Raw genomic sequence first — 72,089 nt, forward strand, 5'->3', positions numbered from 1 at the left:
ACAAGCAATCCCTTCTCCTGAAAAGACGTACAAAGTAGTTGCACATGCCTTCAGGTCGCGAAGGGAGAGTCCCATTTTCTCGAGGGTCGCCTTATAAAGAATGTTGACCGAGCTCCCATTATCTATGAGGACTCGGCGGACTCTCTTGTTGGCAAGCTGAAAAGTAATAACCAATGGGTCATTATGAGGGAACTGAACATGAGATGCGTCCTCCTCAGTGAAGGTTATCGGTTGCGTTTCAACCCTTTGGCTTTTTGGTGCCCTAGGTTCGGGTTCATAAGGAGACCCGTCCCCTGTCTTCAACTCGTTAACGTATCGCTTTTGAGCATTTCTGCCCCCTCTTGCGAGATGAGGCCCTCCCGAGATGGTTATTACATCCTCTCCATCAATCAGCGGGGGCCTGTCTTCTTCCCGAGATCGGGAGTTATTATTTTGTGCCGTCGAAGGCGCAGCTACTCTCTGACTCGCAGTAGTCTGTCCAGTACTCTGGTTTTTGACGTACTGCCGGAAATAACCTCTCGAGATCAACCCCTCGATCTCGTCCTTCAGCTGTCGACATTCATCAGTGGTGTGTTCGGTGTCTCTATGGAACCGGCAATACTTACTGGAATCCCTTTTGGACTTTTGATTTCTCATTGGGTCCGGGCGCCTGAAGGGGACCTGGTTTTCATTAGCCAGGTATATGTTTTCCCGAGACTCGTTGAGTTCGGTGTGTACTTTATATACGGAGAAATACCTTTCTCCTTTCTTTTTCTTTCCTCCTTCAGCCTCGGGGTTATTTCCCTCGCTCTTTTTCCTCTTGGAGGGATTCTCCGAGGCAGACTGTGGAGCTGCTTGGTCAGCCGAGGTTGAGGCGGAGTTAATGTTTATCGTTGTAGTTTTGGTCTGCGAGGTCGCCTTCAGCGTTAACCTCGCCTCCTCTACATTGACAAATCTCTGCGCCCGTCTGTTAAATTCGGTTATTGACCTCACCGGTTTCCCTTGCATGTCATCCCAAAGGGCACTTCCGGGTAAAACACCAGCTCGGATAGCCATCAGGTGCCCACTGTCATCCACATCTCGAGCTCAGGCGACCTCTAGATTAAATCTTGTCAGATAGCTTTTCAGTGTTTCTCCCGGCTGTTGTCGGACGTTAGTCAAAGTGGATGCCTCTGGTCTGACTCCCATCATAGCTCGGAACTGCTTCTTGGAGTCTCTAGACAACTGATCCCATGAAGTTATCGAGTGCCTCTTGTACTTTTCGAACCAACTCTTAGCAGGTCCGGCCAATGATGTTGGAAACAACATACACCTGAGCTCATAACCCACGTTACTAGCTCTCATAATAGTGTTGAATGTACTCAGGTGACTGCATGGGTCGGTTTTTCCTTCAAACGCTGGGACGTGAGGGATTCGGAACCCTTGAGGAAACTGAGTGTTAGAAATATTGGGAGCAAACGTCTTGAGCTCCTCATCAGAGTCCTCGTATCGACCATTCCCTCGTTCATTCTTTAAAAGCCTAAAGGCTTTTTCGAGCTGATCAATCCTTTCTTGGACTGGGTCCTTAGGCGGTGTCTGGAATTGACAGTCATCGATCATGATCCCAGGCTCGCGTCTCCGTGAGGGATCTCTACGCCCATTTAGGTGATTCCTTAGGTCCGGATTTGTCTGATCTCCCTTCCCCCTGCTCTGATTTAGATGATTTCGCAGGTCAGGACGATTCTTGCAACTTCCAGTATTTTTACGACCTCAGTCGCGTTTACTGACGGACCTGGTCTCTCCGGACTCGTCACTGGTGAAACTCATTGATCGGTCATTTCGCGTTGGGTTCTTCCCATGTCGCCTCGTTTCCGCAGTGCGAGACCGGGACGTCTGACTTTTCTCAGATTGTGCGCCTCTTCGCTCCTGGAAAGTCTCCCTGTGTCCTTGTCTATCCCCCGTACGCCCTTGATCCTGATCTCGAACAGGTTGAGCGTTTCTGCGGGGAGGTGAAGGATATCTTATGGGAGACGGAGGGAACCGTATAGGCGACAGTGGCTGCCTCCCTTGCCTCGGCCTAGAGGGTCCAGAATTTTCCTGAGATGGGTCAGTTGCGTTCGGTGCGCTACCAGGAACCTGAGTCCGAGCCTCGGTAGGAGCTCGGTTATTCTCAGTTCCTGTAGGCACTTCCACAGGTGGATTAGGCGGGACCCGAGCTCGGGTACTCCTCTAGGGCCTAGGAGGAGCAGATGGCTCTGCTGGTGCCGGAGGTTGAGTCGGCCTCCTCGTGGCAGCATTTTTTCGTGGTCGTCCACGGGGCCTCCGGGGAGGAACATGCACGTCCCTTGGAGGAGGGACTTGGTTTTCGCGTAGAGGCGGGGGCTGAGCCACCTGCGCCTCTGCGGCCATCCTAGTCAACTCCTCATTCCGTTTGTTGGCTTCTGCCAACAGCTGTTTCAACTACCGGTTTTCCAGTTCTACAATAGGAACGTAATGCTCAGGATTGTAGTACATATCCTCATCCCTCGGTGGAGGCGGTGGTCGGAGTACCCACTTCTCTCCTCAGACTCCGGGTTCTCCATTGGTTGTTTCCCAAGACGCCTTGGGTAGCTTTCATCAGGGGTGTTCTGATTGTTTGTAGCCATGAATCTCTCAGGGATGAATGCTTAAGGCTCTCAATGAAAGCACCAAAATGTTGACGCCGTTTTTCGTCAACAGATAAAAGAAGAGCACAAAAACAATGAATGACAATGGCCAAACGAAACAAACAAATCAAACACACGGTTTTTTACGTGGTTCAGCAGTTAAATCTGCCTAGTCCACGAGTCTCTGTTATTAATCTTAAGATTATCTCTGTAAAACTCTTTAGGTTGAATTCTCCAGAGTTTTCTCTCAAGGATCGGAATTTCGGTCCTTTACAATGGTGCATGGCTTCTCTATTTATAGAGAAGGCTGCAGAATACTATCCCACATATTTTGGGTAGTTACTCTTTTGTGAATAAAATAAATGGCTTTAAATGCCTATAATCAAATATAAAAGGAAACGTCCCTGAAGACCAGGAAACGCATAACTGACCAAATAATATCCCACGATTCTTGGGGATTTACATTAATAAATGAGGATTACATCTCATATTTATAACACTTGTAAATATTCAAGGTGATTATCGCGTATCTCTAAGGCTTTAGCATCTCAGGTCTCACGTCATTGTTCGAGCTAATGGCATCTCCCGAGATCATGTGTCTTTCGAGATCGTACGTACATCTAGCTCGAGACCCCCGATCCGAAGTCGTCCCCGAAGATGAGTGTGTTCTCGGAGCTACCTTTCGAGATCGAGATCGTTTCGAGCTCATATATTCGAGGTCATATATCGTACTTTGCAGGCTCGATATACAATCCTGGAACATACTTCAATCCTTACGAGACCATTTGTTGCGAATCCAACTTTCGAGGTCATATTTACCATGGCTCGAAATCTGGGTATAACATAAATTAAAACCATTAAATCTAATCTATTTCCCACATATTTTTGGCTATTCTTCTTTCTCATCTCCTTCTTCCTTCAACCCCTAAGACTCCAATCCAGCCACTACACAATCCTGACGAACTGCTCCAACCCACCCAACCCTGTTGCGCAGTCTAAAACTCCAACCCACACAGCCCCGTCGCGCAGTCTTCCTCCACCCAGATCTGTCGGGGTTGAGCCTTCCTCCTCCGATGTCAACTTGATCTATGATTTTGATTCAAGACAAGTGGCTTAGCAAGAACGAAGGGATGAGGTCGATGGATGGCAACTCTCGACAAGGCACACGACAACATGGGTTTGGATACAGGCTTATGAATGAGGGGATTTCTGTTTTTTTTTTTATCAATTAGTGTTGTTGGAGTAGAGATGTTTGGAATTTGTTCGTTAATTGGACAATGAGTTTCATTTCAAAATCAATCTAATTTTGTAAATTGTTTGTGAATTGATTTTGTGAATCAATCAGTGATTTGTATATATGTTATGAACATATGAACACAACATTAAAATTCCAGATTAATTTTTTCATCGTTAATAAAAATGCACTTTTGTTTTAATTAAATAATTATAATTATTTTTGACAAAAAATAATTAAATAATTTTTATTTTTATTTAACTTTTATTTAGTTTAGTTTAAAAAAATGTAATTTTTATTATATTTTAAATCATGGTTATTTAATTTTTAATCTTTGTTTTATATAATAATTTTTTCATTTTAATTCTATTTTATTAATTCAAAAATTATATATAAATCAATTAAGAATAGCAAAAAAAAAACATATGAAATCAGATAAATTATTAAAATTAGGGATAATATCAAAATATTAGAAATTTGGATACATATAAGGTACCAAAGTATGTAGAATTTGCAAATAGATGATATCGATTGATAATTATCAGTAACACAAGGTACTAAGTTTGTATTTTGATGAAACACAAAATACAAAATGTACATTTACCATTTTTACTAATCAAAATAACTAGTTATTTAACATATACAAGAGATAATTACCGACCCTTTTTCTCTACAGACATAGGAGTCTTATGATAAAAACAGCTAAGATATAAGAAAAGATAATAAAAAATTGCCCAAGTAAGGTTAATTAATCAACCCCATTTATTAAAGGGAATTTTTTAAAAATATGACTTTTATACTATTAATGTGCAAAAATATGAGAATTATATTTTTCTTAATTTGTATGAAAAAAATTTATTAAAGAAAAATTAAAATATGAGAAACACAATTAGTAGCTAAATATGAGAAACACTATTAATGTGCCACATTTTTTATCATAGTTATATTTTCTTTGATTTTGAAGGTAGTTTTATTTTTTTTTTCAATTATTTATTTTTTCCTTCATTTTCAATTATTTTTTCTTTCTTTCTTTTTCTTACTTATTTTTCTTCCATTTTCTCCATTTTCTTTATTTTTTCTACCAATTTTTTCATTTTTTCTTTCCATTTTTCTATTCTTCTTCTTCTTTTCATTTTTTTTATTTATCTACTTTTTTCTTTAATTTTTATTGTTTTTATTGTTTTTTTTGTTCATATTTTTTGAGGTTTCTTTCTTTTCTTTTTTCCTTCTATTTTTCTTCATTTTATATTTATTATTTTCTCCTTCTATTTTTTTTTTCATTTTTCACACATATGAGCTTTTTTCTTTCTTTTTCTTCTTCTTCTTCCATTTTTCATTTTTCCATTTTTTTCTCATTTTTTCGACCCATTTTTTCATTCATATTTTTTTTCTTTCCATTATTTTTTTTTTCATTTTTATTCATTCATCTATTTTTTTTTCCTTCAACATTTCTTTTGTTTTGTTTTTTTCCATATATTTTTTAGTTTTTTTCCTTCATTTTTCTTTATTTTTTGTACTTATTCTTTTCTCATTCCATTTTTTTTTGCTTTTTTTCACACATATTTTAACATTACATAATTATTTTACTATTTATTTATTTATTATCTTTTATTATTGTAATTTTTTTTATAGTTTTTTCCACTATATATAAAAAAATTCAAATCAATTTTTTTAACATTTTCTTTTTACTGTAACCCTTATAGGAACACCAAAATTTGGAAAGAAAACTAATAAAATATGAAAACATGAATGAGTAACCAGTTTCCCTGATGGGAACATTCAAATCTAGAAAAATAAATTATATGAAGAATATGGGAGAGAAGGGAAAGGGGGTGGAAATGATTTTTTATTTTTTTATCTTCAAATCTGTGGTAACTAGTTACCTTCCTGTTCTTTGTGTGTATATTTCTTGGGGTAACTAGTCACCTTCACGCTCTTTGTATGTATATTTCTAAGGATAACTGGTTACCTTCACGTTCTGATGTGTGTTTGTATTTATGAATTCTTTATGATAACTGGTTACTTATATTACTGAAATCATAGTTACTTCTTCTTCCTTTTTTTATGAAGTGTTCTTCCACTTTTTCATTCAAATTTGATCTTTCTTTTCATATTTAATATGAGTAACCCGTCACCCCTCTTATGGTAACTGGTTACCCCTCTTATGGCAGAAAGTTACTCCTCCCATGATAAGTGATTACCCCTCCTGGTATATGTTATTTAACCTAGCTCTATCATTTTTTTTTTACATAATTATCAAAGATCAATCAAGTAACTGGTTACCTTACCCAATATTTGCAAAAAGAAACGTAAAATCTAAAAAAAAAAAAAAAAATGTTTATGATAAATAAAAATAATTTTAAGCACAATTCATATTAAAAAAAATTGCAAAACAACCAAAGAAAAATTTAATATAAAATTAGTAATATAAAAAAACAAATAAGCTAAAAAAATAATAATCAAATTACAAACGTACCCTTCCAATATAATAAAACTTGATTAAAAGTATAACTATGACATAAACCAATTTATATAAAAAAATATATGGGAAAATAAACATATAAAAGTGAAAATTCTTTAAAAAAGTCATAGATTAATTTTGTTTTTGAAAAAAAAAAACCATATTTTTACACCATCTATTAAAAATCTCATATAAAAAAGGGTAACTACACTAATTGACCCTAATCAGCCCTATATTTACAACTCTAACCCTTAGTTAAAGTTTTTCACATTTTGTACTCTTTAAGACAAAATTACCCTTTTGTTAAACAAATATGTAGAAACAACTCTATTTCTTACTCTTCTCATCCCCTTCCCGTTGAAAACCCTCCCTCCCAAACCCAACTATCTTCCCGTCGAAGCTGGGGTGGTGTTGTCGTCTCCGGCCAGCACCCACCTCGTCCCACACCGATGCATGTCCTCCCAGTTGCGTCGTCATCTCCACAGCCACCTTTTTTTCTTACCCATTTCGTTTTCAGCCCCTTTTACACTCTTCCTTCTCTCTCTCTCTCTCTCAAATCTACCACAGCCCCCATCCCCTCCGCTTGCTCCCGACCCCACGAACCCACATTGCTGCCTCGCCGTGACTCGCAGCCATATCGTCGAGCCCACGTTGCCGAAGCCCAAGGTTTACAACACCTAAGACCCCACACTCCCATTGCAAGCCCGATACCCTAGCCGAAGGTATTGTTGTTGGGATCCCTTGTTGTTATATTATTTATGACTCCTTTGTTTATTTTGAATTTGTCATATTGATGCTTTGAGATTTGATGGTTGTGGTTGGAAACATGTTAGAAGAATGTAAGGTTTGGACTTTGGTTAAATTTCTAACTACTTGAAGCATGTTTTAATTGGGAAATAAGGAGTGAATTTAGTGTGAATCATGTGTGAAGTGAAGTTGTTGTGAACCATGTGTAATTTCAGTGTGAACAATGTGTGAAATTGGTGTGAACCATGTGTGATTGTGGTGTGAATTTAGTGTGAACCATGTATGAAGTGAAGTTGGTGTGAACCATGTTTGATTTCACTGTGAATAGTGTGTGAATTTGGTGTGAATAGTGTGTGAATGATGTTCCGAATTTATGGTGAATGATGTATGAACGATGTGTGATTTTAGTGTGAATAATGTGTGAATTTGGTGTGAATAGTGTGTGAACGATGTGCGAACCATGTTTCGAAATTATGGTGAACAATGTGAGAATGATGTGTGAACCATGTGTGAATTTGGTGTGAATGGTGTGTGAACCATGTTCTGAACTTATGGTGAATAATGTGTGAATTATAAAAGGAAACTACACTAACTAACCCTATTATAAAACTGCACGGCCTCAATTTCTAGTGTGTATATATCTCTTTTTGTTTATTGGAATAAATTTATTAGCATATTATATATGATATATAATTGAAAATCAATTGTGGAAGGAACTTGTAACTCAAATGCACTAGTTTGTTATCAAATATATGAATGGGTATTATCAAATGCCAAACATGCTCAAAGTAGCTAAAGAATAGGTACCATATTTATCTCCATTGTTTTTAATTGAATCCTTATGGAGTGTGTACTTCACAACAATTTATGATCTTTTAATGTTTATATGTGAATTTAATTGAAAAACTAGTATCTTTTAATGATATAGAAAAACTCATTTGAAATATCATTTCATTTATGCAGAATGTAAGTAATATTTTTTTAGGTTTTGGGTTTTTGATTAAGAAATATCTTAGCTCAAGCAAGACCAACAGTGGGATGGTTTATGGATTATTATGTGTATATATTTGTTAAATACTAACTTTGTTAGAATTTTGTGTGAACAGAGGTGAATTTAGTGTGAACTATGTCTGAATTTGGTGTGAATTATGTGTGAGGTTGGTGTGAATTTGGGTGAGCTATGTGTGAACCATGTGTGAATAATGTGTGAACCATACAAAGTGTGAATAATGTGTGAACCATACGTGAATCATGTGTGAATAAGTGAACAATATGTGTGAATTTGGGGTGAACTATGTCTGAACAAGGTGTAGATATGGTGTGAACCATGTGTGATTTTAGTGTGAACCGTATGTGAAGAAAGTGTGAATATATCTGAGTTATGTATTAAGTGCTTATTTAATTTACCTTTTCAGATGTCACGCCTCATGCTTCCTACTGAAAGGCATTATCCAGCAAAGGCTGCGTATAGGGGAGGGAGCATTATGAGTACAATAATAACGAAGTTCACGACATTTGACTTGTTGGAACGAGCGAAACAGTCACCATTCAAGTAATTCTTCTTTGCTCCGCCTCTACAATATTCTGGAGCTATTATTCACTAGTTACTGCTTAGGAGAGTTGTTGGTAGAGGAAAGAACGAATATTGCTTGGATTTTAATATTTGTGGTCAGAATACAAGGTTTGGAATTAGTGAATTTGGTTTGATCACTGGATTGAATTGTGGAATTTCTCCGGATCAGGAAAAGTATAAAGAAATGACCAAGAGTAAAAGACTTCTCCAGATATACTTGAACAATAAAGAATGTTTGTCTTCTGAAGAGTTGGAAGATGGATTCAAAAGGTGCGATGTGAAAGAAGACGTATGGAAATTAGGTCTATGTTTTTTGGTAGACTCTCTTTTATTACCTAGTGAACCAAAGAAGAAATGCTTTATTGATGTCCTTTCCATGGTGGAAAATGAAGATGACTTCTTCAACTATCCTTGGGGGAGATTATCGTACGAGAAGACATTATTCGGCTTGACAAAAGATATGGAAAGGCTAAGGAATAAATACTTGAAGAATGTTGAGCAAAAGAGAAAAAGACCAACACCTCAGTACACAATTTATGGTTATGCCATTGCTCTGCAATATTGGGCCTATGAAATTTTCACAAAGTTCGCTGCATTTGCTGATCAACAACCCCTTGCCTTTCCAAGAATGCTTAGCTGGTCAACGCATAAAATGCTGAAAGAGAAAGATATTGAAGGTGTATTTAAGAAAAAAAGTGTAAGTCGTTAAGATTTTATTTGAGTTTGTGATTTATAAGTAATGTTTATACCTTATTAATTTATTATTTTGTTACAGAATCTTGTGAAGGCCACGCTCAATCCAAGACCCGAAGAGAAAGAATTTCATTACTCTATTATTCAAGGACCAGATGAACTACTCATGGGTCGTGTTATTAGCTTTGTAGACAATGATGTGGAATTGGAGTTTGAAAGGGAAGAACGTGAGGAACCTCCCACAAAGCCCGATGTAGCAGATGGGCATCGTCACGAGCAAGACCAGAAAGAGATACCAACTCCAATTAACACCCACCATGAAAAGTTGTTAGCTGATATTGACATTTTGAAAAGTAACCAACAAAGAATGGAGGAGAAGTTGGATTATCTAATTGAATTGGTTCTCTCACAACGTAAAGGTAGTGATTCTGAGGATTCAGTATCAGATGAGCATCTTGTTTCACCACACCCTACATTTATTATGGAGCACGTTATTGGAGAAGATAGCCCTAACTATAAGGTGGTATCTCCTGAAGATATGGCTGGGGTGGAATTCAAGAGAAAGAGGGTTCCAACGAAAAGAATTTTTGGTGCCGAGTTTACTGATCCAACTAGGAAGAAAAAGAAAGCAAAGACAGTAACTGATCCTTGTGAAATTAATCCCTTACAGCCATATGACGAAAATCAAATGAGATGTTTTAAGAAATGGGTAATTGGTTTAAAAAAGAATGATAAGCCTATTTCTCTCTTGGCTGGTTCGTGCACAGCGAAATGGTTTATTCAGCTACTTACACCACGTACATGGCTGGACGGACTGGTAAGACTACTGAAATAATTTTTTTTTAAATATATATAATTTGAATGTGATTTATATAATATTTGGCATGCAGCACATTGATGCAGCTTTAGGGTTGATGAAAGAACGAGTGTACACTTACAAGAAGACTTACTCCGAAAGATTCACCATCGTGGATTCTATGTTCCAACAGTTCTTCGAACCACATTAGGAACAATTCAACAAGAGGAAAATCAAATCAAGCTACATTTGGCCAAAAGAAGTGCTTGATTACTTGGTAGGTGATGATAACAATTTCAAAAGGAGTTGGAAAGACATTGACGATGTGTTTACCCCGATTAATTTTTTTGGGACACATTGGGTGTTGTTAGAGATATCATTGACAAGCTATCTTATAAAAGCTCATGACTCTGATATCACTGTGGTCTCCAACAAGAAGTTTGAGAATAAAATGAGCAGATGGGGAAAAATGCTACCATTTCTAATTCAATCCAGTGGGCTGTTAAGCCATAGGAAATATGTCTAACTACAAGCAGAGAAAGTGCGTTTTGAGTTCACAAGACTTGGCACAGAAAAAGTGCTACAGACCATAACTAGGTATAACTCTGTTAACCATATTTATATTGTAAATAATCACTATGGTCTTCCAATAATTAAAAAACGGTATTTCCTTTGCAGTGGCGATTATGGGGTATATGTCATCAAACATCTAGAGTACTTGCTAGCCAAAAAACCGCTATCCGAAGTAAATGACAACAACATGGATTTTTTTAGAAAAAAGACTTGTTTAGATTTGTTTTACCATAACTTACAACCATAGTTGTCTTTTATTTAAATATATGTATCTTACTTTTGAATGTATGAAGAAACTATGTCAACTTCATCTCATTAAATGGTATTGAATGACTTCGTTTATTTCATCTTAATAGTGGAAGGGATAAATCTTTGTCACTTTTATCTTATTAAGTTATGTGTGAATTGGGTGTGAATTAAGTGTGAACCCGATGTCAATTATGTGTGAACCGCGTGTGAAATATGTGTGAATCAGGTGTGAATCAAGTGTGAACCAGGTGTCAATTATGTGTAAACCGCGTGTGAAATATGTGTGAATCAGGTGTGAACTATGTGTGAATCAGGTGTGAATCAAGTGTGAACCAGGTGTCAATTATGTGTGAACCGCGTGTGAAATATGTGTGAATCAGGTGTGAACTATGTGTGATTTACGTGTCTGAAACAACAAACTTTAACACAAAATGTCGTATTACTGAACCAATCTAAAAATTCAAATTCCGCAATTGAAGAGTACAAAGTAAAACAATCAAAGTACAAACTAAGCATGTCTAGACGGAGGGGGGACAAACAGTGGTGCACGTCACTCGATTGTGGCCCAGGACACCACATCTACTACATCTACGTTGTTTGTTATTCTTCTCACCCTTTGATAAACGTCGTTTCTTCTTTGGACGGCCAGCCTTCTACTTCACTAAAGGAGGAGCTATCATCATACTTCCTATGTCATTTGGTATCACCCAAGATTCTTCATTACCTAGCGTATATACAGATCCACCATAGGATGACAACCACGCTTCAACTGTGTAGAATCTGGAGCATAAACTATATGGACTAATGCCACAATCTCGAGCACCAGCTAGAGCGTGTTCACAAGGAAGACCTGTCAAATCAAATCTTCTACAACTACATTTTTTCCTCCTCAGGTCGACATCTCCATCAAGATCACCGTCCAATACTGTTATTTCATACTGACTAGACGGAAAAGGGAATGAGGTAGTGGATTTGTCTGCTAACTTTCGCAAATCAGCTTATACTTTTGTGGCAAGAGGACCTGTAGCCGCTGATGCTGCAGTTTGACGCTTGAAAAACCATTTTTGTAAAGTGTGCCTCATAAATTCCATGAGACAAGTAATTGGCCACCCACGTGCCTCAGCAATGGCATTGTTCCAGCTTTCGGCAATACCTGTAGTCATTAAATTATATCGATGACTAGGAAAGAAAGAACGAGCCCACTTTTCAAAACCCACTTGATTCTCTAAGTATTGAGCAATTGCAAGATCTTTGAATTTAATCTTCTCAAAATGGCGTAAAAACTCTCGCTTTTTATAAGCTTTCACTGCAAGGAAGAATTCTTCATGGCAATGGTCAGTTTTGAACTTCGCACGGATATTCATGCTAACATGATGTATACAAGCACCGTGGTGTGCCTCAGGAAATTTTTTAGTCAAGGAACTTGCTATACTAGTATGTCTATCAGACACGAATACTAGATTCTCAACTTCACCAATCACTTCCTTCAACCTTAGTAGAAAATACAACCATGAGTCATTATTCTCTGAGTCAATTATTGAAAATGCAATTGGATATATTTGCTTGTTAGCATCTTGTCCCATGGCACATAACAAATTACCTCCACACCGAGTAGTCAAGAAGGTTCCATCTACACATATAACTGGGCGAATATATGTTTTAAACCCCATTATAGAAACACCTAAGGCCATGAAGCAATGTTTGAACCCACCTTCATTGTCCATCTGCAAATGAGTAACAATTCCAGGATTTTTTTGCTCCATCATGTATAGAAATGAGGGAAGTTTCTGAAATGATGATTCTGGTGTACCTCTTATGTAAGCCAATGCATGCTCTCGACACCTCCAAGCTTTAGCATAGCTCATATGAACTCCATATGATAAACTCATATCTTTTACAATTGACATTGGCTTGTAATTAACATTATCACCCTCAAATTTTCTCCTTATGAGATGTCCAATAAGCCATGGGGATGCCTGACGGTGATCTTTATGTCGAACATCCAATGAATATGTGTGTTCACTGAAAAATTTACGAACCTCGAACATATTGGAATTAACCAATTTTGTAGCCCTCAACCTCCATTTGCATTTATCATCAACACATACTGTACACCATATATTTTTCGCAGACTTCTTTACTTTAAACTCAAAGTTTTTCTTTAAAGCATAAAGATGGAGTTTCATCTTCAACTCTTGCTTGTTCTCAAATATTTGACCCTCTTTTATTTCCCACGAATTGATACTCGAAGAAGATGTCAGTAATTGAGTTGTTAAGGCTGAAGTAGAGCCTTTTTCCCCTTGATTCAACAAAAGTGGAGTAGTCCATAGATTATCTTCACCAACCTGTCTTACTTTACGACCTCTATTATTTGAGGAATCATGGCTCTTCAATACTTCATTGGAGGTTGACTGTTGTAAATTATGCTTCACAAGTACATCATTGCAGGTAGGCCTATCAATATTTTCATTATCATCTGAGCTTAATGCATCATTATTATCATCATCACAACTGTCTTCATTGCCATCAATGCAAAAATCATCATTCACTTTGGTTTCAACTGGAGGAATAGTATACAACTCACGCGTTTTAGTAACCAAAGAATCATTACTTCTCTTCTCTATAGTAGACACACATAGGGGTGTCCGATGATTGATAGATGTTCCTATCTCATTAAGAAAAAAAGCAACATCATCATCATTACTAATCAAAGATGGAGGGATACCTTTACTTCCAAAATGATAGATTACATTTAAGTCAAGATCAATACGAGACTTGTCAGCTTCGATTAAAGTATACAATTGATCAACAAGACTATTGTAAGTGATAGTCTTTGGCACCTTCATACCCTTGCTTTGTTTCGCACTAAATGACCAACCTTCGTTCAAAACTTGTTCCCACGATCCATTATATAACACCACAATATTTATATGTGTTTGACCTGTATAACATATGACAAAAGGTTCGAAATCCAAAGGTTATTAGGTAAAACTAGCCAAAAGAAATAAGAAATAAATGTGTGAAGCAAGCATGTGTGAAGCATGTGTGAACCAAGTGTGAAACGTGTGTGAACCATGTGTGAACCAAGTGTGAAGCATGCATGTGTGAATCATGTGTGAACCAAGTGTGAATCATGTGTGAAGTATGTGTGAATAATGTGTGAACTCGTTTGAACAATGTGTGAACACAGTGACCTAAATCGTGGAAATCATTGAACTGTGTGTGAACCAAGTGTGAATCGTGTGTGAACCATATGTGAACCAAGTGTGAATCATGTGTGAACCAAATGTGAATCATGTTTGTTCTCTTTATGAGAGAGAAGGAAGAGAGAGAAGGGGCTGAGGACGAAATGGGAAGGGAAAAAAAGGGAGGAAGAAGCCTAATGTTAATAAGGGTAAGCTAGTCTTTTCACATGGGTATAAGGTTAAAAATATGAGAAACATTAATGTGGGGTTAGAGTTAGTATTACCCTATAAAATAGGGTCATTTCATGGAGTTTCCCTATAAAAAATGTAATTTCCTTAGGGAAATTTTACCCTTTATGCATCCTAACATATTTAATTTTTTTAAAATGCCAACTTAAAAATTCTCCCCATAATATGCCCCCTCTTATATTTTGGATAAAAATACCCTCCTCACTCAAATTTAACACTTCACACATTTTTTCTCTCTATCTCTTTCTCTCATCCCTCATTTACAACCATTTTTTCACAGCTCGGAGGTGGAACGGATTGGAAGTTTCTTGGCGTTTTTAAGAGAAAAAATCATGGGTAAGTATCATTTCACTAATTTACTTATGAATATGAAATGCCATGGTTAGATATTAGATTCAAACTGTTCTGCAGTTGAGTTTGTATTTTTTTCTGCAATTTTTGAACAGTTCTTCGGATCTGGGATTTCCAAAATCGATGGTACATCAATGCTCCATCGATGCTAATGCGAACATCTAAATTAGATGATATTTTCTATGTAATATCGATGGTGTATCGATGTTGAATCAATGTCATATATGTTGATTTGGTTCAGCGTCGATATGGCATCGATGTGGCATCGATATTACATCGAAATTGAATCGCATACATAGGGCAACCATCAGCATCGATGCCACATCGAGTCCACATCGATTCCATATCGATACTGAGGCAAATTTCGACGTTATTATCGATGTAATATCGATGGTGTATCGAAATGCCATCGATGCCATATATGTTTATTTGGTTCAGCGTCGATGTGGCATTGATGTGGCATCGACGCTGAACCAAATAAACATATATGGCATCGATGGCATTTCGATACACCATCGATGCCATTTCGATACTGAGGCAAATATCTAATTTTGATGTTGGTATCGATGATGTATCGATGCCATATATGTTTATTTGGTTCAGCGTCAATAAGGCATCGATGTGGCATCGAAATGGTATCGCATCGAAATGGCAACCATCAGCATCGATGATGCACCGAAATGTCATCGATGTGGCATCGATTTTGAACTACAATACATATTTTCATAGGCATCGATACATCATCGATTTACCATTGATTCTTCATAGATTACACTTTATTTTTATAATTTTCTTATGTTTTTTTTTTGTAAATTTGCAGGTTCCAGAGTTAATATAATTGTTTCTTACAACGGTGTTTGGGAACAGAAAGGAGAAAAATGGAATTTCAAAGCTGGTTCGAACACTATAATACATGTACCAATTGATGTTGGTTACATAGAATTATTGGAGAAGTTGTATTTAAAGTTGAAAGTGGATAGGTCATTGTTTGACTTAAAGTTGGAAGTGTCGTTTACATGCAATGATTTTAGCGTAGATCCCATTGAAATCACAGATGATGAAGGAGTTAGTGCTCTTATTCTTGAAAATTCAAAGTCCTTTAAACATCGGGTTCCTTTATGCGTTAGTTCGATTGCAAAGAACATTGCTCTTATTGATCCATCTCCTAGAGCGAGTGTTAATATGGAAAATCATAATCAATCATGCACGGCTATTCCACAAACAACTCCTGGGCCAAGTGTATGCATGGGAGGTCCTAGTCATAATGAAACTTTTTTTCCCCCAACAAATCTCCCGCATGATGATGGGTATGAGTATGAGCCTTATGTCAATGACGATCCAGTTGCCCTTTCTGGTGATGATGATGAAAGAGTTGAGGGGTGCAGTAGTTCTGATGATAACACAGAGGGTCAGTTGTCGATGCTACATGTGGTTCAAGTAGATAATTTAAATGTACGACCATTGCCAAGTCGTCAAGAAAGCCAAGAACGGAGGACTGCTGGATCAGAGAGCAGTCGTCCAACTACACAAGATGATGGAAATAGATGGAGTTCTCCAGCGTATACTGCTGAAGATATCCCATGCCCCTCTTATGTTATCCCCACGTTATCTGGGGTGAGTTGTGGAGTAATAGAAGTTGGGAAAGTTTTTGAGAACAAGTTAGAGTTGAAAACGAAGGCACACTTGTATGCAATGAAGCAGAACTTCGAGTTTGTGGTGAAGAAGTCAGGTACTGAAGTTTGGTATATCACTTGCAAGGATCTTGATTGTGGGTGGAGATTGAGGGGGAAGAGAATTCCTAAATCTGATATGTTCGAGATAACTCGTTTCACCAACAAACACACTTGCTCACTTGACCTCCGACATAAAGGCCATCGCCAAGCTGCACCTTGGATTATTGGTCATTGCATAAAGAAAAAATATCAGACTGGATCGAATGCGTACATGGCAAACAACATAAGAGAGGACATTAAGCATGATTATGGCATTGAGTTGTCATATCGAAAAGCTTGGAGATGCCGAGAGAAGGCTCTTTCTTATGTCAGAGGGACACTGGAAGCATCCTATCTGAAGTTACCATCGTACCTGTTCATGCTTCAACAGAAAAATCCCGGGACGTTGACAGATTTTGTCACTGAGGAAGATCGATTCAAATATTGTTTTTCCTCACTCGGAGTTAGTAGAAGAGGGTTTCGTACATGTCGTCCTGTGTTATGTGTGGACGGTACCTTTTTAAAGACAAAATACGGTGGGCAGATGTTATGTGCAGTCGCGCTGGATGCAAATAACCCTCTATATCCAGCTGCATTTGGTATTGTGGATAGTGAGAATCATGATTCTTGGAAGTATTTCATGTCAAAGCTAAAGGAAGCAATTGGGGAAGTCGAGGACCTGGCGTTTATATCTGACAGGCATGCAAGTATTACACATGCCTTGGAAACTATTTTCCCCGATGCCTATCACGGTGCTTGCTACCACCACATTAGTATGAATGTGGTTGCTAAATTCAAGACTGATCATTGTCATGTGTTGATGTATAATGCGACATATGCTTTTAGGAAATTCGAGTTCCACGCTAACTTTGAAAAAAGCAAATCAAAAGACCCAGCCATTGCTCAATACCTAGAAGGCATGGGTTTTGATAAGTGGTCCCGTGCTTACTTTCCTGGAAATAGGTATGTCATTGTCAATTGTATTTTAATTTATGAAATCTTCTAAATGTATGTTACTATTAAATTTTAGTTTTCCTGGATACTAGGTATAATATAATGACAAGCAATTACGCTGAAAGTTTCAACAATAAGACCCGGGACGCTAGGAGCTTTCCGATAACTACATTCGTCGAATTTATTCGCTTCACACTACAGTCCTGGTTCTGTGATAGGAGAGAAACTAGCGAGAAGACAACTACAACTCTTGCATCGACCTATGAGAAAATTTTGGTGGATATGGCTGAGAAAGCTTGATTCTTGATTCCTTATGCAATAGGGAGGCATGGGTTCCATGTGTTAGATGGTGAGCTGAATGGTGAAGTCGACCTCCTGAATAAGACATGCACATGCGGCGTGTTTCAGATTATTGGTATCCCATGTGCTCATGCACTATCTGGATCCCTTAAGCGAGGGGTGAACTTTTATTCGATGTGTTCAGATTACTATAAAATTGAGAGATGGAGGTCCTCTTACACAGAATCTATATATCCTACTGGTAACGAGGAAGAGTGGATTGTTCCACATGACATTATGACAATAATAGTGAGAACACCTGCGCAGAAAAACCCGGTTGGTCGTCCAAAGAAGAAACAAGGTAGGCCTAAGATGAAACGCCATCCTTCCAATGGAGATAAATTGGTTGTTCCACACAAGTGCAGCACTTGTGGAGGTCTAGGCCATAATAGGGCAACTTGTAAAATTCGTGTTTGAAATTTATGGCATCAATGTTAAACTTTTTATTTGGGTACTAATGGTCTTTGTTACTCTTTTTATTTGTGTATTGGTGGACTTTGTTACTCTTTTTATTTGTGTATTAATGGACTTTGTTACTCTTTATATTTGTGTATTAATGGACTTTGTTAATCGAAATGACATTTTTTATATACAATACTAAGGAGAAATATACTATTGTGTATCATCGAAATCAAAATAAATGTTCTAACATCAAGGGTACACATTCTCATAAAAAATGTCGATGCATAATTTATCCCTGAAGTACTGAATGTTGTCCTCGATGGCATATGATAAGGGAATGTCTCCAAGAATGAACTCCAAGTGTTTGATGGTGAATACGCCGCAATCTCCGCTGAAACCAAGAAATCTTTATTGTGAGGGTATTGAAAATTAAAGGAGAACATTATTGAAAATCTGAATTTAGTACGTCTACCTGGTTCTAGACTGTGGGATAATATCAGTGGACATGCGCCGCCAATCAAAGTTTGGAACGGTGATCTTCGGTCTAGCTATTTTCAACTTGGGGTGTCCTTTAAACATACCAGAAGCGTTGAGTAAAGATGGAAGCATCCTAGTCCAAGGCTCGATCAACTCAGACAACTTATTATGGCTAAAGTTAGAATGATCTGAGTAAAATACAGTGATCATCCAATCAGCGAAATTTATTTTGCAAAGGATCTAGTGCCGATTTTCCATGCACCAGTGGAAGTAGACCTCGTTGCAATCACCCCAAGGCTTCTTGTACTTTTTGGCATCTCCTTTCAGGAAATCAAGAATGTCCGGGTCCCATTGGTAAGTCCTGCCATTTTTCTTGAATTCCTCGAATCTGGCAGGAATATATTGTGCAAATGATGAATCAAGTCCGGTGGCTTTCACGGGGTACGTCTTCGGCAACTCAAAAAGACGTCTCCGTATAAGATAATTCGCAGCGTCGAGATGCTGCAAATAAATAGAGTAACGTTAAGGAAGAGTGGATTGTTAAAATGAGATAAATGTTCTAACAAACATAAGAGACTTATAGTTTCTGCCAACCATTCTTTTGCCACCTTCAACTTCAAGAACCAAACAGGGGTCCCATCACAACATTCTAACTTCCTCGGTCTGCTGTTGTCAATCTCACCGAGTACCCATCGGTTAAAAGTTGTCAACATATCTTGATCCAACACCTTTAAAGGAAGGATCGTAACTAGGTCCTTAAACTTTGGTTTCTTGGCTGCTGGAGTATAGTCCTCGTACCTTACTGGTCTCTGTCTAGTGCGCTTACCTGTAACGGAGCAATTAGTATCTAATCTCTTTAAAACAAAAAAAAAAACTCATGGATTAGTCGTACCTAAAACCGTCTGCACTGGCTGAGAAGGTGTGGCTTCTCCAACAGAAGGCTCGTAAAATGAGGGGAGAATGTCGTACTCTACATCATCTGTTGGAGTGGGTGCATGAGTATGTGCAGGAGTAGGTGCAGGAGTAGGTATACCACCTAGTGTTGCTAGCTTCTCTAATATGACTTCTTGATTTTTAAGGACGATACCTAGAGTGGCCTTAACATCTTCCACTGCACCTGATAGTCTGGCTATCTCACCCAACACCTCCTCATAAGCCCCAGAAGCAGGAGCAGGAGCAGAAGTAGGTTCTGTACCAGTATCTGGAGTAGACTTTGTCGGGGCATCCTCCACAAATATGCCAGCCTCAACGGCTTTCTCAGCCACCGCAACAGCCTCTGCCTCAGGATCGCAAGGTCTTCCATCCTCTGATGCAGGCTGGATCATATTCTGCAGCATCGCATACCTAGGAGCATCCCCCTCTGTCCTCTGATATACGGCATCAAAGAAGTCTCGGTCATTTGGTCGAGGCCTTAGGATAGAAATGCATGACAATTGTAATGGAAACACAACAATCAAATTAGAAACGACATAAGTTGATTATTATAATTCAAAATTTCTTGAATTATTTAAATGTATTATAACTTACATGTCTCCTCGCAAGTACATCCTTCAAATGCAAATGCTTCGGCTGGCCTATGCTCTCCCACTGTAGCATCCTAGGGAACTTGAATCCACAAGGCTTGGCGTGTTCCTTCTGTAAATCAAGAATCGTCTCGTATGCCCAATATTGCAAGGCTGGTGGATACCCCTTGCAAGTGTACTTTGCCTCCACCTTAAAACCCTTAGAAGACTCCACCTCAGTGATCTTCTTCGCCTTCTTACCTGGTATTGTACCACCAATCGCTTTCATATCTCTATTGAATTGTTTCACAGTTGTATCGAATGAAAGGGATCCCCATGGATACTTCTCAAAATAATCTAAATCCTCGACCATCGACAATGAATCTCGCCAAATAACATTGTCATTCTCAGCGCCCAATAGTATCCCCTCCACAAAGTAAACCAAACCGAGCTTGTACAAATCATCAGGTACATCGCACATACTAAAAGCTCATTCCAAGATACTGAACCGAATGTCTTTTTCGGGTTCCACACTGAAATATGTATCAACTAGGCAGGAGGAAGTAATGTGAGGTTCAATGTCAACGACAAGTGGTGGACAGGAGCAGCTCAGGCCAGTGATAATGGCAAACTCGTGCACCCCAAACTTACATAAGTTTGGGCCCATCAAGAAATGCACCTCATCGCCACGCGGAGACTTGACCTTCCGCAAAAGCAGTGTGTGCACCAATGCCCCAGAGAACGAAAAGGGAGGGGCTGTGAAGAATGGTCCAAAAACAGACTCATTCACCCTCCCCAACAATCTATGCTCCTCAAATATTTTCTTCAATTTTGTTAACCTCTCAGAACCCCTATAGGTCATACGACCGACATAGTGATCCTCCATAGGGATCTCAAGCGGTGGGATATGTTTGGGTGGCATCTGCAAAATATCAAAAAAAAAAAAAAAGAAGAATTAGTTGAATTTATAAAAAATACTCAATCTGTTGTTGTCATCGAAATGGGATCGATGTACCATCGAAATAGCATCGATGGAGCATGGAATCGATGCCATATATGTTCAGCATCGATATGGCATCGACGTGGCATCGATAAAACATCGTTTGCCATCGATTATGCATCAACATCGATTATGCATCGATGGTACATCGATGCAGCCTTTCAATTCCACATCGATGCTCCATCGATGCAATGTCGATGCTGATGCGAACATCTAATTTAGATGTTATTTTCGATGTGATATCGATGTCAAATCGATGCCATATATGTTCAGCATCGATATGGCATCGATGTGGAATCGATGTGGCATCGATTATACTTCAGCATCGATTATGCATCAATGTGGTATCGATAAACCATCGATTATGAAAGAATCAACATGGCATCGATATACCATCGATGGAGAATCGATGGAGCATCGATTGCTCACTGTATGTCATCGATGGAGCATCGATGTGGAATCGAAAGAACATCGACCCATAAAATTTTTGCAGAATTTGCTGAATGCACATAGAATCAAACCCATTTTAAGCTACATTTTTTGCAAAATAAAGATTAACAATCAAACCCATTTCATCGATTTATACATTACGATTCAAATTTTTTTTAAAAAAAACCACATGACAACCGAATGTCTTACCTTACCATGGCCGGCGATGGAGAAGACGGTGGCGACGGCGGCTGTGAGGAGAGAGAGAGCTTCACCTGAGAGAGATGGTGAGAATGTGAACCGAGAGAAAATAATGAGATAGAAATGAGAGAGTTTGGCTGGGAAGAGGGAAGAGTTTGGTTTGGCTGGGAAGAGAGAAGGTGAGGGGTCTCAATTAGTGATATGGGTATTTTTGTCCAAAATTTTAAAATGACATATATATGGGAGAGTATTTTATGTTGGTATTTAAAAAAAAATTAAGTATGTTATTAAACATACTGTCTAAAATTTCCCTTTCCTTATTATCAAATCATCAAATCCTTCAAAGTTAAGGTTTAGATCCAATGAGGGGTAAAACATTTTTTACTTTTCTTGCACAGAGCCACAAATGAATACGCCCAAGAAATAAACGACCTACGGAAAGCAGCAGCGACACCAAGCACCGATTAGTGGATGACCCTTCTTTTCCACCGTCTCTTTCACTTGGGTATGCCATGCCATAGGGTCTAGTACTGGGGTGGGGCCCTTAATAGCTGGACAATGAGAAAAACAAAGCATGCCATTTGTTTGTTTTAAATTCCCACCTTTCTCTTTCTAATTTTTCAACAGCATTCTTTGTTTTCTTTAATTACAATTTATCTCTAAACTCCACTCCAACCATCTTTTTCAAGTCAACAATCATCATCTGCACTAGAACACAGGAACATCCTTCGGCATTTCTCTGTTCCCCCTCTTTGTATTTTCTGCTCATTAACATCAAAAGTAATCAGCTTCCTCTTGGTTTCTATAGAAGAGAAAACTGGTAAGATTTTACTTCCTAACTTTATTTCACATTCCCTCAAGTTTGAATACCATTTTTTGTAGCTCCCACTTTTTAATTTCCGGGGTTTGTTTGATACTTATATCTATATTTTTGGGCTGCCGTCGCTACTTCTTTACTCAATGAAAGGAATTATCTTGGGACATTGGCATTAATTGGAGGAATTTAGTATATATCAGCGGACTTTCCCAAATTAGTAAAAACAAAGTTGTGATAAATAGGAGAACTTGCAAGGTCTATGCAAGAGAAATGCAGACTTTGTTTGATGCATTTCTAGCCAGAAGATGGGTTTTCTGTGTAAAATGTACTGACCCATGAAGCAATTAGTTATGTTCATAGAAGGATCGTTATTTCCTTACCCCGAGAATTTTGGAGATAACAAATACATGAGTTCTCCAAAGTACGCTGTCTTTCTCAAAATAATTGAAAGATAAGAGCCTCCTCAAGTTTCTTAATGTACCGAGTATGGACGGCTACAAGTAGATTCATTTTTTGATTGGTACACAGACTTGTCTTAGATTCCCTTTGTAATCAGTTAGACTGCTCTCATCATCCTTGGATGCTTTACTGTCTTTATGCTGTCAATATTGGACTACATGGCCAAAATGAAAGTGCATATTTGGCATGACTTTCTGCTGAACTTATTTTCTTTGTTTATTAGTTCTCCCAACTTAACAGAGAGACATATATTCATCCTTCACACTTGCATTCTTTTTTTTTTTGGAACCATCAGATATTGGAGTAAAGAATTTATTGCATTTCTGCTGTGGGGCACCAGAGCTATGCAAGACAATGTCTTTCTATGCTAAAGACACAGATCCATCATTTCAAGGAGCAGGAACAAAACCGTATCCTTTCTTGTGTGTGTTTTCATTATTTAAAATATGTTATAATTGCATTAAGAGTTTTTGATCCACCAGCATAGTGTTATGAAATAATAATAAGAATACTGCACAACGCAAGATCTCATGTAAAAGCTAGTCTGTAGTATCAATTTGGTTCCTTTGGTACTGCTTGAACAATAATAGTTAACTCTCTAAACATGGAAATTGGCCAATGTGCAAGTTTATACCAAGTCAACTTGTTTACGAATAATTGGGTCTCTTTCAGCCTAGAACTGATGAAAATTGATACATTACGATAGGTTAGACACACCATTACTTATTTCTGTGTAATCCACGTTCAACTAATACCAGCAACTTCTTTTCTCAACATTGTTGGCTAGACAGATATGGTAGCAATCCTAGCTATTCCTTCTACTAACTTTTCTTACATGTAAATACAAAACTAATCTTGATTGTATTTAAGTTTGTTGCTTTATCCTTATCTTCTGATGCTAGTGGTTTAGAAATTTGGTGTGTTGAGAACCTCCAACTGGTTGCTGTCCCAAAGACTTCATTTGGAAAGTTCTACAGTGGAAATCCATATCTTATCTTGCATGTAAGTTATATTCTGTGGAAAAAGAGACTTTTTCTTCTATTTTATTCATGAGGAATAAGACCTTTAAATAAGCACTAGGCACTGTACAGCTCTAACAAATCTGGTAGTTAATACCAAATATACAAAAAATAATTACAAATATTCTAGAGTAAATCAATTAGCCTAATCAGAATAATCTAATTATAGTATCTATTACAATTATACAGTTATACTAAATAAATGCTAAAAATAGAATGTTTTCTACACCCTCCTCCCTCAAGTTGGTGCATAAAAATTCCACATGCCCAATTTGCAAACTAACTCATTAAAAACTTCTTTTGACAAGCCTTTGGTTAACATATCAGCTTGCTGCAGTTTGCTAGGAATGTACACAACGCATAGCTCTTTTCCATCGATCCTTTCTATAATAAAATGTCTATCCATTTCAACATGTTTGGTCCTGTCGTGATGAACTAGATTATGTGCTATGCTGATTGCTGACTTACTGTCATAGTACAACTTTAAAGGCTCAGTTTGTTGCAGTTTTAATTCTTCGAATATTCGTTTGATCCATAACAGTTCGCAAACTCCCAGAGCAAGGGCACTCAATTCTGCTTCTGCACTACTGCGAGCTACCACTAGTTGTTTTTTACTCCTCCATGTGACTAAATTCCCCCATACTTTAGTACAATATCCAGTTGTTGATCTTCTATCTTCAACTGAACCTGCCCAATCTGCATCTGTAAAAGCCTCAACCCCTATTTCTTCATTCTTTTGGAACAGTAATCCATTTCCTAGTGTTCCTTTTAGGTACCGTAGTATCCTATATACTGCCTTTATGTGTTCCTCTAATGGATTATGTATGTATTGACTAACTAGACTCACGACAAATGCAATATCAGGCCTTGTGTGGGATAAGTAGATCAGCTTTCCCACTAAGATACATTCCCTTGTCAACGATATCTTCTTTAATTAAATCCTTGTATTTTGCTCTTTGGTTCGACTGGTGTTGCTACAGGTTTGCAGCCACTCATTCTAGTTTCTTTGAGTAGATCAAGCACATATTTCCTCTGAGATATAGCAATTCCTTTCTTTGTTCTTGCAACCTCCATACCCAGAAAATACTTCATTGATCCAAGGTCCTTTACGTCAAACTCTTGGGCTAGCAGTCTTTTGAGTTCCATTTGTTCTCTAAAATCATTTCCTGTTAGTATCATGTCATCAACATAGACAATAAGAATAGTTATCTTACCCTCTTGTGAATGCTTGAAGGACAAGGTATGATCTGACTGCGCCTGTTTGTACCCATACTTTTTTACCACCTGATTAAATCTTTCAAACCATGCCCGTGGGGATTGTTTCAAGCCATACAAGGATATTTTCAGGTGACACACCCTCCCTTTTCCATATCTCTCTTCGAACCCTGGACCCTGGAGGAATCTTCATGTAGACTTCTTCTTCCAAGTGTCCATTAAGGAAGGTGTTCTTTATGTCCAGTTGTTGAAGTGGCCAATCAAGATTTGCAGCAATTGATAGCAGAACCCTTACAGTATTTAGCTTAGCAACAGGTGCAAAGATTTCTTTGTAGTCCACTCCATATGTTTGTGTGAACCCTTTCGGAACTAGTCTCGCTTTATATCGATCTATGGTTCCATCAGTTCTATGCTTAATAGTAAACACGCATTTGCATCCTACCACATGTTTATCCTCAGGCTTTGTAACTATTGTCCATGTAGTGTTGTTCTCAAGTGCCCCAATCTCCTCATAGACTGCTTTCTTCCACTCTTCTCTCGATTTATATCTCTTGGAACCACCTCTTGCTCAACTTTTGTAAGAAAGGCTTTGTATTGAGGAGTGAGCTTACTATAACATACATATTTGGACATAGGATGTACAGTGCAACTACGAACTCCCTTTCTTTTGGCAATAGGTAACTCAGCTTTATGTTCCTCCATACTGTTAGGAATTTTATTAGGTAGTACAGAATTAAGAGAAGGGTTACTTACATTAGGAGTAGTCCGAGAGTCGGACTCATGAGGTGGAGGCTCAGTAGTTGACTGTATTACTTGATGGTTTCTATTTCTTCGATGGTATACTATCACCTCTTTTGTTATAGGCTGAGATAGTGGTTGCTGAGATGACTGAGATAGTGGTTGCTCAAACAAGGGATGAATAGCAAAATCAGGAATAGCCTTAGGCAGACAAGTATCCCAACCAGAAACTTCACTCACTGTCCCTCCCTGAAGTGAAGTGGTGGGATAAAAAAATTGCTCTTCATTGAAGGTGACATCGTATGAAACATACATACGATGAGTAGAGGGGTGATAGCATTTATACCTTTTTTTGGTAGAAGAGTAGCCCAAAAAAACACACTTAAGAGCACGTGGGTCAAATTTTGAGCGATTTGGACCTAAAACATGCACATAAGAGACACAACCAAATGTCTTTAAGGGAAGATTAGAAATAAGATGTGTATGAGGATGAGTTTTAAGAAGGATAGAGAGGAGTATTATATTTTTACACTTGAGAAGGCATACGATTTATGAGGTAAACAGCAGTGAGAATCGCTTCTCCCCAAAAGATTTTTGGCATAGAAGCAGTAAACACGAGTGCTCTAGCAATTTCCAATAAATGTCTATTTTTTCGTTCGACAATCCCATTTTGTTGGGGTGTGCCGGGACAAGAAATTGTATGAAGAATACTATGAGATAAAAAATAATCATTTAAGATAGAGTTGAAGTATTCAGTTCCATTATCTGTATGAAAGACTTTCAGAATTGCATTGAATTGATTTTTAATCATAGAATGAAATTTTTTAAATGTCATGGTAGCATCAGATTTATTTTTGAGAAGATATACCCAACTAGTTTGTGTGTGATCATCAATAAATGTGATAAACCAGCTGGTATTGGTAGTATTTGTTATCTTAGATGGTCCCCATAAATCACTATGAATAATAGAAAAAGGGTGAGATGCTTTGTATGGAAAAGAACGAAAAATAGCGCGAGTATGTTTAGCAAACTGACAAATTTCACATTTAAATAAGCTTAAGTGTTTATTTTTAAATAACATAGGAAACAAATATTTCAAATAAGGAAAACTAGGGTGGCCTAGCCGATAATGTCACCGCATAATATCATTATCACTAGAAGCAAGACAACTAGCAACAAGAGTGTTATTCACTTGAGCAGAATAGATAGGAAACAGATCGATGTAATATAGCCCACTACATGCCTTCGTACTCCCAATCGTCTTCCTCGAGGACGTGTCTTGAAATGTACAACAATTAGGGGAGAAAGATGCAACACAATTCTGATCTTTTGTGAGTTTACTAACAGAGAGTAGATTGCAAGAGAGTTTTGGAACATGGAGAACATTTGTAAAGGTAATTGAAGGAGATAAATAGATAGACCCTTTACCAGCTACTGAAGAGAGAGTACCATCGACTATTTTAATTTTTTGGTTACCTGATTATGGCATGTAGGAAGTAAACTGATGTGACTGACCGGTCATATGATCCGAGGCACCTGAGTCCACAATCCAAGCAGAGTTCTGAGTAGTAAAGGCAGTGGAAATACCTTGTTTTTCAGAGGTAGAAGGATCAGGTGTTGTTGGTGGTGTTGAGGAAGCATTAAGCAGCTGATGGAGTTGATTTATCTGAGCTTGAGTGAAGGGAAAAGACTCAGCTGGTGCACTAGAAGGGTTTTTTAGGATGGATGAACCAGCTGAATTATTTTCTAAGATGATGGATTCCGAGGTTTTTTCTTGAGGGGCGGCCATGAGAGAAAAGAAGGCTGAGATTGAAAAGATTTTTGGATTTCTTAGGAATTGCTCTGATACCATGTGGAAAAAGAGACTTTTTCTTCTATTTTATTCATGAGGAATAAGACCTTTAAATAGGCACTAGGCACTGTACAACTCTAACAAATCTAGTAGTTAATACCAAATATATAAAAAATAATTACAAATATTCTAGAGTAAATCAATTAGCCTAATCAGAATAATCTAATTATAGTATCTACTACAATTATACAGCTATACTAAATAAATGCTAAAAATAGAATGTTTTCTACATATTCAGGTTTGCTAATTACTTTTCCATTAATACCATGAATAAAATCAATTTTCCTATTAAACTCTGAAATAAGTCTTACTGTTCACGTGAAGAAAAAATAACTTATATTTGGCATAATATGATGAAGATTCTCTCTCTTTTTTTAATCACTTACTTTCAATCGAAGTTGATATCAGCATTCTTTAAATTTTTTTTTTCACTGCAACTCTAATTGTATAATATTTACAACATATTCACTCCAATATTTCTTCTGATAATTTGACTTCACTCGCTTATTGCCTGAGACAGACAGTTTTACCAAACAGTGGGCCTCCTTTGCATGACATTCACTATTGGCTAGGAAATGACACAAACAAGGTATTCTTTTTCCTGTCTCAATAACCATTACAAATTCAATTAATTGTTATTTGTTAATTTCAAGGCAGAAAGTTACCAGCTTTATATATAATGCAATGTAATGTACATGAAAATTATTAGAAAATCCATAAATTTGAGTTTATTCTTCCTAATATAAATATTATATGTCTAAAACTTATATTAGTAATGCAATGAAGCTTTCACCAAATGAATATAACAGTTGCATCTCAGAATCTTTATGTGTGAGTTTTTGTTGAGATAATATATTTGAGGAAGTAACTGCATAAAATTTGGACAAACATTTGACATTGATGGATCGCCAAATCTTTATGACATTTTAAGTTTGATAATCTCATTGGCAGGTGGACTCAGATTTGGCATCAGACAAAGCACTTGAACTAGATGCCGCCCTTGGGTCCTGCTCTGTACAGTACAGGGAACTTCAAGGCCAAGAAACAGAAAAGTTTCTGTCATACTTCAAACCCTGTATTATACCTATCGAAGGTGTATATTCTTCTAGACAAGGACACTCAAATGAGGACACATATGAAGTCAAATTGTTGACTTGCAAAGGGGATCATGTTGTTCATGTTAAAGAAGTAAGATGTGTATTATCCACTGTATGCTGTTTAAGAATTGTCATTGCTGTTGTTAAGTTCAATAGGTTTGCATCCATCAATTTTTAGAGGATGTAACAGTGGCTTATTTCTCTCAGTTTATTTATTTCTTTAAATAAAAAAAAATCCAAGAATCATGCATATTACTTTTGTGTGTGTGTATTGACCGAGTCTGTATGCTTTGCATGTTCACCAGGTACCATTTTCCCGGTCATCACTGAACCACAATGATGTGTTCGTACTTGATACTGCATCAAAAATATTCCTCTTTAGTGGGTGCAACTCTAGCACTCAAGAAAGAGCTAAAGCTTTGGAGGTTGTACAATATATCAAAGAGACCAAGCATAGTGGAAACTGTGAGGTGGCAACTGTAGGTTGGCATCTTTTCCCTTCTTCCATGTTTCCTTTTATGAAACCATTTCTTTTAACTGGTCAAGTTCTGCAGAGGATGGAAAATTTGTTGGGGATTCCGAAGTGGGTGAGTTCTGGAGTTTATTTGGTGGTTATGCTCCCATCCCCCGGGAATCACCTTCTTTCTTTCAAGATCAATCTGAAATCCAATCTGTGAAACTGTTCTGGTGCGTAAAAGAATGTTTGTAGAAACAATATATTTTAGTTGTCTTATTATTCTAATCCATTTAAAGACGAGGAAGTATTTAAATTGGAAATGGAAGCTTGTCATATATTTAGCAGACACTAGCTATTATGTCCTCCATTATTTACCCATTGAATAAGATGGTTGGTCTCTTCAGGCTAGTTAACATATGTCAAAATTGATACTTAAAATATATGTCAAGAGAATAACTGCATCAACCTTGATTAGCATTAAAATTAATAACATATCAAATCCTATTAATTATGATATGTATAGATGGCCAAGCAATCTGGGTTACTAGTTAAAGCTAGAAATGATAGTTTTATTGGCATTCCCTTTTCGAATGTAGAACATGCCTTTTCCTTAGGTGATGTTTTAATATTATTTATCAACAGGATAACCTTTCAGGGTAAACTAAGTCAAAGTGAAAGTGATTCATTTACTAGAGAAATGCTCGAGGCAGACAAGTGCTATATGTTGGACTGTGAAGCTGAGATTTTCGTTTGGATGGGAAGACTTACCTCAGTCACAGAGCGGAAGACATCAATTTCAGCGGCAGAGGTGAGACTTCCCCAGCCCTCACCATCTGTTAAAGCATGGACAAACATACATACACTGACACGCATACGCTAATGGAAGATCGATGGATTTATTATTGATTTCAAAATTTATGTTGCCAATCCATGTTTTCAGTATTGAATTGTGAAATTATGAATTCATCATCTTACCATTGAAATTTGTGACTATGACATCATATCATCATATCTCAATATCAAAGTAATTTTGTGGTTGTACAATAAGAGGAATTCCTTTTTTATGGGGTGATGTAATGACTAATTCTTATCTTTATATTTCATAGCATTTTTCTATGTGATTACTGACTAGCTGGTTGCAGGATTTCCTCAGAAACCAAGGAAGGTCAGCTGGGACCCATTTATCTTTGATAACTGAAGGTTTAGAAACTTCCAAATTTAGATCTTATTTTGCTAATTGGCCTCACAAGGTTGAGCCTCGGTTATTTGAAGAAGGTCGAGAAAAAGTAGCAGGTTTAATTCCCTTACTAACTTTGTTAAGTTCAAAGAAATGCAGTATATGAACTAGTGTGGAAGCCTTGAAGGTCCTGATACATTTCAGATGATATAATTAATTTTTTCTTCTTCCAGCAATATTCAAGCAAAATGGTTATGAGGTGAGAGAGCTTCCAGGAGAAGATATAGAGCCACTTATAGATTGCAGGGGAACCCTTAAAGTAAGTTTTACCAAAACAAATCTCACAGAGTCACAGACACAGTTTTGACAATATTTATTTGATCATTTACTTTATTTTGGTACAATCTTTTTGGCAATTCAGGTTTGGCGGGTTGATGGTGATGAATTGTCCCTGGTTCCAATTCCAGAACAGAAAAAGCTTTTCAGCGGTGACTGCTATATAGTTCAATATGTGTATCCTGGCAATGGGAGGGAGGAGAATCTATTTTATGCTTGGCTAGGTCGTGAGAGTATACTGGTAAGCATGGTTTATCATGCACGAGCATGTGTTGTGACCACCTTCATAAGGAGATTACAAGGGCCATGGGAATGTTTTTGAATTGGAATCCATAAGATTTATCACGCAAGGATCTTTGTAAAATACTTTGATGGTTTCTTTTCCATGTAACTGGAGGAATTTTTTTTTCCTTTTCCTTTTCCTTTCCCCTTCTCCAAGTTCCTTTGTGATCTTTCATAAAATTATAACTTATTAAACTGTATTTTTTGATATCAGGAAGACAGAAGAGATGCTATCTCTCATATGAATTCCATTGTTGATTCAACCAGGGGTGACCCTGTTATGGTTAGTCCTATCTAGCTCCACATACAGATAATAATTCTTAAATTGTTTTTTTAATTATGTAGTTATCTCTCATATCTAGCTCCACATACTAACAAGAATGTACTTGTTTTAAGGAGAAATGTTGAAGTATTAATGCTATTTTCTCAATATAATGCTAATTTGTTTGTGACACTTTTCCCATGCTATACATTATCTATATGTCTGTCAAAATAATATTCTTTAATTTACCTCATATTTTTCATGTTCAGGCACAAGTTGTACAAGATAAAGAGCCAGATCAATTCTTCTTAATATTCCAGATGTTAATTATTTACAAGGTTTTTCTACCTTCCAAGCATTTCCTTCACTTAATTTTGTTTCTATTTCAAAATAGTCCCGTTATCTCACCAGCCAGCCGAAAGATTTAATATCATAATCAACACAAAACATTTCTTTATTTCTTTTTCCTCTTGTAGGGAGGTAAGAGTGCAGGATATAGGAAATTTCTTGCAGAAGAAGGTATTAATGACGAAATGTATAATGAAAGCGAGGATGCTTTTTTTCGTATTCAAGGGACAAGTCCTGATAATATGCGGGCCATCCAAGTTGACCAAGTAAGTTTTATGAGTGGAGATCTATGTTTAATAATAATAATAATAATAATCTCAGCTCGAAATGTGTATTTCTTCAATGTTCAGTTGGAAGAACAAACCTCACAGATATGAGTATTTATTAATCATCCAAATTTCTTTTGCAGGTTCCAAGCTCTCTGAATTCATCTTATTGTTACATCCTAAAATCCGGGGCATCTGTCTTCACTTGGATTGGGAATCTTTCTTTGACCAGGGACCATGATCTCTTACACAGAATGTTGGAGTTCATAAATGTAACTTGTTTTTTTACTTTTGCAGACTTTTCTCAAACTTCTTGTTCAAGTTTCTAACTTTTTTGATGGCAGCCAACATGGCAACCAATATCAGTGAGGGAAGGGAGTGAACCTGATATCTTTTGGACAGCATTGGGTGGAAAGTCAGAGTATGCAAAAGGAAAAGAAATAAAAGGACATGTAGAAGATCCACGTTTGTTTTTGTTAAACATTACTGAAGGTAGGCAAAAAGTCCATTCTTCTGCAGTTGTCTTATAAGATAATATGGTCTTCCTTTGTTGAGAATCATTCAAGCTGTAAAACTTGTCTAATTGCGGATTGTGGTTCTTGGCTGCTTGATCAAATTTCCTCATTCAGGTGATTTCAAGGTACACTTCCAGATACAGTACTAAAGGTGTTTATAGTTCAATAGTTGGTTTTTTCAACACAAGGATTTTGCATTAAGCTTGTGTCTTTTGAAATTCCAATGGTGTTTATTTCTATTAGGATCATAATATAATCTTCTTATATAGTATGGTTTTTATAATATTTCAGGCCAAAGAGATATTCAATTTCACACAGGATGATTTAACTACTGAAGATGTTTTAGTGCTGGACTGCCACAATGAGTTGTATATTTGGATTGGATGCCATTCAAAAGTAAAATCAAAGCAACAAGCCCTAATGTTGGGCCTGGTAAACTATTAGTTTTAACTTTCTTACATTTATATTGAATATTTTAAATATCAGAAACCTTACTATTTTTATAATCTGCTAGTCCAAAAATACTTGGCTGCATATGTAGGAGCTAAATAATTAATTTGATCAGATAATGTTTAGTCACACTTGTGGTCTTGACTCTTGTTTGTTTTTTAAACTTTTTTCTATTTATCATTTTACATGGAACTACAGAAATTTCTCGAAACAGATGTACTTGATGAAGGGCTATCTGTGGAGACTCCTTTTTATGTTGTTACTGAAGGGCAAGAACCAACGTTCTTCACTCGTTTCTTTGATTGGGATTTCTCAAAAGAAAATGTAAGAGCATTCCCCTTCTTGAATTAGAGTACACAGTTAAGCATGTACTCTTGAAGATAACAATTTATTCCTACTTTATCGTAGTTAAATGATGCAGCTACAATACACTAATTTTATACATCACCCTGATATATTCCTTAAAGAATTGTGTCGAAACATCAATTCAAATCCTGCTTGGATGTGAAACTATATTCTCACTTGAAATGTCTACTCTAGTTCTAATCCATGCCAACTAGACAACTTTGCTTAACAGAAACTTTGACCTTTTTACTAGAATATGGGATCATACCTTCAGATTAATTTTAACTTAAATTTCTGGCCTTATAGATGCATGGCAACTCATTTGAGCGAAAGCTGGCTAAGTTGAAGGGAAAGCCACAAAGTTCAGAAGTAAGTGACTCCCATGAGATGAAGAGTTTCTTATGTTTATAAAATACCCATGAATATTTATGCTTTGTATGTTTTTATAAATTTTCATTTAAGTTTTACTATATTACATGTTAGACCCTCTTTAACAATCTTGCTATGAAATTTTTATTATCCTTTATTGCAATTTGCAAGACAAGTTATATTTTTTGTCATGATGCCATCAACAAACTAAACAGGCTCCTTTAAGAAGCTCGTGGAAATCATACTCAAGGGAGCCTATCCCAAATGGCCTGAGAAGCAGGTCCGTGAGTTCAAATGGTCAGGGAAGAAGTCCATCTCCTGCACCCAATGGTTCAAGCTCAAATTGGAAGTCTCCTGTCAGTTACCCCCAGTCCACTCCAACTCCAACTGCCAGGAAACTCTTTTCCGAGTCTCCTCGTAACGGTAGTAGTCCTGGAAACTAATAATAATAATAATTAAAAAGAAGCTGATTTCGTTACATGGGTAGCATAAAACTACACTATTGTACGTTGATGCATAGTAACAGTTTAGAGAACTATTGAATATGAGAACAAAAAGAAATACCAACAAGAACTTGTGCCCTTCATCTACTTATAGGACTTCTAGTCTTGTGGTCTTCTTTCTGGCTATTATCTAAAATTACACCTCCATTTCTTGTTAATTTAGTGTCTACTAATTGGCACATGCAGGTTCTCCAACAAAAGACGCAAGATCGCCAATTGAGATTTCGGATTCTGGTCAGGCCAATGGCACTGAGGCTGGAAGTAACATAAATTTGATAATATACCCATATGAAAGGTTAAAAGTTGTTTCTAGTGATCCAGCACCAGGCATAGACGTGACCAAAAGAGAGGTATTTCTCTTTGTACTAATCTAAAGGGAGAGAGCCTCAGTTCTAAGCTTTTTTTATTCACTGTTGACATGTTTACATTCTTCCATTCCTTATACTTCTCAGTCTAAACTTCTACTGACTAAAAATGATTTGCTGCTACTTGTGGGTTTAGGCATATCTATCAGATGAAGAGTTTGTAACCAAATTTGGAATGAAAAAAGGAAACTTTTACAAGCTTCCCAAATGGAAACAAAACAAGCAAAAGATGTCCCTTAATCTATTCTAGAGCAAGATATCTTGGGATGACAAAACCAAATGTATACATTTTATTTTAATGCTGTTGAAAGACTTTTTTTTTCCTGGTTGTGAGTTGTGGGGACATCGTTTTCTGTAAGGTGGACACTTTTTCTGTAATGGTGCATTGGAAGTCATGAATCAAGATAATGCAATGAGATTTTTTTCCTCCACACTTTTATTTCAATCTTTTGCGTGCAAAGATGAGATAATGTGTCCATGTCAAACTTAATGGATTAAACGACACTGTTAGATTTTTTTTGTTGATATCGGATTAAAAAAGTCATCTAATCAACCCAATTTGTGAATCTGTGATCACTAATTTTTTCCATAATGCCTAATATTTGACGACTGCCGGCTGAGTAACAATATTAGTTGAAAATTCTCTTCATTTATTTATTTATTTAATTTTTGCTTAACGTGTCTAAACTGGCAAGATCAAATTCTCCCATTATTAAGTTCCTCCAATTCTGACTTTGTGATGTTAACAAGCAACACCAAAAAATCGATAATCACAACAAATAGTTAAAACTATAATAATATATTAAATAACAGTTCCTTATTCTTTTTTTTTATTTTTTCGTAGCAACAGTTCCTTATTCTAAAAGTTAACAACTACCTTAATTAAATAAATAAATAAAATAAAAATGCTATCTTTTTCTGTTGTCTTATTTGGGATGTACAATAACTTCAGTTCATCTATACTAACTAGACAATAAAAAAGGAAAAGTTTCTATCTTTGCCTCTGAGGCTCTGACCCTTTTCTAAAGTTCTGGCCACCGGAAATGGGTCTCCGGCGATTACCCATCGTCTCCTTTTTCTTCTTCTATCTCTTGGTGTCTTCTCAGTCCCTTGAGGTTAAGTTTCGCAAAAGGCACAAGATCAAAGGACCCATCAAAACCGTCGTCGTTTTGGTCATGGAAAACCGTTCTTTCGACCACGTCCTCGGCTGGCTCAAAGCGACCCGACCCGACATCGATGGTTTGACGGGAGAAGAATCGAACCGGGTTTTCGTCACTGACCCGGAGTCTCCCAAAGTCTTCGTCTCTGACGATGCTCTGTTTGTTGACTCCGACCCGGGTCACTCGTTTCAGGCGATTCGGGAGCAGATATTCGGGTCTAACGACACCACCGCTAATCCGCCTCGGATGAACGGGTTTGCTCAGCAAGCGGAGAGCATGACCCCTGGGATGTCGAAGACTGTCATGAGTGGTTTCAAACCAGGAGTTTTACCAGTTTACACAGAGTTAGCGAACGAGTTCGCCGTATTCGACCGGTGGTTCGCGTCGGTGCCCGCGTCGACTCAGCCGAACCGATTCTACGTCCACTCGGCGACTTCCCACGGCGCCACGAGCAACGTTCGAAAGGACCTCATCCATGGCTTCCCTCAGAAAACTATTTTCGATTCCCTGGAAGAGAATGGTCTCACCTTTGGGATATATTACCAGAATATCCCCGCGACCCTCTTCTACAAGAGCCTCAGGAAGCTCAAACACATCGTCAGTTTTCACAGTTACGCCCTGAAATTCAAGCTTCACGCCATGCTTGGTAAACTTCCCAATTATGTTGTCATCGAGCAGCGTTACTTTGACGTTGAGCTCTTACCGGCCAACGACGACCACCCGTCGCACGACGTGTCACTTGGGCAGAAGTTCGTGAAGGAAGTCTACGAGACTCTGAGAAAAAGTCCCCAGTGGAAAGAGATGGCCTTGTTGATCACCTATGATGAACATGGTGGGTTCTATGACCATGTACCCACCCCTGCTTCTGGGATCCCAAGCCCCGACGGGATAGTTGGACCCGACCCGTTTTATTTCCGATTCGACCGGTTGGGTGTTCGTGTTCCGACAATACTGGTTTCACCCTGGATTGATAAGGCCACTGGTGAGTTTTTCTGCTTCTGGGTTTGTTGGCTTAATGATGTTATTTATGGTAGTTTTATTATTGTTGGTCAATTTTTGAAGTTATGTACTCTGTTTTGGTTTGTTTCTTATTGTGGACTTTGATTGAAATTTGTTCTGTGCTAGTTACTGGGCAATTGGCCATATTTTGGAAGATTTGTTTCCTTTTTTGGAGTACAATAGGATGAATGGTTAAATAGGGAAAACTTACTGGAAGCTTGTGACATGGTTTTGGTTGGAATTTTGGTGATTTTTATCTTCTTATGACTGCATTTGGTTACTTAGGTCAATTATAGGAATTCAATTTTTGCTTTGGTACTTTGTTTTATAGTTGCTTTAACTTGTGGGGCTGTTATATTAAGGTAGAACCAACCATACCAACCAACTCTTTTCCTCAAGGACAAAAATTTCATTTGGATTTGCATCATTATGAATAGGATTCTTTTTTTTCCTTTGGATATCTTCTTCCGTAGTTATTACTTTCAATTTTTATATGCTATCTGCTAAGGACACTTGCTTCCCCTGAGATTCTCACCTAAACAGGGAAAGTTGGATTAGATTTATGGATTGTAAAACTAGATTATAAATTCTTGTTAGTTGCCTAGTGTCACACTCCCATGAACAAGTTTTAAATTTCTTTGTCTTGATATTATTTCTTAACTCGAAACTATGTCAGCCAATTCTTAGTTGATCTTGTTTTTAATTGATGCATCATGCATGGTCTCCCAAATACCAGAAGGTATAAAAAATGAGAACTACATTATTTTGCAACCTTTGACACCTTAGAAAATGAGGCCATCGTAATTTTACACTTCCCATCAATTTAGTTCTAATGTTTGTGTTCTTTCTTCTAAATATAAGAGTCATAAGTTTGGAGAATAATCTCGTTCTTTTTTCTACTAGCTCAAAACTTTGAGCTTTTTTTTTTTTCTTGATTAACTCTCGGATTGCTTGGTGCAGTGATCCATGAGCCAGATGGGCCAACCCCTTCTTCACATTATGAACATTCTTCATTACCTGCTACTGTAAAGAAGCTTTTCAACCTCAAATCAAACTTCTTAACAAAAAGGGACGCATGGGCTGGTTCATTTGAGAAATACTTCTATATCCGTGACACTCCACGTGATGATTGCCCAGGTTTGCTCTAGTCTTCATAAGCTTTGGCAAAAATTGAATCTTCTTGGTGTTTCACGAATAGAATATCGTTCTGTTGGAATTGTAGTTCAGTAGCATGGTCACATATGTTAAACTAAAGATCTTATAGTTTTATATGAAAGGCCTATGATTTTAGTTTTCTTGCTTCTAGTAATTGATCTCAAATCTTGAAATTTGAAAACAGAAACTCTTCCCGAGGTGAAGACATCACTGAGGCCCTGGGGACCAAAAGAAGATGCAAGGCTCTCCGAGTTTCAAGTTGAAATGATTCAGCTTGCGTCTCAACTCAATGGCGATTACGTCCTCAATACGTACCCAAATATCGGTGAAAGCATGACAGTGGGTGAAGCTAACAAGTATGCAGAGGATGCAGTGAAGAGGTTCCTAGAAGCAGGAAGGGCTGCTCTTAAAGCTGGAGCTAATGAATCTGCATTAGTCACTATGAGACCTTCACTCACTAGCCGAGCTAGTGCTGGAAGTTACAGCTACATTGATACATATTGATTGAACTTTTCTTTCATCTTTAAAGTGTTTGTAAATATTTATAAATATAATATATGATTGGTGACTATCAATTAGGCTATAAGCCTTTCCACCATGCCAGGAGTTAATTATATGATGGAACATGTTTGTGAAAGTTGTTCATATCACATGTCTGTGCACAGATCATATATTGTCTATTTTTATACAATGGGTATTTGAACCCTTCCCCTCCCTAATGGTGCCAGTCTTGGTTGCATGAAACTGATATATTTCTCCTAAAAAAAAATTAACCTGATATATCTTTCTTTTTGTGGGCCACTTTATTCGTTTCACTAAGGAAATGCAGGGAAATAAAACTATTTTGAGTGGACATGGTTTTTAGAAGTACTTTTCATAATGTCTTTTTTTAATTGTAACAATTATTGTCAGTCATAATTAACCTAATAATACCTATTATTTTTAATCACTAAAGTCCCACATCATACAAAAACTAATTACATGAAAAATCAACGCTAGAACTACACTAGTCAATAATTAAGTTTACCTGCAAGTTATAACATAATAGCCATTACTACTGAAAGCTATCTTGATATGATAGCTATTAATCTCATTATCAAAGAAAATAAAGTTCTATAAAACGCGCAGTACCAAGATGATTTCTGCATCATTTCATATTTTCGAGGACCTTCTCCTTCCTTGCCTAGCAGCAAACTTTTATTCACCTTGAACTCTTGAAGGATCCACTGCCAACCGCCGAAGCCGTCGACGAAGGTATTTAATGCAAGTCTCTTAATGAATTTACGTTGATGGAATTAAGTAGAATAAAATAAAGTTTTATCAAGTGTGTGTATTTTGTTATTACTTTATATAAATGACAGAATTTAGTAGTGATATATATGTGAATTGAATTCAGTAATAAGTTGCTGAGATATTGTTATATTGAACTCATATTCATAATATTCTGTAGCAGCAAATTACAGAAAATGAGCTCCAGAAAACAGAGAGTGATGGTGGTACCTTTTCCAGCCCAAGGTCATGTGAAACCCCTCTTGTTCTTTTCTCACAAGCTTGCCCAACATGGCTTTAGAATAACTTTCGTATACACCGAATTCGTCCATAAGCGGATCTTGAGTGCTATGCGCCTATGCCTATGGATGGGGTGAACCCAGATAGAGCTTAGCCGGCGTGTGAACAAGTCTTAGAGGCTACGCCTAAAGAGCTTGAAAGACTCATACGAACTATACATCAATGGTAATACTATAGTATCTCAACCACTGGTCAACTGTCGGAGACTACTTTGAACGACAAAATTATTTGTGTCGTTTGTGATGTTTATTCAAGTTCTTGCATGGAAGTTGCAGTTAAGATGGGTATTGAAGGATTACTATTTTGTCTAACTTCAGTTCAGTTGCTAGTACGTCTTGTTTACATCATGAACACGCCAAAGATGATAAGTGATATAGAATCTTGGATAGCGGTATTATGTATACATATTACATATATGGTGGGTGTTTTTACAGTAGTCATTTGAAAGAAACTTATTTATTTCATCATAATAATCTAATGTTTAGTGTTGTTTATTTGGGGTAATTATTTTTTTTCTCTTTGAATCTTTCTTCTTTTAAAAGTCAAAATATATATTTTTTAAAATTATCCTTTATGTCTTAAAATTAATCACTATATAATTTTATTATATTAAATACTACATAAGTATATATATTTTTAATATAAATCATATTTTTTCCCATGATTTAAAATTAGAGAAATTACCCTAAATAAGGTAATTTCTCCTAGGGCTGGGCAAAAATAAGCGTGGGCCGACCAACCCGGCCAACCTACACCGAATAATGGGCCGAATAGGTAGAATAGTGACGGGTCGAAATCTATTCGATGGCTGAAAGCCATAGGCCGAATTGTATGGCTCGGCCACGGGCCTAGAAGCCCAAATCCTTATATAATCCAACCCGGGCCGGCGTCTATCTAATATTTTTTTATTATTTTTATATCTAAAACCCTAAAATATAAATACAACTTATATATTTTTACTTCCCAACCCTAATCGATAGCAGCCACTCTTTCAACCTCACTCACTTTACTCTTATTTCAGTCTCTCAATCTCTCAAAGACTAAAATAACAGTCTCTCACTCTCAATCTCTCCACCATGCACCACACCAGTTCACCACGGTGGCTCCAGGTCATTTTCACGAAGGAGTCGACACCGACTCCATGTCACAGTGATGGCGGCACTGCTCTCTTCTTGGTTGCACCCTATCTTTATCTCACAGTTACAAAAGCAGCCACAGTATGCATTTTTTTAGTAATTTTTTCCAACTTATGCATACTGTTATAGTTATAAAATGATTTGTTTACTATATATTTGGTGGTGACATATTTGCTACAGTTTTTTATTTATTACTATTATTAAAATAGATTTTAATATAATATTTTTTCTAGTAAGCTGTTGTTTTATTATTATTATCATTATTATTATTATGAATGATTTTAATATGTTATTGAATGCTTTAGTGCTGAAAGTAGTGATTATTTTGTGGATATTTTGCAACTATTGATTATTTGTCAAGTGCTTAAATAATTGTTGAAATATTATGATATTTGCTGAAATAAATTAGTTTTGTTAGTTTGATTTTTGAACTGTAGACAATAAACTTATGGAGAAGGCATCAACAAAGGACAACACCAAGACTGTAGCTAGACTATTTGGTGAGTGATTAATGATTCTGGTTTGCTTTTATGTTTTATTTATTTATTTTGGTTTTCATTTTAGCTATTGCTACAACTGTAGCTGGGCTTGCCGAAGAGCACATAAGACATTCAAACAAGTGAATATTTGGATGCTATACATGCATATGAGTTCTTGAAGAAGGTAGGTAGATAAAATGACTTGTTAATATTGTTCGTTACTTACTGCCTTTTATTTTTAATAAGTTGTATAAATTTAGTTTTTGAATTGTAGGCAATAATCTTAAGGTGAAGGCAGCAATAAAGGAGAAACAAAGGAGAACATCAAGACACATGTTGACCCTCAATTGGGCCAACGACACGGATTCAAATGTATGACAAAAGATGAGACGACAATTAAGAGTTTAACCTAATGGTAAAGAAGAAAACACCAAGGATTTATAGTGGTTCGGCCCCAAAGAATGGTAATGACCTACGTCCACTTAGTGCTATTATTAATATTGAATCTCAAAGTCGTGATCAAAGAACTAGGATTCTTGAGTTTCACAAACCTTAGGATAATTACAATAAAACGATGGATAATCACACTATAGCTTTCTCTCTCAATACTCAGGAAAAAGATTTAGAGATCAAAAGTCCTTTCCTTGAGCTATTTCATGCATATTTATAGGCTCGAGGAGGGTTACATGGGCCAATGGGCCTTAACTTTTCTTCATAACCGCGTATCAAGGTAATAAAGAGGAAATATTCAATGCAATTATTATAAGATTACAATCTAAGAAGTAAATAAATCAAATTATACAACAGCCTGGTCGTATCTAACATTTAAGCTTGACGAAGTGATGTGCCTCTGGTCGATAGTCGAACAACACTTCTGCCACGTGTGAAAAATCCTTGCCATGTCATCAGCAGCCGTTTTTTGGGTAAACATTTTCCCCCCAAGTTTATTTATTGTGACCAGCAATAAGTAAACTTAGGAAACTGACCCTTCGCTTACTCCACCAAACCTGTCAGAGCTGCCCATGCCCTCTCGGAAAAAGCATTCAATCATGTCTAATCAAGCCTTTTTGGTTTCCCAAAAACTTGTCTGACGGCTATTACTTCCCCATACTCAGAAAAAGTAATTCATGATTACGTCTTTTATCGTGTCGCAGTCACTATATACAATACCCCAAATCCATATTTTTACTTTTTACTCTTCATTCTCCCTTTTCTTGTCAAGAACTACTGAGAACCTCGACTTTTAGAGCCCAAAAAAAATTTGAGGAGCTTCCATCGCTGTTCTAAGGATCCTCCGTTCGAACGCTCAAAGCTTGTGTTTTAGACCCCTCTTTTCATCCAAGTAAGTTTTACGAACCCCTTTGACGTTTGAGATGCCATGCAGAACTGTTTTTTTTGTATTCAAATCTGTGTTCTTGACTGAAACTGTTTTGGGGTAATGGATATGTTGATCGATGCCTGATAGGGAAGTGAAATAGTGTTGTATAGGAGCTAGGAGCCAGTTTGATAGTCGAGACCGTAGATTTAGGGCGTAAAATCGAAGCAAAAATTCGATTTTTAAGCTAGTTGAAAAACTTGGTTTTTCCCACCCTCTCGGAGTTGAAAAACTTTTCTCTGAAAAACTTTTTACTTCCGCTTTTCAATCTGTTTCTCAAACTGCTCGTATAAAACTTAGTGTTTTTGCTAGAATGATGTTGGCCGTATAAAAGCTTAACTTTTATATGCGAGCAACGTTATTCTAACTCTCAACACAAATTTTTAGGCTTTACATTCTCATCTCCCCATTTCTCTATTCGCAGCTTTTCATGCAAGATCCGTGGGGAGGTGAGAGACCCATCGACGATGACTTGCTAGCTCAATTGCTTGAGGACGAGGAGCAACCATCGCTGTTGATACCAGATATTCCTTTTTATCGAGCTACCCCAAACATTTCATCATCCCCACACCAATATATGGGTCGTGTTAAGTCTAAAGCTCAGAAAAAGAAACCTTCCAACCCTTCAAATCAGCCTGGTCCTCAGACTGAAATTCCCTCGACCAGTGGTCGAGAAAGAAATATCCCCGACCCTAGCATTCAAACTCGCGCTCAACCTCGACACATTATTCAACCAGATGTTGAATGGTATGTCGCTCCTCATAGCCGAGTAACGATTAGGATGATTTCCAATTACATTAAAAAATACAGACTTCCTGGGGTGACCCTAGTCCAACCCACCAGAGACCAAAGGGCGAATCTTCCTGGAGGCACGTATAGCGCCTGGTCGAGGTACCACATCGAGGCAGGAGCGATCCTGCCTCTCCATCCTTTTTTCCAGGGAGTGACCAATTATTTCGGGGTCGCTCCTTTTCAAATAACCCCCAACGGATATAGAATGCTTTCTGCACTCTATATCCTCTATAGCCATAAGAAATGGCCTGCCCCCACACCACATGAGGTCAACTACCTGTTCGACCTAAAATCCAACCCCAACCAGGAAAACACGGGGTTTTTCCACTTCTGTCACCAAGAAACAGGCTGCACTTTCCTGACTGACACTACTTTTATCTCGAACGTGGGGAAGTACCATCTGGAGTACTCTCTGACTACTGACATGGTTGTGAAAAACTTGGACTTCACACAAGGAGGTAAAGTCTTTGCACCTCTGGTCGTTTATTTTTCTTAAATTTTTATTGCATTTCTCTTAGATTTTTAGCGCCTTTCTGGCCCATGGTTGCGACCAGACCCTACTATAGACATGGAGGTCCGATCAGCCCTCTTGGCCAGCCTTACTGACGTGGAGAAGAGCGTCAAGCATCTGGTTACAGAGGCAAACCTTAGGCTGGTCGGGCTTTTGGCTCCTCACCAGGATGTGAGGGAGTCAACAACGGGAAGTGCCACTGGCGAGGAGATTCCCGAGTAGCACCCAGACGTGTCACAACCTCAAAGGAGGAGGACAACTAGAGTGACAATCAGGGAACCCTCCAGCACCCTGCGAGCTTCTGCTCCCCCCGCCCCACTGGGAAAGGGAAAAAAGAAAGCTACTGAACCCCTCGAGCCTCTTGACGAATCTTTGGATGAGAACAGTACTGATCTCTCGCTCTTAGATAGTTTGCCAATTCCCTGTCATCTGTTTGACGAGGACGACAATTTTAAGTACGCTCCCAATTTAGATTCAGACTTCTTCATGCTAGAGAGTGAGTGTAACACTAGTAAAGTATATAATGTAGCGACCAATAATTATAGCTCGGGTATTTTACTTTCGATTTTCTTTATTTCTTTTCCTGACATAACATACTCAGTCGTTTGTACTATCTCACTGTTCGTGCATTTGCTTCTTGCAGACATGGAATCCGAAAACGTATTCGACATGTACTGTGCTCCCGAGGTTCCTGAAGCTCCTGCGAGCAAGAAGAAAACGAGCAGGTGGCATCAAGGGGAAAGCAGTAAAGCGCCTCCGACCAAGAAATCCTGCACTGCAGACCCTCCAGCAGACGTACCCTCAACAAACACAGCACCACCTCCTTCTCCCCTCAAGCGGCAATCTCCGCCTGCTCCAGTCGGGTCAACACCTTCCCCACAACATCAGCCGACTAGGCTCAACAGGCTGCCCCTGCTTCCACAGGGGGTGACATATTGAGTCGTGCCCTAAGATCAGCCAAGGACAGGATGGCTAAAATTTTGAAGCACGAACGTTGTCGAGAAGCGATGGCTGGGACTGAGACGATGGACGTCAACCAGATCTTAACCCACGCTCTAAATGAGCTCGCAAGTGTAAGTTGTCTTTTTCTGTGGAGACTAAATCCTTTTATTTATTATAGTCAATTTAACTTTCATGCTAATCGTAGGCAATGCTAACCGCGACTGTCGGCCATCTCCGCTCGGGAGCCATCACCGAACAATCCAAGACTTCCGAGCAACGGCATGCTGAAGAACTCAAAGTTGCCGTAGCTAAATATGATGAAAAACTTGAGGTGGCTCAGAAGACAAATGCAGTACTGCTCGAGGAGAAGAACAAGCTAGTTGAGGAGTTAAGGGAGAAGCAGACTGCTCTGGACAAGGCCGTCGAGCAAAAAGACCAGTTCAAGGAGTCTAACCGCATCAACTACCGTGAGGCTAAAAAACTCAAGGAGGACCTGATTGCGAGCAGACAGGAGACTACAAAGCTGGAAGGCCGGATCGAGGAGCTTGAAAAAGCCAACGCCAGCAATTTGGAGAGGTACAGGAATGCCACGGTTAAGTGTTTCTATGACTTCTGGAAACACAACCAGGATGCCAACTTCAGCTATCTTCCCGAGCGCACAAGGCATGCTAAGATAGCCCACTGTGCTGCTCATCTGGCGGAAGAAGAGAGAGCAAGGATACCTGCCTCGCCCGAAATCTCTTTGGCCACTGGCATGGAAGGGGCGGACAATGAAGCTACAACTGTCATCGACCAGGACACCCCTCAAGATCCTCCTGTCTCGTAGTCTGATATTTTTCTTTTATCCTTTTAAATACCCGACCTACGGGTCGTGATGTAAAGACTATAATTTTTATTGCTGCGCGGGCAGCTACTTTTTCCTTTTAACAAACAATTACATCCAAGCGGTTATTGCTCGCGGTGTAAAGGGATTCCTTTTGATATTATAATATTTGCCTTTTATTATAACATCTGTTCGCATGACCAAACTTAGCATAATACCTTGGTTTGATTTAACAAAATACAAAATTTTGAAAAATACTCTAAGTACCCTAGCATGCTTTCACTTATTTTGCTTATGTGTTTACATACCTTTCGATATGCCTTGCTTACTAGATGCCTTATATGCCCCCCAAGTGATTGAGGAGCTTTAGGTCCTTAGTCACTTGCCTTGACCAAAACCTGTTCGAATAATACTGCTTGGAGCGAATAATTAAAACGATAATACAACAAAACAACACACGTAATGAGCAAATACTTGTAATGAATACAATAATTGGCAAGAATGACTGGCTGCGCACAGTCCCTTATATTTCTCAGAATAAATGGACAAATCGTGTCTGTACTAGTGATCAATAAGATCTTACACTTATAAGCGATTAGTCACATAAAATGACCAACCCTTTTTCATAACTTGTAAAAAGTAAAATTAATACAAGCCAACTGTTTAATAAGAATTGTTAATTGATAGTACTTGCGCAGGTGTTCTCCATTCCAATAGCGAGGAATGAGATCTCCATTTAAGCGAGCAAGTTTGTAGGTGCCTGGATGGAGGACTTCTTCAATCTGGTATGGTCCTTCCCAATTAGGTCCGAGTACTCTAGGAGCCTGGTCACAGGTATTTAGGAAAACTCTTCGAAGTACTAAATCTCCGACGTTGAACTTTCTTTCACGTACTTTAGAGTTGAAATATCGGGCGACTTTTTGCTGGTACGCAGTTACTTGGACTTGGGCTTGTTCACGTTTCTCATCGATCAAGTTTAGGGATTCCATCAATAGTTGGCTGTTAGAGCCTTGATCGTACGCTATCCTGCGATGCGAGGGTGGGTCTAACTCAACATGCAACATAGCCTCATACCCATAAGCCAAAGAGAATGGAGTATGGCCTGTTGCTGTTCGGTGGGAAGTTCTGTACGACCAAAGCACTTCAGGAAATTGTTCTGGCCATGCACCCTTAGCTTCTTCCAGTCTTTTCTTCAGGGTATCCTTTAGCATTTTATTGACTGCTTCGACTTGTCCATTTTCTTGGGGATGAGCGACTGAAGAAAAGCCTTTGATAATCCCATGCCGTTCGCAAAAGTCCGTGAATAAATCACTACCAAACTGTGTGTCGTTATTTGAGACAATTTTCCTTGGCAATCCATAGCGAAAAATGATGTTTTTGACCAAAAAATCCAGCACCTTCTTAGTCATTATGGTTGCGAGTGGCTCAGCTTCAGCCCATTTAGTGAAGTAATCAACGGAAACCACAACATATTTAACGCCACCCTTTCCTGTGGGTAAAGATCCGATTAAGTCTATCCCCCACATAGCAAACGGCCACGAACTTTGCATCTATTTCAGTTCATTAGGGGTTACTCGCGGGATTTTTGAGAATCTCTGGCACTTGTCACACCTCCGTATGAATTCCATCGAGTCTTCATTCATTGTTGGCCAGAAATACCCTTGCCTCAGGATCTTCTTCGACAAACTTTGCCCCCCAACGTGGTCCCCGCAAAAGCCTTCGTGTACCTCTTTCATCAACTATTTGGCTTTCTCTTTTGAAACACATCTGAGGAGTGGCATTGAGTATCCCCTTCGGTACAAGATTCCATCGACTAGGATGTACCTAGCAGCTTGTCGTTGAAGGGTCCTAGCTTTGTTTCTGTCCGTTGGTAACATGCCTTGCGTCAGATATTCTACGTATGGTGCCATCCATGTATCCGCCACCTGGATCACCAGAGTGGTCTCCTCTGCTTGGATGCTTGGTATAGATAGTCATTCAATTGGCACTATGTTCAGAGTATCAGCATCTTTTGCACTTGTGAGCTTGGCCAAAGCATCAGCGTTTGAATTCTGGTCGCGAGGTACTTGCTGAAGGGTGTATCTGTCAAACTGTGCTAATAGATCCTTTGTTTTGTTTAAGTAGGAAACCATCTTTAAACCTCGGGCTTGGTACTCTCCCATGACTTAATTTACCACCAGCTGAGAGTCACTGTAGATGTCAAGTATCTTTATATTCATGTCCCTGGCTAATCGTAACCCAGCGAGCAACGCTTCATACTCAGCCTCGTTGTTGGAAGAAGTGAAGTCGAACCTGATTGCACAGTGAAATTGAAGCCCTTCAGGCATAATCAGGATCACCCCCACGCCTGCATGATGCTCATTAGAAGAGCTGTCTGTAAAAAACTTCCATGAGGGAGGTTGGTTTTGAGATTCAGGCTCATCATGCTTTTCGGTCTGCTCGCTATCTGTAAGCTCAGTGAACTCTACAATGAAGTCAGCCAGGGCTTGTCCTTTTATCGCTGCTCGTAGTAAGTAAGAGATATCGAACTGCCCAAGTTCGACTGCCCATTTCAATAATCTTCCCGCGGCCTCTGGCTTTTGCAGCACTTGCTGTAGAGGCTGGTCGGTCAAAACTGTGATTGGGTGAGCTTGAAAGTAAGGTCGCAGCTTCCTTGAGGCCAAAATTAAGCAATAGGCTAACTTTTCAATTTGTGGATATCACTGCTTTGCTCCAATTAGCCTTTTGCTTACATAATAAACAACCTTCTGTACGCCTTCTTCTTCTCTTACTAAAACAGCACTAGCAGCATACTTTGTAATCGCTAGGTAGACAAACAAAGTCTCCTCATCGACCGGCTTTGATAGGATGGGTGGTTGCGCCATGTGAGTCTTCAATGCTTGGAAAGCCTGCTCGTATTCCTCCGTCCACTCAAATTTCTTGTTGCCTCTAAGTAGATTAAAAAATGGGACGCACTTGTCTGTTGATTTTGAAATAAATCTACTAAGAGCGGCAATTCTTCTAGTCAAACTTTGAACATCCTTAATTTTTACTGGCGATTTCGTATCGATCAGGGCTTTGATTTTCTCAGGATTGGCTTCAATTCCTCTCGAGTTAACTATAAATCCCAAGAACTTCCCTGATCCTACTCCGAAGGAGCATTTGAGGGGATTAAGCTTCATCTGATATTTGTTCAAGACGTTGAAGCACTCCTGCAAATCCTCTATATGCCCTTCTGCCTTCTTTGACTTTACCAGCATATCATCGACATAGACCTCCATGTTTTTCCCGATCAGCTCCTTGAACATGTGGTTGACTAGTCGCTGGTAAGTCGCACCAGCATTTTTCAAACCGAAGGGCATTACTTTGTAACAGTAAAGCCCGATATCAGTCCAAAAGCTAGTGTGATCCTCATCAGGGGGATGCATACTAATCTGATTATATCCGGAGTATGCATCCATAAAAGAGAGAATCTCATGCCCTGCAGTGGCATCGACCAGTTGGTCGATCCTAGGGAGTGGGAAACAATCCTTGGGGCAGGCTTTATTGAGGTCTGTGAAATCCACGCATGTTCGCCATTTTCCATTCAGCTTGGGAACTAGCACGAGATTAGAGACCCACGATGGATAAAACGCCACCCTGATGAACCCATTCTCCTTCAGCTTTTTGACTTCTTCTTTTAAGGCCTTTGATCTATCTTTGTCGAGCAACCTTCTTTTATGTTGCACCGGTTGATAACTCTTGTCGATGTTCAGGAGATGGCTGATGACTGCAAGGTCTATTTCGACCATGTCTTTGTGCGACCAGGCGAAGACTTCCTGGTTCCTCCTTAAAAACTCTACCAGTGCTTGTTTTGTTGTTGTCTCTAAGTTTTTACTGACTTTTACAACCCTAGTCGGGTTTTCTTCATCGAGTTGGACCTCTTCAAGGTCCTCGATGGGTCCTATTTCTTCCTCAAAATCCCCAAAGTGAGGATCCAAGTCTCTATCCTCACTTTGGGCAACGCCCTATTTGGTGACATTATCACCTGGCTGGGCCTGAACATCAATTGCCATTTGCAACTCTTTTCCGGGAACATCTCTCGACACACATTTCTTTGCCTTGGCTATCGAGGCGTTGTAGCACTCCCTTGCCTCTCGCTGATTTCCCAATACGCATCCTACCCCTGTGTCCGTTGGGAATCTCATGGCAAGGTGCCATATTGAAGTGACGGCTCGCAGGTCGACCAAAATTGGCCTCCCAATTACAGCATTGTATGCCGAAGGACAATCAACTACTATGAAAGTAGTGAGTAATGTCCTGTTAGCAGGTGCATTACCTGCTGTAACTGGAAGCCTAATCGACCCAGTTGGGGCGAGCCCTTCACCAGAAAAACCATAGATGGTTTGGTTGCATGGCTCCAGGTCCTTGATGGACAACTTCATTCTCTCCAGTGAAGACTTGTATAGGATGTTGACTGAGCTTCCTGTGTCAACCAATACCCTCTTTACCATCATGTTGGAAATTTGCACGTCTACGACCAGTGGATCGGAGTGCGGGAATTGTACGTGCTGGGCATCATCTTCAGAGAAGGTTATTAATTCCTCCTCTGTTCGAGCCCTTTTTGGTGCTCGATCCTCCACACTCATCATCTCGATGTCCTGGTCGTGATGTAGGGTTCGAGCGTATCGTTCCCTTGCCTTCCCACTGTCCCCTGCAAGGTGTGGGCCTCCACAGATAGTGAGTAAAGTGCCTGCCACAGGAGCTGGCTGTAGGGGTGGCGAGCGTTGGCGTGCAGGCGCCTGCTCGTTGCCACCATGAGCCTCTCGTTGGGATCCTCCTGCGGCTCGCACATATCTCCTGAGATGTCCCTACCTAATCAGGAACTCAATCTCGTCTTTCAACTGGTTACATTCATTGGTGTCGTGCCCATAGTCGTTGTGAAAACGACAGAACTTCATCGTATCTCTCTTGGAGATATCTTTCCTTATAGCTGCGGGTCATTTGTAAGGCACGCTGGAGCTGGTTGCCTGGTAAACTTCCGCTCGGCTTTCAACAAGGGCCGTGTATTTGGTGAATCTCGGCTCGTATCGACTGCCTTTGGGGCGTTTATTCTCAGAAGCTGAGGGTTCATTGTTCGCCCATTTTCCACCGTTCCTACCATTTCCATTCCCGTTGCCCTTGTCGTTGCCATTGGGTTTTTCTGACCCGTTGGCAGCTTTGGCAGGTTCTTCCTTTGGCCCCTTGTCTCTTTTTGGCGATTTCCCTTCATTGGAAATCGCGTCCTCGAGCTTGATATATCGGTCAGCCCTATCCAAAAACTCCTAGGTACTTCTTACCCCATTCTTTCTGAGGTTACTCCAAAGGGGTGAATGGCGCATAACCCCAGCAGTTAGAGCCATCATCTTACCTTCATCGCCCACTGTCTTGGCTCCAGCTGCTGCTCGCATGAAGCATTGGACATATTCTTTTAAGGGCTCTCTCTCCTTCTGGCGTATCTCGACCAGCTGGTTGGCCTATGTGGGGTGTACGCGACCCACGTAGAATTGTCCGTAAAATTCCTTTACGAACATCTCCCAAGATACTATACTAGCAGGAGGGAACTTAAAGAACCACTCCTAGACGGTGTCAGACAATGTCGCTAGGAAGATCCGACAGTGGGCATCTCTCGACACTTTCTGTAAATCCATTTGTATCTCAAACTTATTAACGTGAGATACTGGGTCTCCGTACCCGTCAAAGTTTGGCAATGTTGGCATCTTGAACTTACTGGGGGTTTCAACCGCAGCAATCCTTTGTACAAAGGGAGTGCCCCTCCTCCTATTGTACTCAATATGGGATGTTCGTCCCCCGACCAGCTGTTGTCCGCCTGGTTCAGGGCATCAATCTGAGCCTGAACAGCTTCTGGGACTGCTGGGGCCACCGGTGCTGGGGGAGCGTACTCATCGTGCCTCTCACGGCGGTCGTTAAGTACGACCCTTAAATCATTGTCCCTGCGTCTCTGCTCGCTAACTCCTAGCCGACTAAAGACGTTCTGCTTCCTGGGTTGCCCCCCAGCGTTATGGCTAGCTGGCCTATTTTCTCTAGGTGGGGGGCTTCTGCCTCCACCTCTTTCTTCATTTCTCCGACCAGCATTTCCTCTGCCGGAATTGGCTTCATTATAGTCATGGCCATCTCTAAATTGTGGCTGACTACGGCATGACCGGCTGTCCACGCTATTTCCTCTTCGGGTTGACATATCCCGAGCATCAGGGGGAGGCCTGCGCTGGTCGTTGGGTCCCTGTGCATTGCTATGCCGTGGGGGGCCCCTGACCGCAGAGCCTGACTCGATGTTCCTTCTGTTAGTGGAAGGACACTGTCCCCTGCTCAGTAGATTCAGCTCTTCATCCCCTGGGCGTCTAGGGCTGCGGGGCGGTTGCCCGACCCTATTCTGCCTCAGGCGCTGGGGATTGCCTCGACCAGCCTGAGATGGAGACTGCTGCTCAAGATCCCTAGGTGGGACATCATCCTAAGCCACAGGTGGCTGCTCCGATCTTTGAGGGCTTGCTGGCTGGAGCAGAGGGCTAGGATTGGGACCTCTTTGAGGTGGCACATTCGACGGCTGATCTGGCTGGGAGGCTGGCGCAGCCTGACTCTGAGCCAATTGGATGGCTGCTTCAAGAGCGGCCATGTCATCCCTCTGCCGACGATCCATGTCCGCCTGCTCCTGGCGCTGTCGTTCTATTTCTCTTTGCTGCAGCGCCATTGTCTCCACAGCATTCTCCTGATTGGCCCTTAGATTAGCCAACTCATCCTGCAACACCCCTAGCGTTGCCCTCGAAAAACTCCAAATGTGGTTCATTCTCAGCCACATTTGGGGGAGAAGGTTGGGATGGTGCAGCGCCAGCGACCTGTCCAGTCTTCTTGGATGTTTTCGCCATTAGATTTTCTTACAGTTTTTTTTATCAAACTCTCAATGAAAGCACTAGAATGTTGACCCTCGATTTGGCCAACGACACGGAGTCAAATGTACGACAAAAGATGAGATCACAATTAAGAATTTAACCTAATGGTAAAGAAGAAAACAACAAGGATTTATAGTGGTTCGACCCCAAAGAATGGTAATGACCTACGTTCACTTAGTGCTATTATTAATATTGAATCTCAAAGCCGTGATCAAAGAACTAGGGTTCTTGAGTTTCACAAACCTTGGGATAATTACAATAAAACGATGGATAATCACACTATAGCTTTCTCTCTCAATACTCAGGAAAAAGATTCAGAGATCAAAAGTCCTTTCCTTGAGCTATTTCATGCATATTTATAGGCTCAAGGAGGGTTACATGGGCCAATGGGCCTTAACTTTCCTTAATAACATCGTATAATGGTAATAAAGAGGAAATATTCAATGCAATTATTATAGGATTACAATCTAAGAAGTAAATAAATCAAATTGTACAACCAGCCTGGTCGTATCTAACAGTTAAGCTTGACGAAGTGATGTGCCTCTGGTCGATAGTCGAACAACACTTCCGCCACGTGTGAAAAATCCTTGCCACGTCATCAGCAGCCGTTTTTTGGGTAAACAACACCTATTGTCATTGTTAACTGATGGATTCAAGTTTTTTATTTTGTTTAAATTTCAATTAACTATCTAGTTGCTATAATAGATGGTTGAAATAATTTCAGGACTTGTGTTTGGAATTTGGATAACTACTAAGAAATGATTTTTTTTTTCATTTTAGGTTTTCATTTGATATCCCTTATTTGTATTGAATTAATGATTTTTATAAACTTGATAGATTTTTTTAAATGGGTTATAACCCAACCTGACCCAACCCAACCCAACCTAACCCATAATGTAATTAGTAGGGTTGGGTCACATATTAAAACTATATTAAATGGGTTAGAATTTTCTAGGCCGATGTAATTGGGTTGACTCATTCAAACACCCTCAACCTGACCAACACAACCCATGCCCAACCCTAATTTCTCCTTTCATTTTCACTTTTACGTGTTTTTTAATTTTATATGTGATATTTTTTTTTTCAATTTTACGTTAATTAAAAACTTTTTATTCCATTAATACCATTAATATATAAATCTATATTCCAGCTTTCAGTCTCCACCCATACTACTTTAGTTTTTCATGTCCCAAGCTACACTAATAATTGATGAAATCTGATAAATGATATTAGGAAGAAAAACAATAAAACAAAATCCAACAATGATTGACAAAGGGTTGTGATATCTCCCATTGTACCAAATTTTAATAAGAAGCTTCATAAGAATAAATGCCAATAAGTGAAAGGTAGTAAATATGTTTTTTTTTTATATATATGTGTATATATATATACTATATATATATACTATAAGACTCTAGCTTGATTAACTTTGATTTTTTAAGATACAAAACAAATCCATATTTTCAATCCCTAAAACGAAACAACAAAATAAATTAATAAATAAAATATATATATTTTTTAAAAATACCAATCCTTGCATCGAAAGTGGGATGTTATCAGTTTATGTGCATCCATATCCTTAATGATCATCAATTATGTTTAAAATCTGAGACCTTGTTTTTTTAAATTTTCTTTATATTTGTTTTCTTGGGAGAGTAGCCTAGAAAATTATAGCCTCTATTGTAGCATTTTTCGTAGATATACAAGCGAAATTTAAGTTTTTATACTTAATGAGGGGTTCTAAGTCAAAAAAATGCTAGACATTTAAAAAAATGTCAATTCTTTTGACAATACCCAAAATACCCCTCCCATAATTTTTCCTATCCACTTCTTCTTCTCTCTCCCTCAACCCATTCCTCTCAACTCTCTCTCTAGAAAAAAAATCCATGGGTAAGGTAAAATATAAGACAACTCAATGTAATGGAAACTATTCCTCACTTAGGACACTAAAATACCGCATTTCGAACATATTTGGGCATGATTTTTGGTTTTTTATTTTGCGATTTTTTTTTTCAGATCTAAAACTTTGAAATCTGCAGAAAATTAACGTGGTTTGATGGTGCTTAATGCCAGCTCGATGGGGCCTTCAAAATCATGATTTTCGTGAAAAAAATCGATGGTGACTCGATAGTGTTCGATGCGATTCTTGCAAGATACGTAATTTTTCACTCGGGTGTCCGTTTGGGGTGATTCTTTTTATTTTTTTATTTTAGGTATTTTTTCAAGATCTGCACGTTTGAGATGTGTATATACACATTTGGGAAATTTAAATCTTAAAAAAATGAAAAATACAAAACATACCTCATATTCAAGATATGTTTTGGTATGTTTTCAAGTTATAAACTTTGAAAATGTGTATGTGAACATCTAAAACGTGTAGATCTAAAAAACAAAACCAAAAAAAAAAAAATCACCCAAAACGGACACCTGAGTGAAAAATTATGTCTCTTACAAGAATTGCATCGAACCACCATCGAGAAACGTCGATTTTTTCATGAAAATCTTGATTTTGAAGGCCCCATCAAGTTGGTATCGAACACCATCGAGCAACCATCTTTATAAAAAATACCCAAAATAAAAAAAAAATCACTTCAAATGGACACCCGAGTGAAAAATTACGTATCTTGCAAGATTCGCATCGAATACCATCAAACCACCATCGAGAAACATCAATTTTTTCATGAAAATCTTGATTTTGAAGACCCCATTGAGCTGTCATCGAGCACCATCGAACCATGTTGATTTTCTGTAGCTTTCAAAATTTCAAATATGAAAAAAGCGCAAAAAAAATAAAATAAAATAAAAAATCATGCCCAAATCTGTTCGAAATGCAGTATTTTAGTATCCTAAGTGAGGAATACTTGTCATTACATTGAGTTCTCTTATATTTTACTTTACCCATGAATTTTTTTTTTCTAGAGAGAGAGTTGAGAGGAATGGGTTGAGGGAGAGAGAGGGAAGAGAGAAGAGGAAGTGGATGGGAGGGGTATTTTAGGTATTGTCAAAAGATTTAACATTTTTTTGAAATGATTATAATGCCTATCATTTTTTTTATTTAGGACACCTCATTAAGCATAAAAACTAAAATTTCCCATCTGTAATACACTAGCAAGAACTGAGAAATGGTTTAGAAATTTGTAAGTAATAATAGCGAGGATAAAATATACACATTTGGTATGCTTTAACTAATATAAGTTGCATAAGAGGTTGCTTAAGTTACTTTAAGTTGCATCTTTAGATTTATAAGTTCCATACGAGGTTGCTTTAATGAATGTAGGTTGCATATTGCTTAATTGCATCTTTATATTTATAAGATAGTTTGGTTGCATATGAGGTTGATAAATTTGTTGTAAGTTGCCAATATTGTAAACAGTACTTTTCGCATCTCTAAAATATATACGCAGAATCCTATGGTATCGAGCAATGCGCGATGCTAAATTTAGAGAAATGCTAAATCTATAGAATCATGAAATTCTTGATTATATATATATATAAATATATATATATATATTTATAAGTTTTAGATTGGGCAGTACCCGGAACTATAGCCATTTAATCATAATTTAGAGAAACGGGACATGCTTATTTCTATAGCTTTTTATTAAATTAAAGTGATGAATCAGAGCGAAGAGTGGCCTTTTCTAAAAAACATAATAAGAATGATTGTTTCCATAGTTCATATATATATTAATTATAAAAAAAATAAAACGAAAAAAAATACATCAAAAGCTTCGCAAACCCCTCCCCATTCCTTTTATCTCTTTTTCTCAGCATCTCGTCTCTCTCTCCTATTGGAATTCTATGCAACTCAAGGCAACCGAATGAAACCTCATTTAACCCATGGCAACATAAAATATCATATGCTAATTTTATTCTCATGCAACCTATTGCAATCTTGAATGCAAGCTCAATGCAACTCAAAACAACCTAAAGCAACTTTAAAAATATAAAATTCATATTTAAGTTTTATCATTATGCAACTTATGCAACCCACTACAACCTCAAATGTAAGTCCATGCAACTAAATACAACTTATTGCAACATCCAATGCAAGCCTAATGCAACCTAAGACAACTTTAAAAAACTCATTTACAAATTTCATCATTATGCAACTCATGCAACCTAAAGCAACACACTGCAATATCAAATGCAAGCTCATGCAACCCATAACAACTTAAACACTTATATACTAATTTGGCCTCATGGAACCCCAAGCTATAGCCAAACAAATTTAAACATGATAAAATAATAAAGAAAAAGAATCCCAAAAATCAACATGATATTTCATGTGTCAAATGCAAGCTCAATGCAACCCAATTCATGAGTCAAATACAACTCATGCAACCTGCAACAACCTTAAATGCAATTCATACAACCCAATTCATGTGTGAAATGCAAGCCATATGCAACCCAATGCGACCTCAAATGCAACTTGAAAATTAATGCATGTTATACAACTAACGCAACGTAGAAATTAATGCATGTTATACATGCTATTCAACTAATGCAACTTAAAAATTTTCATTTGCAAATTATGGTTGCAAATATTTCACATGATGTTCCAAATGTTGCAAAATTTGCAAAAGAGGTTGCAACAAATATAGGAGAAGTTGCATATGTCGCAACATAGGTCGTAAACAATAGCATCCTAAAAAAACCTCACATGCAAATTTCAGCATGTTAAGCAACTATAGTAAACTAATTTTGCAAATTAATCATCTTTATACAACCTAAAACAACTCAAAAAAAAAAAAAAAAAAACTCATACAAATTTTAAGCAACATAATATAAAACTAACACAACATAAAAAATCTCATTTGCAACTAAAGCATCTTAAAATAATATTAGCTAATGTTTATTATTTGATGGTTTATATTTTGAATATTTTAGCTAACTAGATGAAATAATATTCAAGATATACTAAATTACAACAAAATGATATTTGCATAAATTTAAGTTTATATTTAGAGGCTAATGTCAAATAAAATTGGAATGATGCATGTAGTTGTAGCACACAATACCAAAAACCATATGAGAATTATATATATATACATAATGATAAAATCTCTTTCTAATCAGAAGCTATATAACATAAGATCATCTGTATGTCATGAAATTTCTTAACTAATGGAGAGAAAGAGAGAGTATGTACATGTAAATTATTTAATGAATGGTGGCAGACTAATGAGATTCTTTGTGGCTTTGACATTGTAGTTTTTTTTATGAATTGTCTAGTGCAAACTGTAATTTAAAAAAAAAAACTTTAAGTTATATATTTATGAAATAAATCTTTAATTATCATATAAATGAAATAAAATTCTCCTATAAACCTATTAATGAAAGTGTACCTTCAAATTATTATACAAATTTTAGTGCCTATAAATATAAATAGTGACTATAAATAATTTTGTTTACAAATTATATATACATGGTAACTTCTATTCAAAATCCTTATTCCTTTCTTTCTCGGTCCTATTTGGCTTAAGTTCTTAAAGTTGTTTTTTTTAGCTTTTAGGATTAAAAAAAAGTCTTTTAGAGGTGTTTGGAAAAAAATAAAAAATTCATTTTTAATTTAAAAGATCTTTCTAGGCTCCACAACTTCTAGATTCTGAAAGAATTTTTTAGAAACTATTTTCTAAATTAATTTACTCATTAAAGATTTAAAAAAAATTAATATCTAAATATTTTGAAAATAATTTTTCATTAAAAATATATATAATAATAATTTTCTAAACATAAAATATAAGCCAAACTTTTTATTTATGGTATGATTCTAGTTATAAGCAAAATAAGAAACTTTACAAAGTAGGCTTCAAATCCCTATTTTTAAATAAACTCCTTATTAAAAAAAATCACACTCCTTTTAAATTTTATTTAGTACAATAAATATATAACGGAAAAAGAGTGAGTTAAAAATATGATTTATTTTGGATTTTTTTCTTCATAAATACATATTTTTTTATGTTTTTTTTATTTTATATTTTTATGACTCTTAATTTTTTTTCTTTAATTTACTAACTTAGGTTTTCAAAAATGCGATTTTAAAGTTTCATAATTACAAAAATACGATTTCAAATAGACATTAAGCCCACAATAAACAATGTTGAAAAAATAACTTAAAATTAATTAGACAACAATCTCACAACAATATGGTGTTAAAAAATAATTATAAATTAATTAGACATCAATCTATTGCATTAACAAAAAATAAATTAAAAAACAACAAAAATAAACAACCTCATAAAACTTATTCTGTATTTTAAAATGCTTCAAAAATAAACTCAAAATATATTTAAAAGCAACTAAGGGTGATTATGTAGTTCCTCACTTGATATTGAGGTGTGAGATCCCCACATAAGATAAAATACGTTTTACTGTAGTTTTAGGTTGTTTTTCACTTTATAACCTTTAACAGTCAGTTTGGTGATTTGTTGTTACAATATTATAATTATTTTTGAAATGTTTTATTTTAATTCTTTATATAATATATAATTTTGAGAGATAATATTGTTAATTTGTTTCCTTTTATTTTTTTAGAACTGTATCAACATTAAAGAGTATTGTATCAACATTGAGGAAGAATGCATCAAGGTTGTGTGACTTATAAGTTCATATTTAAAAAAAAAAACATTATTAAGATTAACTAAGTCGCATCCTCTTGAGTGAAAATGTGTGCTAATGTGGCTTAGTATATATATATATATATAATTTAACTAATAACATAACATAATAAAATTCTAATTCTATTTTTCAAAAAATAAATTATGTGTATTTTTGTGTTATAAACAATTCACCTATTTAATTGATATTGAAGAAGTTAACACAACTTTTGATAAACACAATCTTAGCAAGAACAATTAGTTGATTTATTTTTACTCTTAGTATGATCTTACCCCTCATTTTTAGTATTTTATTACTCATAAATTACAAAACAACTATATTTTTTCCCATAATAATAATAATAATAACTATGTGTTTACCCACACTGTTTAAATTAAACCCAAGAATATTAGTTGTTAATGAATATAATACATTTTACAATACTTATTTTCTCAACCCAAGCGTGATGTTTTTTTTTTCCTTCAAATTCAAACGTATAAAAATGTACAATTTTTTTCTAAAAAAAATATACAAGTTTTTCTTAATATAATCGTTAATTAATCTATTACACCATTAAATATATTTTAAATATGGACCGAATAAGTACCATTATATATAATTTATTAAATTTATTTTAATTCTAACTAAATATTCATAAGTACTACATATATATATAACTCTAATATGATAAAGTTATTATTTCTTTATTTTATTATTTTTAAATATATATTATAAATGAATAATAACCTCTTTTTTTAAAAAAAAAAAAAGAAAGTAAAACTATATTTGTTTTGTTCACTTCTCAAAAGAAAAGAAATGTGATAATACTTGAAATTATTTTCTTAAATATTCGTTTATATATTTATATAATATAATTTTTTAGGATTATGTGGTTTTTTTAAAAGAGTTACGCACATTACTCTAAATTTATATAACTAATTTATTTTTTCTTTTCAAGATTTAATTGATTTGTTTTTCAAAATTTAAAATTTTAAAAATAATAGTTCTTTTTTAAATATATATTTATTACTCTTGGAAGAAAAAATAAATCATAGGTAAAATTGTTACACCCAAATTTCGAGGATGAATAAATAAGTCTTGAAATGTAGGCTCATAAAGCGTAAGCTCGAAAATAACAAGCAATGACTGAACACTTGTATAAATATGCATGATTCCTGACTTGTTCTTGTTGGCGATCGAGCACAAGATTAAAAGGCTCGAGCTTAAGGTTCAAGCTCGAGAGAAATAATCTTCTCCGATGCATGTGTGTTATTCGAGCCTGAGTAAGCTTGAAGATATTGGTCTCCGAAGATTGAGTTCGATGAAACCATTAGCTGAGGAGGAGACTGACTGGAATAACGAGCTCGAAGTATTGGTCGATCTCAAAAGCGCATTAACCTTGCATTCGAGGTCAGCAACGCATTTTGCACACAACAGCTGTTAAGAGATCCCTATTTCTTAGGGATTTGTTGTTCGATGATATTAAATCTCAATTATCATAGGATATTATGTATTTATTTACAATTATTTCAGATTTGAATAATTGGTTGTAACTTCCCTGAATCAGGGGAAAATATTCTCCCAACCAGGCTTATAAATAGCCTGGTAATTTTCATTTGTATTCACACACAAATTGGTACTGAGAATACTCTGTCGAATTGCTCTGAGAAAGCTTTGAGAGAGTATTAAGATCAATAATATTAACTCGTGGACTAGGCAGATTTTAATTGCTGAACCACATAAAAGTTCTATTGTTCTTTTCTTCTTTTCTGAAATATTGTTTAGTGCTCTTCGAATTTAAGTTGACGAAAAACGACATCAACAGTTTGGTACTTTCGTTGTGAGCATCAAGCAAATCTTTGTATTGTTTAATCAGAAACCTCCTGCATTGCATCAATGGCTGCCGCGAACAACCCATGAGCTGGTGGGCGACCATTGCCCCAAATACCTGAGGAGAAAGCTCCTCAAACTGAGAATTATCCCCGGAGGCTTGGGAAACAACCAATGACAGACCACGACCCAGACGAGGGGAGTGCATCATCTGACTCTAGGGGGCCGCCAGCTCCTAGGCCCGACGAGGACCTTTATTATAATCTTGAGAGGTACATTCCCATTATGGAGCTGGAGAATCACCAATTGTGCCAATAATTGCTAGAAGCCACACGACGCAATGAAGAATTGGCTAGGCAGGCCACCGAGGCCCATGCACCACCCCGGAGGCCCAGAGGGCGTCTGTATCGCCCTACTACCTAGGGACCTTTACACTGTGTATTTTAAATAGTGCTAAACTCGCTAAACAAGTCATTTATCCATAATCGTGTAACTAAACGCGATTAATGGTTTAGGGTTAAAATTTTTGGTCAAAGATACAAACGTCTCATTAAAATGTTTTTAGTATACATGGGAACTCAAAATACATTTAAAAGGTTAATTACAATAAAAAAAAGTTACAACCTGCCGACCTAAGCAGCAAAATAGGGTTTGACCCTAGGTCCTCTTTAAACCCTCGGCCGTGGCGGTCGAGCAGCCGCATATGTACACATCATCACCTAAGCTCTCCAACTCAAGGATAATCCAGTTTTCTTTTCCCTTTACCTATACCACATAGCACCAGTGAGCCGAGGCTCAGCAAGAAAACTTAAACATGCTCATAAGAAATTAATAACATGTTACCAAATCATAATAGGCATGCCTAGTAGTAATAACCATACTCATGCATGCATACAAGTACAAATAAATGATCATGGAATCATTATGGCTCAGTGCCCTAGGATATGGGACTAATGAGTCACCCCGAGGTCCTTTGCCCTGTCCTTTGTATAACCAGCTTTGGAGCCGATCTAGCGTACTCGGCGCTAAGTGTTTTCTGACCAATAGATCGATCAAGCGTATGATGCGCTCCTGGTTAGGCTAGATCATATGGACCAGCACTTAGCGCGCTATCGCCATGCTTGACTAATAAGTCAATGCCTTACAACCAGCATTCAGTTTGTTATTGTTGTCCTTGACTAATAAGTCAATGCTTCACGACCAACACTCGTCGTGCTAATGCCGTCCTTGAATAATAAGTCAATGAATTACGACCAACACTCACCACGCTATTGTCGTCCTTGACTAATAAGTCAATGCCAGGATTTTTGACTAATAAGTCACCCCGGTCCCTTAGACTTATCCCCTATATAAGCGTACCTGGCGCTGACCAGCACTCAACGTGCTAAGGTTGTTCTTGACTAATAAGTCAATGCTAGGATATGGGACTAATAAGTCACCCTGGATCCCTTAGTTCTATCCTCTGTTTGAGCGTACTTGGCGCTTCTGGTTAGCCTAACCAAAACAACCAGCACTCAGCGCTATTGCCGCCCTTAACTGATAAGTCAATGCTTATGGACCATCGCTCAACACTATTGCCGACCTTGACTAATAAGTCAATACTTTACGACTAGCGCTTAGCGCTATTGTCGTCCTTGACTGATAAGTCAAGGCTTTCTCAATAAGATAATGCAAACATGCATATATCATATATCAAATATCCAGATATAAAGCATTCAACATGCTTAACCAATAATCACAAGCATAATCATAATCATGCACATTTACAGACTCAAGCTCTGATAAATTCTATATTCAACATTCAGGTCATGCCATAATCACATGTATCACATACTGGGTGCAGTTTTGTTACCTTTGGTTTAAGCACAGGTTACTAATAAACGACCTTCAAGCACGATCACATTTCCAAGCCCCCAGCGATAACCTAGTCACAACCATAATATAAAATCTCATCAATAATGAGCGAATAAAGACTTTTGAACCAAGTCTTAGCCCTGGAGACATTGAACTCTACTAAATCGGATAGTAGGATTGATTCTGAGCCCTTAGGTTTAAGTTCCCATGACTAAAACCCACTTTTGGCTAAAGTTGCCCAGGCATGCCGCGACTTGCCCTTAAGGGCCGCGACATGCTCCCTAGACAGAAACTCTCCTATCTGAATTTCAGGAAACGGGTCGCGGCATGCCTCTAAGGGCCGCAACATGCTCCCCAGATAGAACCGCTTCAATGCCCTGGGTTCACACAGGTCGCGGTGCCCAAGAACAAGGCTACGACATGACCCCACGAACCCAAAAATCCTCATTTTTCCTCAGCCAAAACCTTACCAAAAACCTATCCAAACAATTCCCAAAACCATAATTCAAACCCCCAAACATTAACAACACATTAACACCATCAAAACCAAAACTTAACTTCAATCAAAACACCCCTAATACTCATAATCAATACTTGATTTTTTAAACACAAGAACAGAGTAAGAACTCAGAAAACCAGAGCAATTAAGGATCAAAATCATTACCTCAGTAGCTAAGAAAAATCCTATACTACCCTTGACTTTGAATTCTAGCTCCAAATCCTTAAGTCCAAGCTTTTTCCTCAAAGAAATACAAAGAGAGGAGAGGGAGAGAACCATCCGAGAGAGAGGAAGGGAACTCTGCTTTTGCTGTTGTGTTGAGGTTTCCTTCGGCTTAAGGAAAGTGGCTAAGTCAATGATTTTTGCTCAAAATGCCCACTATGCCCCTAGTGTAACACCCTGGATAACCAAGACTGTCACACTGTGTACTTTATATAGTGTTTATCTCGTTAAACGAGTCATTAGGCCATAAACGTGCATCTAAGTGTTATTAATGGGCCAGGGTTAAAATCTTGGTCAAAAGGAATGAATACATTTGATTAAAAATGTTAAGCTGTACATAGGATCCCATAATAGCGTTTACAAAGTTATTTACAATCCAAAATGGCCATTACAATTCAAAAGTTACAATCCGCCGACCTAAGCGGCAAAAATAGGGTTAAACCCTAGTTTCCCTGAAACACTTTGGCCATGGTGGTCAAGTGGCTGCATATGTACACGTCACCACCTAAGCTCTCCACTCATAGCTGGAGAAGCTTTTCTTTCCCTTTACCTGCACCACATAGCACCCGTAAGCCAAGGCTCAGCACGTAAACTTATTACTGCATGCATATAAGTATTAATAAATGATCATGGAATCATTACGGGGCTTGCATCCCTAATCAGATGACTGTGGGTCATCCTGGGGTCCTGTGCCCTTAATAGATGACTGTGAAGTCATTCTGGGGTCATGTGCCTTAAATCGATGTCATCCTGGGGTCCTGTGCTCTGAATAGATGTCATCCTGGGGTCCTGTGCCCTGAATAGATGACTGTGGAGTCATCCTGGGAACCTGTGCCCTAAGCCATGCATATCAAGCCATATTATAATATAACTCACATAATAATATAATGATACACATATATATCACATAATCACGCAATTTCCATAATTTTCCATCCTGATCCCCTAATCAAGGCCCTAAGCCTTATTAGGTAATTTGAGACGTTACAGTGTCCTCGCAGAAGCACAGCCGCCAAGAGGGCCGAACAAGAGGCCTAGCAGACCCAGCCACAAACATTGGCGACAATCACCCTAGGAGGAATGCTCAAGATAATACTGCTGGTAATCCTACGGTAGAGGTAACTACAGGAACAAGGAATAACCGAGTTCCCCCAACAGCTAGAGCTCTAACCCTGAATCTGTCATAAATAACCTGGAACAATTCCGAGCCAATTCTGGACCTTCCAGACCCAATAATGGAAGGCCTCCACCATCGCCTATAAGGCATCCACCGTCTCCCATAAGGCACCCATCACCAATCTGAGAACCACCCTAGTTTGCTCCTAATAGGAATCGGGTAGGGGAGTATGCACCATAAAGGCCATCTCAAAGTGGCAGCCAAGACGGGAACCGTCGAACTTGACCCATACACAGGGGCGAGTGAGAGACAACTCAAGGAAATAGGGTAGACCAACTAGCAGGAAGCCACATGTCGAGATCACAGACAACTGGAGCAAGAGGTCCGGTGGAAGATCCGCCTCACAACCATTGAACTCCTCAGCCACAAAGAAATGTTAGTTTTATGAGTGGGAGTTTGGACCTCACTAGGTCTGTAAGCATATATACTACCAAACCCAGGAATACTGGGAATTATGACAATAATCCTGATCTTCGAGATCATCTGAATGAGAACCGGAGGAAAGCCAATCCTTCAAACCCCAATTTACGTGCACATCTGAACAACCAAAAGGAACTTGTGCAGCCAGTATATGGGAACCCGTATAACCCTATGCCAGGACAGGGAGCTGGAGTTTTATAAAAAATAACCAGCTACCCCAAGCATAAGCTCAGCCTTTAGTGGACTTGGTCCAGGAGATAATTAATCAGCTCGAAAGAGCGTTCAGCTACTTCAGGATGAAAGGAACAAGGATAAGGCCGACGATTACGATAAGGAGCTCGAGCCTTTTGCTCCACATATATCAAACATACCATTCCCTTACGGGTTCAAGATACCACATGTATCCCATTTTTACAGGAACTCAGACCCATACAACCATCTTAGCACATTTAACACCATCATGCGAACCAACAACGTTGGCTACGAGCTCGAATGCATGTTATTTCCAACTACTTTGACAAGACCAATGAAAAACTGGTTCGATAAATTCAGAAGACATTCAATCTCATCTTGGGATCAATTGTCAAAGGAATTTAAAAAACAATTCTAGGCCATGGTAGGCATCAGGCCCGAGGCCTCGAACCTGACCAATGTCAGACAACAGCTGGGAGAGTCATTAAAAAGCTACCTGGCGAGGTTTAACATTGAGGTGGCGCGAGCTCGTAATGTTGATGACAGCGGTCATCTTATGGCCGTTCAAGCTGGTATATTTCTAGGAAGTCCCCTTTGGAATGATATGTAGAGAAAACTGATAAGAACAATAACCGAGTTCAACAAAAGGGCTCAGAGATTCGCCAATGTAGAGGAGGCAAGGTCAACAATAAAACTGACCCCTCAGCCCATTATAACTACAATGACAAATGTTAACTCAGCCTCTACCTCGACTACCCCATCAACGTCTCGACCCTCAGGAGATAACCCTCAAAAAAGAAAGAAAAATGAAGGGAATAACTCAGAGGCGGACGCCGGGGGGGGGGGGGGGGAGAAGAAGGGAGACAAGTATTTCTCCATTTATACGATGTACACCGAGCTCACTGAAACTCGGGAGAATATCTTTGTTAAAAATGAGAATCAGGTCTCGTTCAAGAGACTTGACCCAATGCAAAATCATAAATCAAAGAGAGACACCAAGAAGTACTGTAGGTTCCATAGGGATGTCAAACATACCTCCGATGAGTGCCAAAAACTAAAAGATGAGATTGAAGGTTTGGTCTCTAGAGGATATTTTAGATAATACGTAAGAAACCGAAATACGACTCAAGCGTCGGTTGGACTGAGGGTAGCTTCTGCACAACCTGACCAATAGAATAACACCTCCTGAGCAATGGAGGATGATTGACCTCCCCCAATAAATAGGGAGGATGTGGTAACAATCTCCGGAGGACCACACCTTGCTGGATTGGGCAGAAATGCCAAGAAGAGATATGTGAATGAGCTCAAGACTAGAGACAGTTCTCCCTATGACTTTGAACCGCGATCTCCAAAGCAACAAAGGGTTGAATCTCAACCCATTACTTTTATAGAAAAAGATGCTTCGCATGTTCATTTTCCCCACAACGACCCTCTGGTCATCACACTTCAGCTTGCCAACAAAAGGGTGCATAGAGTCCTGATAGATAATGGGAGCTCAGTCAATATCCTTTATAAGGCCACTCTAGAAGAGATGGGACTCACGCTTCGAGATTTGAAAGCTTATGCAACGAAGTTGTATGGACTTTCAGGTGAAGGGATTTCCAGCACGGGATCCATTGAGCTCCCCGTAACCTTGGGAGACTATCCAGTCTCGGTGACCAAGATGATGGAATTCATAGTGGTGGACACCCTGTCTGCCTACAACGTACTCGTCGGGAGACCAGCCTTGATTGGGCTGGGGGCAGTGTCATCTGTTAGGCATTAATCCATAAATTTATGGACATCTAGTGGCATCAGGACGCTGAAGGGAGACCAGCTCGCTGCACGGGAATGCTATAGCATTTCCATGAGAGGAAATAACCAAACAAGTATACAAGAAATTGTTGTAATTCGGGAAATGAATGGACCCGTATTTGAAATCAAAGAAGAGATCGACCCTAGGGTAGAAGAAAGGGTCGATCTTGAACCAATTAAGGAGCTTGAAGAAGAGAAGCTTGATGAGCAAGATACCATGAGGGCGGTAAAAATAAGAAAGAATCTTTCCGAAGATGCAAAATAGCAATTAACTCGCTTCTTAAGAGAAAATCAGGATGTGTTTGCATGGTCACACTCGGATATGGTAAGGATCATTCTGAGCGTTATAAGTCATGCACTCAACATAGATAAGAGCTTCCCTCCAAAGCAACAAAAAGGAGGCTCCTGGACGACGATAGGAGGAAAGCCTTGAAAAAGGAGGTTGAAAGGCTAAAGGAAAATCAGTTTTTCCGAGATGCTTTCTACCATGATTGGATAACCAATCCCGTGTTGGTTCCGAAGCCCAATGGAAAGTGGCGAACTTGCATCGATTATTCGGATCTCAACAAGGCATGTCCCAAGGATTTCTTTCCCTTGCCTCCAATTGATCAACTCATAGATGCCACTGCGGGTCACCGCATCATGTCATTCATGGACGCCTATTCTAGATATAACCAGATAGCCATGCATGCACCCGACCAAGAACATACGAGCTTCATGATCGATAAGGGCTTGTATTGCTACAATGTAATGCCTTTCAGGCTCAAGCTCGCAGGAGCCACATACCAAAGACTGGTGAATAAGATGTTCACTGAGCAGTTAGGGAATAACATGGAAGTTTATGTGGACAATATGTTAGTCAAGTCCAAACATAATTGTAACCATGTGGACGATCTCACTGAATGTTTCACTGTGCTCCGAAAATAAAATATGAGACTTAACCCACAGAATTGCTCATTCGGAGTATCTCGGGAAAGTTTATCAAATTCATAGTGAATGCTTGGGGTATAAAGGCTAATCCTGACAAGATTAAGGCATTAATTGACATGCCCTCACCTCGAAAACATAAATATGTTTAGAGCTTAATTGGATGAATGGCGGCCTTAAGTATGTTTATCTCGAAATCTATAGATTGGTGTCTTCCATTATTTAATCTTTTGAGAGGGGGCAAGAAATTTGAATGGTTGGATGAGTGCGAACTTGCCTTCCAGAACCTTAAGAAACACCTTGCCAAGTCATCGATATTGTCTAAACCAATCGCAGGGGAATTCTTATACTTATACCTCGCCACAACTGAGCATGCGATTAGTGCAGTACTTGTCCAGGAGGATAAGAAAGTACAAATGCCCGTATACTACATCAGCAAGAGATTACTGGGGGCAGAATCGAGAAATCCCTTAATGGAGAAAATGGCTTTGAGCCTAATGCACGCATCTCAAAAGCTTCGACCCTATTTCCAAGAATACCCTATCCATGTGTTAACTGATCAGCCGTTAAGGCAAGTATTATCCAAGCCTGAAGCATCTGGGAGATTGCTGAAATGGGCCATTAAGCTTGGACAATTCGAGATCACCTATCATCCTAGAACAACGACCAAAGGGCAAGCTTTGGCAGACTTCATTGTCGAATGTACAGGAATCTCCAACGAGGAATTCGTAACCCCAGCTTGCGAGTTGTGGAGACATTACGTCGATTGGTCTTCTAATGAAAATGGTTCGGGGCAGGAATCATTTGAAGGGAAATCGCTTCCATTCAGTGCTAAGCTTTGGCTTTGAGGCATCGAATATCGAGGCTGAGTACGAGGCGTTATTAGTAGTCTTTGGATAGCCTCCGACCTCAAATCAAAGGCCATCCACTACTACAATGACTCTCAATTGATCATTAACCAGGTCCTAGGTGAATATCAGGCTCGTGGCATAAAAATGGCAGCCTATCTGGAGAAATTTAAGGCAACATTTGGGGAATTTGAGTTCTACGCTATAGAACAAGTTCCCCAGGAACAAAATTCGAATGCAGATGCATTGGCCAGGCTTGGCACGACCAAAGAGGTTGACACACTCAAAGTGGTTCCAGTAGAATTCCTACCGGTTCCCAGCATAACCAAGCCTAAGGAAGAAGATGTCAACATGATTGACTCGCAACCCACCTGGATGACTTTGATAGTTGACTATCTCGAATCTGGAAGTCTCCCAGCAGAACGAAATGAGGCTAGAAAACTTATGTACAAAACACCAAGATACACTGTTATCCAGATTTCCTGATAGCGTTTAGATTGATGACCTCGGGGAAGCAGAATTATCGCTGTCTTTCACGGTAGGTGACCAGAGCTCGCGGAGGAACAGAAAGGCTTCGCCTCTCCCGTTTAGTGTCCGGATTACTCTTCCAAGCAAACACAATACGGAAACTCGTCAACTCTCCCGGACCCCCGAAGGGGTATCCTTCGGGGAAGCTCCTTCCAGGAGAAGCTCTTCGAGTGGTCTCCGCGGAAGCAGTTCCGTGCCTCGCACGGAACAAAGCCAAACGGTCGAGTCCTGGAGGAGGCATATTTGGAATGATATCCACCTGACACAGGATCCCGCCTGACACGCCCGTCAGGTCAAAGCCGCACACATCCCAGCACGCCTAAGGGTACCTTTTCGCCTACTGTTCCGCTGACAACTTGGAAAAGACGGCTGACTTTGTGTGTTCCCCATACTTTCACGTAAATATACCCACATAGAGTCTTGTAGCCATGCTACTACAGTAATTGTATCCCTATTTATGGCTGGTGTAATTAAGACTCATGTACGTAGAGAAAAACCCTAATCCAAAACCCTAGCTATAAAGACCCCTTCATTTTACAAGAAGTAGGAGGAACAAATCATATAGCAAAAACTCTACTAAAATCTCTCTAGCTTCATCTTCTTCAAGAGAACCCGAGAGAAACACTGTGAGTGTGTGAAGTTCTTGTGCACCAGCCATCTTACTGTAACCTTTTCCAAGTATAATAACATCGACTCGTGGACTAGGGCTTGTTAACGCCTGAACCACGTAAAAACGCTGTTTGTTTAGTTACATTTAAGCATTTCTACAGTTCTTATCTTTTTATTATTCCGTTAGTTATTCGTTTCCGAAAAACACGGTAAACATACACCATCTTAGAAGGAAAGTTTTACAGAAGGGGATACTCCATGCCACTACTTATGTGTGTAATTCCCCCCGAGGCAAAGAAGATTTTAGAAGAAATCCATGAAGGATTTTGTAGAGACCATACTGGGGGGCATAGTCTATCAAAAAAGGTGATTAGGCAAGGATATTTTTGGCCAACAGTCAAGGTAGACTCATTCGAGTACATTAAGCGTTCTGATAAGTGTCAGCGGTTTGCTTCAATACCGCAAGCTCCATCCACTGAGCTTACCATGATGAGCTCACCATGGCCATTCACGGTATGGGGAATCGACCTCATAGGCTCCTTGCCAACAGGAAAAGGTGGAGTAAAATATGTTGTTGTCGCCGTTGATTGTTTCACGAAGTGGACCGAAGCCAAACCCTTAGCTACTATCACCTCAAAGAAAGTCCTAGATTTTGTAGTAAAAAACATCATCTGTAGATACGGGATGCCCAGGAAGATTGTGTCGGATAATGGGACCCAATTTGACACTGATTTGTTCACACACTTCTGTGAAAAAATTGGATAATTAAAAGCTTTTCCTCCATGGCCCATCCACAAGAAAATGGACAGGTTGAAGCAGTAAATAAGCCTCTAAAGAGTTCTATGAAGAAAAGGCTAGAAGAAGCTAAGGGGAGATGGCCGGAGGAACTACCTCAAGTCTTGTGGACATACAGAACAACGACAAGAACCTCGTCAGGGCATACCCTCTTCTCCCTTGGTTATGGATGCGAGGCCAAGTTGCCTATCAAGGTCAAAATCTCAACTATAAGGCGCGACGCATATGATCAAACCTTGAACAAATCCCAACTCGAAGAAAGTTTGGACCTTATCGAAGAAAGACGAGACGAAGCCCAGTTGAAAAATGCTGCATACCAGCAGAAGGCTACGAGATATTTTAACAAAAGAGTCTAAGATAGGAAATTCGGATTGGGAGAATTGGTATTGAGGTGCGTGTTTCTGGCCACACGAGACCCATCTGCTGGAGTGCTCGGGCATAATTGGGAGGGACCCTATCAGATCAAATCCATCATTTGACCTGGAGTTTATAAACTAGCAAGGCTAAATGGAGGATTGGTTCCGCGAGCTTGGAATAGTGAACAACTACGACCCTATTATCAGTAATGTAGGAATGATGTTTATTCGTTTTAACCAAGCTTGTATTTGGTTTTTGATTTTTGTCAATAAAGTACTGAATTTCGTTCAAATGTTGTATTTTAATTGTTATACTTTTTTGCAAGCCCTAAAAATTCAATAACCTAAGATCACAATCATAGGATATTAAGGGGGCATAAGTGGTATACAATCATACCATAAGCTCGAAAAAATATAACATAAATAAAAATAAACTCTAAAAGCATTGTATGGATTGTTAACCTAACATGAAGAAAACAACAAGTGTATGGATCATTAACCAAACACGAATTAAACAAGTCTGGAACAAACCAGCAAAACCTAATCGACACAGTCAAAAGTTGGAATTCTAGATAAACCAACCAAAATACATAAATCGCGATTAGGGGTCATACTCGAGGATGAGGAAACGTAACTGGAAAAACAAAATATAACTAGACTAACGAGGTTACATACCATTTAAGTATTTTTTTTAAATACATGGTAAAAGTAAAGTTCGACTTTGACAATAACGAAGTCAAACATGGGCATTTGAATAAACTATGCATGAATGTATTAAAATTCGAACTTAAACCCAACGTATATTTGTATGAATAAACAAGTATAAAAGCTGACCCTTAATAACATTCTCGAAATATTTTGATCCAGGAATATGATGTATAATAATAAGGCAAAAAGCTAAAGGTAGATAATGTGCAAAATTATTTTCGAACAAGAAAGTTAACAGCATAAAAACTACTATTAAAATATAACATTCACGATGTAATCAAAATA

At 38.3% G+C, this 72,089-nt stretch overlaps 4 protein-coding genes and 2 long non-coding RNA genes across 7 annotated transcripts; 4 read left to right on the forward strand and 2 right to left on the reverse strand.

Moving 5' to 3' along the window:
- Positions 1 to 11,582: 11,582 nt before the first annotated feature.
- LOC133791638 (uncharacterized) lies at positions 11,583 to 13,775 on the reverse strand. Its single transcript, XM_062229557.1, has 3 exons — positions 13,514 to 13,775; positions 11,951 to 13,405; positions 11,583 to 11,854 (listed from the first exon to the last, which is right to left on the reverse strand). Exons 1-3 carry the CDS (start codon positions 13,773 to 13,775, stop codon positions 11,583 to 11,585), a joined length of 1,989 nt encoding a protein of 662 aa, XP_062085541.1.
- An 8,578-nt stretch (positions 13,776 to 22,353) lies between these two features.
- Positions 22,354 to 35,035, forward strand: LOC133791244 (villin-1). 2 transcript variants are annotated; one of them, XM_062229173.1, is made up of 23 exons: positions 22,354 to 22,550; positions 23,302 to 23,416; positions 23,909 to 24,008; positions 28,351 to 28,419; positions 28,782 to 29,018; positions 29,233 to 29,410; positions 29,482 to 29,614; positions 30,027 to 30,192; positions 30,527 to 30,677; positions 30,795 to 30,880; positions 30,983 to 31,138; positions 31,394 to 31,462; positions 31,711 to 31,779; positions 31,918 to 32,055; positions 32,199 to 32,327; positions 32,400 to 32,547; positions 32,685 to 32,695; positions 32,862 to 33,002; positions 33,219 to 33,344; positions 33,672 to 33,734; positions 33,950 to 34,157; positions 34,424 to 34,587; positions 34,739 to 35,035. In XM_062229173.1, exons 2-23 carry the CDS (start codon positions 23,361 to 23,363, stop codon positions 34,850 to 34,852), a joined length of 2,712 nt encoding a protein of 903 aa, XP_062085157.1. In that variant the 5' UTR covers positions 22,354 to 22,550; positions 23,302 to 23,360; the 3' UTR covers positions 34,853 to 35,035. The 2 variants fall into 2 exon arrangements, with proteins under 2 accessions (XP_062085157.1, XP_062085158.1); XM_062229174.1 differs by lacking the exon at positions 22,354 to 22,550 and adding an exon at positions 23,049 to 23,067.
- Positions 35,036 to 35,541: 506 nt separating this feature from the next.
- On the forward strand, positions 35,542 to 38,630 carry LOC133791245 (non-specific phospholipase C1). The gene is made up of 3 exons (XM_062229175.1): positions 35,542 to 36,744; positions 37,722 to 37,898; positions 38,101 to 38,630. The coding sequence occupies exons 1-3, from the start codon at positions 35,646 to 35,648 to the stop codon at positions 38,418 to 38,420; spliced, it is 1,596 nt and encodes a 531-aa protein (XP_062085159.1). The 5' UTR covers positions 35,542 to 35,645; the 3' UTR covers positions 38,421 to 38,630.
- A 204-nt stretch (positions 38,631 to 38,834) lies between these two features.
- LOC133791246 (uncharacterized) lies at positions 38,835 to 39,540 on the reverse strand. Its single transcript, XR_009874155.1, has 2 exons — positions 39,417 to 39,540; positions 38,835 to 39,142 (listed from the first exon to the last, which is right to left on the reverse strand). It is a non-coding gene; the product is annotated as an uncharacterized LOC133791246 (long non-coding RNA).
- A 1,485-nt stretch (positions 39,541 to 41,025) lies between these two features.
- LOC133789559 (uncharacterized) lies at positions 41,026 to 41,667 on the forward strand. The gene is made up of 3 exons (XR_009873610.1): positions 41,026 to 41,121; positions 41,204 to 41,284; positions 41,375 to 41,667. It is a non-coding gene; the product is annotated as an uncharacterized LOC133789559 (long non-coding RNA).
- Positions 41,668 to 44,426: 2,759 nt separating this feature from the next.
- On the forward strand, positions 44,427 to 45,711 carry LOC133789560 (uncharacterized). The gene is made up of 2 exons (XM_062227372.1): positions 44,427 to 44,851; positions 44,926 to 45,711. Exons 1-2 carry the CDS (start codon positions 44,747 to 44,749, stop codon positions 45,544 to 45,546), a joined length of 726 nt encoding a protein of 241 aa, XP_062083356.1. The 5' UTR covers positions 44,427 to 44,746; the 3' UTR covers positions 45,547 to 45,711.
- Positions 45,712 to 72,089: the final 26,378 nt, after the last annotated feature.

This window comes from Humulus lupulus, chromosome 7 (assembly GCF_963169125.1).
Source record: "Humulus lupulus chromosome 7, drHumLupu1.1, whole genome shotgun sequence".
NCBI lineage: Eukaryota > Viridiplantae > Streptophyta > Magnoliopsida > Rosales > Cannabaceae > Humulus > Humulus lupulus.

Coding starts and splice junctions, on each gene's coding strand:
- LOC133791638 (XM_062229557.1), bottom strand. CDS start 13,775: ATGAAGGTGCCAAAGACTATCACTTACAATAGTCTTGTTGATCAATTG. Junction 13,406..13,513: donor TTCTTTGGTTACTAAAACGC/GTGAGTTGTATA, acceptor CATTAAGCTCAG/ATGATAATGAAAATATTGAT. Junction 11,855..11,950: donor TGCAGCATCAGCGGCTACAG/GTCCTCTTGCCA, acceptor ATGAAATAACAG/TATTGGACGGTGATCTTGAT.
- LOC133791244 (XM_062229173.1), top strand. CDS start 23,361: ATGTCTTTCTATGCTAAAGACACAGATCCATCATTTCAAGGAGCAGGA. Junction 29,411..29,481: donor CTGTGAGGTGGCAACTGTAG/GTTGGCATCTTT, acceptor CAAGTTCTGCAG/AGGATGGAAAATTTGTTGGG. Junction 33,735..33,949: donor GAAAGCCACAAAGTTCAGAA/GTAAGTGACTCC, acceptor CAAACTAAACAG/GCTCCTTTAAGAAGCTCGTG.
- LOC133791245 (XM_062229175.1), top strand. CDS start 35,646: ATGGGTCTCCGGCGATTACCCATCGTCTCCTTTTTCTTCTTCTATCTC. Junction 36,745..37,721: donor CTGGATTGATAAGGCCACTG/GTGAGTTTTTCT, acceptor TGCTTGGTGCAG/TGATCCATGAGCCAGATGGG. Junction 37,899..38,100: donor TCCACGTGATGATTGCCCAG/GTTTGCTCTAGT, acceptor ATTTGAAAACAG/AAACTCTTCCCGAGGTGAAG.
- LOC133789560 (XM_062227372.1), top strand. CDS start 44,747: ATGGCTAAAATTTTGAAGCACGAACGTTGTCGAGAAGCGATGGCTGGG. Junction 44,852..44,925: donor CTCTAAATGAGCTCGCAAGT/GTAAGTTGTCTT, acceptor TGCTAATCGTAG/GCAATGCTAACCGCGACTGT.